General features: G+C 44.2%; 1 protein-coding gene across 1 annotated transcript; it reads right to left on the minus strand.

Moving 5' to 3' along the window:
- Window positions 1-2,191: 2,191 nt before the first annotated feature.
- MVB12A (multivesicular body subunit 12A) lies at window positions 2,192-33,016 on the minus strand. Its single transcript, XM_088457778.1, has 10 exons — window positions 32,941-33,016; window positions 27,646-27,747; window positions 25,078-25,170; window positions 22,058-22,151; window positions 15,247-15,376; window positions 14,118-14,249; window positions 13,876-13,976; window positions 11,101-11,162; window positions 9,492-9,551; window positions 2,192-8,110 (listed from the first exon to the last, which is right to left on the minus strand). The coding sequence occupies exons 2-10, from the start codon at window positions 27,718-27,720 to the stop codon at window positions 8,066-8,068; spliced, it is 792 nt and encodes a 263-aa protein (XP_088313904.1). The 5' UTR covers window positions 27,721-27,747; window positions 32,941-33,016; the 3' UTR covers window positions 2,192-8,065.
- Between the last annotated feature and the right edge of the window lie 39,073 nt (window positions 33,017-72,089).

The following is a 72,089-nucleotide window of genomic DNA, read 5'->3' on the forward strand; positions in this document are numbered from 1 at the left end:
AATAACGAGGGAATAGCCCACACCTGTCCATGAAATAGCTTTTGAGTTGATAGTCCCATTACTTTTGGCCCCTTAAAAAGTGGGAGGCACATATAGAAACCGTTGTAATTCCTACACCGTTCACCTGATTTGGATGTAATTACCCTCAAATTAAATCTGAAAGTCTGCAGTTAAAGCACATCTTGTTTGTTTCATTTCAAAGCCATTGTGGTGGTGAATAGAGGCCAAAATCTGAAAATTCTGTCAATGTCTCAATATATATGCACCTGACTGTAAAAGAACCACATGTGTGTACAATTGTTTCAAATGATACAACCACTAAAGGCTTTTTATAAATTAGATCTGCACAAGATCAGAAAATTCTTCTTTCCCAATTTATATAACTTGAAGACGTACCATACTCACTCAAACTTTCTTACATAGCGGTATCTTTCAGTAAGGATTTTCACGGTCAACATAAAATACACGCAGTGCTTGCTGTTTTCTTTCTTTCCAATCTTATCTAATATTCTTTTTCTATCCATGGATGATCCCAGTGCTGCAACCGAGGTCGCAACCTGGGGTCACCATTGAAACGATTCTTGTCCCTTCAGCCAGGCTGCTGGAGCTAGTTTCCCGCAGCCTGCGAGGTCAGGAAGTCTGCGTGCACCCACTCAGACTCTGGCCTCGTCCCTCCCGGAAAACAGGGACGAGACGCCCGTTTCCGGGAATGCTGCCAGGGAATGCCCCCACTCTGCCTCCCAAATGCCGCAGCCTGCGGCTTGGAGACGCTGCGAGCGAACTCGCAGATGGAGGGCATGGACATGCTCAGTCCTCCCACCATCGGAGATGTGCGCTAACCATCTAGTTAGCGTACATCCCTGAATAAAGCCCACAGTGTACTAGAAATGCGGGGCTGCAACGATAGCTGCAGGGGAATTAGTTTTAAACATATACAAAGCCACAGATGCAGCACAACAGCACTTGGCGTGAGAAAAAGCCGTGGCCGCTCGCATCTGAGCCCATTTTACAGATTTAGAATCGGTCACACACAGATGTACAAAAGTTGTCAAACTGATCAGTGTAAGCTAGCAATGTCGTTTTGTCGCTATCAGTTGTTTTATTTATTCAACTCAGATGCATATTTTGAGCGAGAAAAAAACCCAGCTCGGCCGAGTCGCCCGAGAACAACTGAACGGTTATTGGACTTTTATAAGTTTGGAGTGTGTAAGACTATGTAATTGAAGAGTGTCTATTGAATAAAGAACTCCGTGGCAGTTGGTTGTTAGTTAAGTGATTAAAGACTGGAGTATGTTCGGTCTATAATGCAAATGTTCGTGTGAATATGAGTAAATAATTAGGTATTGTAGGAAAAGTAAAGAGATAGTAAGCGTTTTGAATCATCTTTAATATAATTATGATGTGACATATGATCACCCTGTTACACAAAGGTATTGCATACACAACCCAATACAGGAAAAACTCTACAAATAAGTCTTCTCCAAGTTTTTTTACAAAATATTGTTCCCAAAATTACATTTTGTTTCCTTCATCCATTTGCATATTATTATGATCAGGCCTATACTGCAGATGTTTAAATGAAAAAATAAAGGTGGTAGCGTATATGAAGATCTACTGCAATGTAATATTCACTTCAAACACTGCCAAGAATCTACCATCTTACCGGTATATGAGATATGCCCGCGGGTCCTTACCTGCACCCAGAACTTATATCTTTTCACATTGTTTGCACTTTTGATACAATGACTCTCGAATATAAAATTGAAATTTACATGTTTTATATATTCTAACCCTTATTACCAGAACTTGTGTTTCTTTTATAAGTATGAATTGTTTCAAAATGTTTTAAGAACCTCATTTATTGATTCAAGATATATTGTAACTATTTTGGGCTCTTACAACAATTTGTCTAACTTTTTAAAACGCCTATACCCCTTTCAGATACAAAGGTCCCTAAAACCCAGCTCTTACATTTGAGTGCCGGTCATTTTGCCAGTCCCTGTCTAAACCCCCTTTTGACAGAAAAGTAAATTACCAGGTCAAGCATTTCTACCTGATAATTTGCTGATCAACACAGGTATTTTTTCTGTCTGAAAGGGTCAACCTGGGTCAAAATTGCCGGGTCTCCGACAATGGTAAAAAGCAGGGTCGAAGTCCCGGGAATTTTGACCCGGGTTGACCCTTTCACACATAAAAGGACCCATGTTGATCAGCAAATTTCAGGGTAAAAGTGCTTTACCCGGTAATTTGCTTTTCTGTGAGAATAGGGTATTAGTAAATTGTTTATCTATCCTTTGAAACCTATGTTATAAATATAAAACAGACTGAGCACAGTTATATCCCCTTTTTTTCCCATTTAAACACTCCAATTTACATACAAGGAATCCACAATTCCCCTTGTTAAGGCAAGCTGCGACAGAGCCGTCTGATTCTAATTTAATTTGACTACACGGATTATACACATAGTTCTAAACTGTCACTACTACTAAGTGCACAGAACAGTGTATGTTTACATACAGCTTTCTCTGCTATTACTGCACATGGTCTACATTCTGTATGGCACATCCAATGCTTATTGCCATCCAGTTTCTCCAGTCTCCATTCCTATGGAGCAAAACTTTGCACAATCAATCAATGCCAATTTCTAGACTAATCCATGCGAGTCTGTTAAAAAAAGGCACAATTTTCCAAGAGTAGGAACATGGCATCGCATAGCATAAATAAATGGATTATCTATGATGCTGTATTTTTCCTGAATACTTTTGAGTGGTTCAATGGATGAATATGGCGAGGCGCTTTGCTCAGGAGGACACGTAAGCAGCAAAGCAAGAGTGAGGCACTTGGGTGACCGTAAAAACAGACATTGTATATAGCACACACTATTAGCATGTGACAAAATGGAGTAATATATAGTAGTGACGTCAGAAAATATCCTACATTTAGAGAATAGTTGTGTCACAACTTTTTTTGATACCTCAATAGAATGTATAACTGGCAAAACATGGCTGGTGAGATGAGTATAACCTCATACAGACCACTGTCTTGTCTGTATGAGGTTGTATTAGTGTAGGACAATATACCTCTGCGAGTGAGATTGCAGTACCCCTTCTGCACATATTCACGCAGAGCACTCATGTCATGAACTCGGCAGAACCAGTCTACGTGCATCTATCAGGAACCCGGCAGACCCAGTCTACGTGCATCTGTCAGGAACCTGGCAGACCCAGTCTACGTGCATCTGTCAGGAACCCGGCAGACCCAGTCTACGTGCATCTGTCAGGAACCCGGCAGACCCAGTCTACGTGCATGTATGTCAGGAACCCGGCAGACCCAGTCTATGTGTATCTTTGTCAGGAACCCGGCAGACCCAGTCTACGTGCATCTGTCAGGAACCCGGCAGACCCAGTCTACGTGCATCTGTCAGGAACCCGGCAGACCCAATCTACGTGCATGTATGTCAGGAACCCCTGGCAGACCCAGTCTATGTGTATCTATGTCAGGAACCCGGCAGTTCCAGTCTACGTGCATCTATATCAGGAACCCGGCAGACCCAGTCTACGTGCATCTGTCAGGAACCCGGCAGACCCAGTCTACACGAGTCCTGCTTGGAGCACTGCACATCTTGGAGCCAGGAGAGGTGGCCACCATACTGATAACAGACTCCATTGTACTATGCTTGTGCCCTAAACAAGTGATAAGATCAGATGATTTAATTTATGTATTGAATTTACGGACACCACTTTGGTCCTCATTAGTGAGATTTACATATTTCATTACAGATGGCATTGTGCAATACACTCATCAATATAGTAGGACCTTTGACTTTATATGGTTAAGTAATCCCTGGTCTGTCTTATTTAGGTCAGGATAATTGAGAGATTATTTCTGCTTGCATATGTCCATTTGATAAAATGCACTAACTCGCATTATCTGGAATATGCTATTGCTTCACTGACAAATTAACACGTGTGCTGCTTTTTGGGACTTTGAGATTGTTTTATGGTTATTGGAAAGTAATTAAAGAGATCAGACTGTGGGTCTGATTCTGTCAGGATCGTAATTGCAAAGCTGCACGCAGGCTATAGATATATGATGTATGCACGCAGGCTATAGATATATGATGTATGCACGCAGGCTATAGATATATGATGTATGCACACAGGCAGCTTTGCAATTGCGATCCTTGCAGATATGGCATCGTGTCTCCTGAGCATTACTTATCCAAGCTGCATTGTCCAACGCACCATCGGCCGGCTGCGGTGACCCATGGGGTCCCGTAGCAGTTTAGAGGAAGAGACCAGTAAATCTCCGTCATCCGATGGAGATCCTGGTTTCTTCCCTCCCACGCAACGGCGGCGACACGCCTCAGTTTCGGAAAACGGAGGGCATTGCCACCCCCTCCCTGCCCACAAACGGCAGCAGACTGTCAATCACTGACAGTTTGCTGCCAGTCTGCGAGCAAGTTAGCAAGACATAGCGTTCCCGCTAGGCTGTTTTAGCGGGGCGTGGCGCCCTGCCCTCTTCCTGGAAGGCAAAAAGTGCCCTGCCCTCTTTCTGGAAGGCAAAAATCGCCCTGCCCTCCAGAAGGAGGGCAAAAAGCGCCCTGCCCTAACAGCCTGCGGGAGCCGTCTTCACCCACAGGTCGCAGTGTCCCGCGGGTGAAGAAATGTGCGGTGACCTGGTCACCGCCGGAGAATAGACGCCGGGCGCATACGCCCGGCATCTATTCTCCCTGTCTGCAGGGCTTGGGGGCTGCCCGGCGTGTCCGTAAGTGCCGGGCACGCCCCCAAGAGTGACGAAGAGGGGACGAGTCTTATAGACACGCCCCCTTTTCGATGACCACGCCCCCTTCTCGGTCGCGCACGAACGTGCCCTCTCTAGCTCCGGCGCCCTGTCTCGTGCCGGAGCTACAGTGAACACTAAGGATCCATTCTGCACACTCGCAGAATGGGTCCTGCACAGATTCCCAAAGATCGGGAATCTGCGTTCAGCAGTGCACGCTAAATCAGGCCCTGTGTGACCGTTTTAACACAACAAACACGTGTGCCACTCCCAAGAAATCAGGACTTTAACATTTTCTGCTACTAACAGGATTCAATTCTATTCTTAAGATATTATATTTAGTCCCATGAGTAGATATTTGCAATATTGGGTTATATTAATGGTACTATTACAATAAATGTTTCTTTTATTTTATATGCTTGTTTGTCTGCATCCATATTATCTTTATATATATTTTCCCACTTTCCCTGTGCAACTACTTTGTGGAATGGGCTTCAAAACAGGCTGCCTTAAACTGAGACCTCACATGTTAGTGTACATGCTGATTGTAGTCCATGTTGTTATAAAATAGTTTTAAAAGTAAGCATTCACCTTACGCAGGGCCTGATTCAGTGATGGACGCGTTGACGATATTTAAACAGTGGAGCAATGTTTTGCTACTGAGCATGCGCAAACCCTTTTGTTCTATGCCGAACGCAATTGCATAGAGGTAATGCTAACACTTGAGAAGAAGTTTGCAACCACTGGGCGTATCAGGATGGAGACTGAAAGTGATTACAAAAAGGGGCCTTTTGATGGGAATGTCTGGGAACGCTGCTGTGTTCCAAATCACAAATATGCTAGAATAGACACTAGGCCAGGGATGGGGAACCTCAAGCCCGGGAGCCGTATAATGCCCGCGGAATCATTTGGTCTGGCCCTCTGAGCTTTTTTCTGCTAACCTCATCTGGCCAGCACGGTGCCTAGAATGGCACCCTGCAGCCAGAATCTATGCAGCAGTGCCGTCTGGAGCATCTTTAGGACGCTCCAAACGGTCAAACCGCTGCCCTTACAGTTCCCCGGAGCATCCTCAGGATGCTCCAGGCATTGCTGTAATCACAGACGATTGTAGCCACGCCCCTTGTGAAGTCACACGGATGGGCGTGACCTACAAATAATGTTATATATATCAAAATGGCCCTCGGCAGAAAAAAGGTTCCCCACCCCTGCACTAGGCTACCGCAAAAGTCAATAGTGCAACCAATGTTGGTGTGTTTACAATCTCCATCACAGACCACGAGCCTTAAACTGGAGGTCCCACCAATCGCACACTCCATCGCACTATTGAACACAAGGGGAAGGCTGAGATTAGCATTTCCATATTACCACAAACACTATTGAGAAAGCATCTGCGAGCATGGGAGCAGTACCAACCATCTCTGAATCACGCCCGCAGTGCCATGATTGTATTAAAGCAGGGAAAGCATTAAAAAGATATGTAAGCTCTCCGAGCTTGGAACTACCAAACAGAATTTAAGGGAAACTGTTGAAGACCAGACATGACCTCAGGGACAGAGAAAAATCTACAACAGAACCTGCTTGTAAACTGGTCAGATGTAGAACTCCCATATCACTGTAAAGGACCTTCAGAATGGTTGAACCGAAACTAAAATTGAAAGTAGTGATCCACACTACAGTATTGCTTACACACACAGGATCTGCATGGGTGACATGTCACAAGGAACGGCAGAAACTTTTTGAAGCAAAGTGGTACTGTAGGGTGATAAAAACAAAAATACAACTTTTTGGGCCACAACTCAATAAAAAAATATATATATTTAGAGAACAGCGGAAGCATTAGAAGAATATTACACTAAGACAAACATTAAGCACAGAGTTGGATCTACCTGGGGTTGAGTAAACAGACTGTGGTGGAAACAAAACCAAATTCACAGAGTAACCATGATGTACAGACAGGAACAGGTGAGTAATGGTTTGGAATAACCTTCACAACCAACAGACAAGAATAACAATGAAAATCGGTGAGAACTAACATGTAGCACATGCAAACAGAATGAATAAGATTTCTGAGCTACAAGAGTTCTGCAAGGACAAGAGGGAAAAAACAAAGCAAGAACAAAAAGACTCTTAGGGACAGATTAAATTAGCTGCGGGGCTTGCCACGGACTTGTAACTCCAGGCTTTACGACCGAAGCTATTCAATTAAATTACAAGCCCATTTTAACTCCAGGCTTTACGACCGGAGCTATTCAATCACAAGCCCATTTGCTTGCACAACTAACGCGCATTAACCCAAGAGCTATAGAGTTACTCTGTGTGGTAAGCCCCAGAGGGTGTACTTAACACAGATCTTTCCTGACAGCTCCTGAGGCTGCAAGGTAAAAACCGGTTAAGTGCACCCTCTGGTGCTTACCGCTCGGGGTAGCGGCAGTAACTGAATAGCTCAGGGCAGCCGCACGGTAAGCCCTACGGTTAATTGAATCTGGCCCTAAACAGTTATAAGCAGCATTAGGAGACTGTGGTTCCTGCCAAGGCAGGCGTTACTAATGATGTACTCACAGGTTTCCTACACTTGTGCTCACACCACATTAATTGCCTGTCTTTTCTAATGTTAAATATAGCAAATAAAGAGTAACCGAGCAGCACAAGGTGCACGTGTGTGTCATGATCAATGTTCTGCCCTGCAGAGGTTGCATTAACTTACACGCACATGGACTTACAGACATACATACAGTTGTGACAAAGGATGGTTAAGCCACCTGTATATACAATGTAAAAAAGTTAATCTAAAATACACTGTGGCCAGCGTTCCAGACAGAAACTACTGTAGCGGTTTGTACTGCTGAGGATCTGTAGACAACACGGGGCTCTTCTGAGTTGGGAGCAAAGCAAAAAAAGAGCAAGTAACTGTGCCCTTGGGTGACACCATTCTGCACTGCAGGTGGGACAGATGTGAAGTGTGCAGAGAGATTTACATGTGGGAGGGGTGTGTCCAACTCCAAACTCGCATCTAAATTGCAGTGTAAAAATAAAGAGGTCCAGCATCTGTGGGCTACATGCAAAAGCAGCCAGTATTTACATGCAAAATAATAAATGCATTTGCACCCCTTGCATTGCAATTTGGTTCATTCCAGGTGCAAAGTTACTATCAGCTCAGAATCAGCTCCTGTGTATGAGTGTGTGTGTGTACATATCATTTTTGTTTTCTTTTACAATTCAAGTCACCACTATTTGGTCAGTTAATGATTACAGACGAGTCCACTGAAGACTAGCTGCATCACAGTCATCTAGCGCAGGCCGTGCGCTCCACCACAAATCCGTAGTTGTACTGAAAGGAAAAAAAAAAGAAGAAGAGGTTTTTATAAGTCATTAAAATGCTGCGTATAACGATCTAAACGCTTGTGCTGGCCTCATAATGACCAATCCTGCGGCTGAGCCGAAGCTCCAGGAGGTGGGGTCACTTTCTAATTGGTCAGGAGTTGTGGGTATCCAAATGGGACCGATTCAGACATTCAGGGGTAACATCAGCAGTAGAAGCATTGCACATGGGCATAATTAGTGTAGAAACAGATAATCACTTACATAATGGGCAGATAACTTGTCAAATAGATTCTCAAGCACGAGGATTGTTTTAGGGTCTCACAAAAAGCAATTTGCTGATACTGCTACAGATCCTGCTGTGGGACTAGTACTAAAGCACAAAACTAAGCTGTGCAATGCCATTCTACAATATACTAATACAATAAATATGTGTGATCTATTAAGAATAAAAAAATAAGTCGTTGCCAATGTAATATGAAGTGCTTATGAAAAAGTGCTGCTAATCACCGAAATTGGACACAGCCTGGTCGAGTGACCCGACAATCCAGCCCAGGTATTTAGCAGGGTTTAACACAGGAATGACCCGTGTAACCCTGCAGTGTAGATGGGTAACCAGGGTCATCCAACCCAAGTCCCGTTTACAGGAAGGTGATTTCCGGATTTTCCAGCATTTGGAGATGATGAAATCTCCAAGCGTCGGCAGACCAGATTCATTACACCTGTGTGCAGTGTGAACGGTGCCAACCTGTGACAAATCACCTCGTTCCTCACTAAGGAGGGGATTTATCAAACCTTCTAAAGAGGACAAGCGGGGAAGACTTTTGTCTTCAAATGCGTCTTATTAGCGCAGCGATGCGAGTTGGACGCACAAGCAGCTTATGTTGATTCAAATGATGTGCGGCATCAGGGCCGTTAAGAGCCGAGCCGGGCCTAGGGATAGGGGGCGTGGCCTAACCCAGAGAGGCGTGGTCATGGCCCCTTAGGAAAAAAAAATAACATCTGCAGCGCCGAGCGTTGGGGAAGCGCTTCTGAGCCCCTCAACCCGGCGCAAATCTAGGGGGGAGGGGCCTGATCAGAGTGATCGCTCCACCCCACAGGCAGATGAGACAGCTCTTGCTCCTGAGCAGTCTCTCACAGCAGCCCAGCACACAGCAGGCAGGGGGGCTAGATGTCTGAGACAACATCTGTACCTATCATTTCAGAACAAGTACTTGATAAATGCTACCTCAAACCCGATTGGTTGCTATAAGCAAATTCTGCACTAGTCCACGTCTCCACACTTTTCACTGCTTGTACATCAAGTCTATAGTTTTTATAATGTCATCACCTGAACTTAAGAGTTTAAATGTGATTTATACAATGCAACTCCTATAAATGACTGGACTAACCTCGTTTTCTATGTCAGCCAAGGTTTTGATTCGAAGATCCCTGACGTTAGTAGAGATTACCTAGAGGGAAGATAATATTTTTTTTTAGTGTGTAGTAAATGGCGCTAATGTTACTGTATCTCTCCTCAACTCCTGCGATGTCCCTACTTTTGAAATGGCCAGGAATAGTTCAAACTGTAATCAATCAGATCTCTGGAAAGTTCACAGTAGTACAGAGTGTTTCAGGAGGTGACTGTGCTGCTTTTGTGCGAGGCAACGACTGGACTACTTGTATGACTGACTGAGGACAGGACTGCATGTGACAGGAGTACGGTCAGTATGAGAGGAGGGCAATAGAGGCAAAACAGGAATATAACAACATATAGAGAAATAGGGTACGAATGGCAAGCCTGCATGTACGTCCATTTACGTCCTGTGTGTGGCAAGGACCTCAGCTAACAGCCACACAGCCTTCACTGATGCTTGTCCATGGGGAGGGTGTGTGGCTGTTAGCTGAGGTCCTTGCCACACACAAGACGTACATGTAGGCTTGCCATTCATACCAGCTGATATCTGCCATCCACGGCTGCTCTGCTACTTACGCGGTAGAAGTGCTGTAAGATCGGGCACAGTGAGACCCGGCCCAGAACCATCAGTGCTGCCCACTATTTACTCACTACAAGTGTTATATGAGCAGCCGTGTATGCATGGATTATACCTTTTATCTGAATACAGTCCAGCATCAGAGTTGTCCACTGGGGAATATTTCAGTGGAGAATCATACTAACTAATCTCATGAATTGCTGTGATTTTATATACTCTACAAGTATAAATATAGGAAACAGTATACACTATTACTATAAATAACAGAGAACTGCAGGTGTAAATATAGCAAACCACAGAAAAATAATATTATATGATCCAATTCGGACACTTCCAATAAGAGTAAAGCAGCTGTAAAGGGAGGGTGTCAGACTCCACGCCTAAGCTTATAGTGTACACAAGTAACGGACAAAACAGCGCTAAATCCAACTATAAATATTATTTAATAATATTAAATATAGTGCGGCTTGATAATAAAATTAATGCATCAATTTAACAACCTGTTAAAACATAAAACACATAGTTCATATATTGATTAAAATAAATTTGTGATAATTCATTACCATATAGATATAAGAAACTGAACGTAAGTAATGAAGGGCAGTGTCAGATAGAACCCCTACGGTGGGAAATAGTAATGCCCTTGATCCAGCCATAGAGGGGTGAGTTAAGGTAGTCAGTAATAAAACCAATATATTTTACTCAGTTTGCTGTTTATATTGTATTATCAGTAGTGGAAAAACTGTGCTTTATAATTATTGACTATCTGCAGTTTATAAATGAGTGTAGAATCTATGTATTGCAATTGTATTGCACACCTCACCTGCATAGTGAGGAAGCCATTTTGTAGGCTGAGCCAATATCCATGACATTACAGCCTCGATGCCTCAAAAAATGGCTGTCTCTACATGTATGTGACAGATACTATGCCGCGTTGTAGCTCCCAACAAGCAGTAAAACTGCTGTTCCCCTCAATCAGTGTAAGTGCACAGTGTGTCCTATCAAGGCATAGTCTCAGGATACTCACATCGGTTTCTGCAACCTTGCTGTCAAACATTGGGTGGATGGTGAAAGGGATTCCATCAATAGCTGAAAGGCAAAGTATAATTATTTATTCTAAACCTTGGAATTTTGGGTACAAAAATAAAACAAACACCATAACCACATACAATATCTGCTTGAAAATGTAATTAATTTAAATCCGAGCCATGCAGCTTCAGGTTTTCCATCGATAACTACACCAAATGACAACTTTAGGTGGAAACACAAAAAACATTCTGACATGGAGCTACTCTGTCAGGTAAACTTCCATTCACAGTCTTTCTTTTCCTCCTGCATAAAGTTAATTCCCCGTTATTTGGAATAGTAGATATCTGAGGAAATCGTGCAACATCCTTAGGAAACCATTTACAGTGTCAGAGGAGGACTCCCTCATATACTTCTGTTATAAAATATTACTAATCTCATACTTCCCATCAGTAACAAATTCCAGGCTGGATATTTAATGTAATTCCTTAAACCTGCAGGACCTGACCTGCTTATGGGGAATACATAAGAAACACAACCCCCCACCCCCCACCCCACACAGACTCTAAACTACTCCCAATGCTAAATTTCTTTATTAAAATCTGGAATCTATTCTCCTTGAGTCCACGTCTACTCTTCCCCCTCACACTCCAGAACAACCCAGATTTCCCACCCAAGGACAAAGAATCTCCCTTTCAGACCTTCAGCAAAAGTCCACCTCCCACATCCTCATCCATTTCATTCTTTTCATATCAGGAACTTCATGAATTCACTGCTTCCAACTCAAATTCTAAGCACCCTTACCACTTTTGAACATTTATGTAGACAATAGGCTATATCAAAAGTTATGATATCCCAAATAAATGGAATTCTCCGTGCTGCTGACCTACGTATGCAAAACTATCATGAAGCAGCATGGAAGATGTACTTTGGTCCTCCGTCTGAAGAGCGGCTTGGTACAGATGTGACCTCACTCGTCCTTGCTGCAGTCACACCAAACAGCCCCTCTCCCACCTGGTCCCGTGAGACCCTGCTAGCGCTGGGTATCTTTTTTGCGCTGTTTGCTGAAAATGCGTCTAAGTCGCAATGTGATGCAACCAGGACGCATCGGAAGACTGTGCTGATTAATGTGATATGTGACACGTGTATATCTGTGTGCCACTGAGTATCTCAATCAGCATGCAAAGTGCTACCATGCAACGGGCCGCAGCTTTTTTCCACGCCAAGTGCCATTTACAGACTCAAGGATCTATGTACTAAGCCTTGGAGAGAGATAAAGTGCATGGAGATAAAGTACCAACTAATCCGCTCCTAATGGACACATTACAGGCTGTGTTTGAATAATGACAGTTAGGAGCTGATTGGTTAGTACTTTATCTTTCTCCAAAGCTTAGTACATAGACCCCTCAGTTGCAAACAGATATACAAGTGTCACATATCAAATTAATTAGTGCAGTCTCCTGATGCGTCCAAATCGCATCTTTCAGCAATAAAAGATGCCTCGACGCTGGCAGAGTTGCACGGGATATGGCGGCTCACTCACGCCAGGCACATCGCGCTGCATGGCGTATTGAGACTAGATGAGCAAGGACATGACTGTAGGACAGGAGATTAGGATAAACTAAAATATCTATCTCCACCAGACAAAAAGACACATTTTATAGGCTGTATTATAGATGGCATTATACCCATTTGATTCTCACTCAAATATTCCCTACCGCCTTCTCTAACTGCTGTAGAAGCTGCGGCCTCAGATCACATATGGTGGACATGGCCAGTGATTGTTCCCTACTGGACCGAGGTGTTTTTTTCATTGCAGGTGTTTGCGACATGTGGATTTTTCACGTTTTTTAAAACTTCACTTTAGCAACTTTTAAATATGCTCACCCCCATTTTCAAGTACCTAAAACTTGCTGGGACTACTTATTTTCTACAAAAAAAAATTCTAAATACTATTCTTCACCACCTTCCCAAATCCCCCAAATAGCAGCTATCGAGCCCGTTTAAAGACCCCAAAAACCTTCAGCAGGGCTAATCGGGGGTATCCAGAGTGATCCCCCATGTCAGAGCATCTTTTTGGGGGTGTTAGGGTGATTTCCCCAAAAATCAGCAAAGTTTTCGCTGATTTCACTTTCGCCGGGTGCCGTTTTCGACGATTTCATATTGAATACGGGTGGAAGCGGGGGCGCACGCGATACTTTTTCGCCGGCAAAAGCTCCGATGTGCGGCAAAAACTTCGACACGCATAGACGGCGAAGCTTACGTTTCATATTGAATACCCCTCTCAGTCTTCTGAATAACTATTTGAGTCCCCCCTAAAATCTAAGCAAACTCTCCCAAAAAATCACCTAACGACAATGAGCCTTGCAGCAAAACATTAGAAGCCCCGCCATCGCTCTCTGATACTGAGCTCCATGGCTGACTCTAGGCTTACTCTTAAGACAGGATCCACTCCCTCTCATTTAACCCCTAGTATCCAATAAGACGCATGCAGAAACTGAACTACTATCTCCACTAAAGGCCACATATTGATCCACCATCATTAGTGAACCTTCAATTGGCAATCCAATGAGAAATACTATCACCCCTTTGCACTCACCCCCTTACTCTGGCACCTTTATCCCCTCCTACACTTTCTGTGATCTATCACATGATATAAAAATGGCTTACGTGTGACACTTAAACTCATACGGTTGTCTTTTTAGTCATGTTTGTAAACAACCAAAATAGAAAATGATTATACGTTTACAAAAGAGAAAAAATGCAAAAATCTTACCAGAGACACCGTAAATGTTGGCCTCATATATGGGGTTAGCAGAGTGGGGAGATTTTCCACCTAGTTTAGGAGAAACTACAGGCGCCGGAGCCAGGTTTGTGCTGTTGAACAGAGAATAGGTTACAGGTCTCTTTCCGATATAGTAATTTACAGAGAGGCATGGAGGAGGCTGGAAAGAGCACGGAGAATGCAATGTGACGATCCTTCTAAGATATGTTCATTATGTCTGGAGAGACACTTACCTTGGCTGGGCTGGGCTGCCGTTATCTAGGGATAGCCCTTTGACGCCTGCTGCTAGGTTTCGAGGTTTAGGTGTAGGTTTTGGGGCAGAAACAGGAATCTTCTTGCACCACAAGGCCAGGCCACTCATATCACTAGGGTTATAAGAGATACACACAGGGATAGAATCATTGCAATAGGTAAACATACAGGATACGGATCACTGCAAGTTCTGTTGTGTTCTGGAGAAGCCCAGCACCAATCCTCTGCATGACCAGTACACATTTACAGTGTAAGTTCAAGCAAACCAAGAGTATCTGTCTCATTTCCAGATGTATTTTACATTCACTGACTGTTACAAGGTCCGTCAGCCCTCATACTGAGTGAGAACAGACCCCTGGTGTAGTTCATTATATGATGTGCCCGTATTATATTATGTTTATTATATTCAATGGTTTATTCACTTACATCACACTGTAAACAAAAAGGTCGCAATACTGTCTTATGTTACAAGGCTTCACACCGTGTTTATTATTTAAATGTATTTATTAAGGTTCCTGAAGGGAGAAAAATGAGACCAGCTTTCAAAGCCTTCGGACGCATTCAGAAATGTACAAAATGTAACATAAGTAGATGACATTTCTGAAACAATGTAAAGAAACATTTCTGAAACAATGTAAAGAACACAGCAGAAACACTGGAGTGTTACAGAATACATTACTATTATTGTATCCGTCCAGTGGGGTCCACCCAGGTCTACATAAGAAATAGGAATAACTACTGTACTTTCGGGCACAGTTAGGGGCTTGAGTTATCCGGCTCCCCTCTGCTAGTTATGACCTGCGCTTGTTCTGCTAATAGCCTCCATTACCAGTGACTACTTGCACCAGTCCATACTTAGTGGGAGAGATATATCAGATGCTATGTCCGCTTACGTCCTACTCTGCAGTCCCGTAGCTGTTCCGGTGAATGACAAGCATATGGTTCTGCTTATCCTGTAATTGCGCACGCCCAGTTCCGGAGCATGTGCAGTGTAAAACCAGGCGGCATATGCTCGGTCAGCAAGCTTACGTCCAGCCCTGCATCAGATCTATAGTGCATATGGGGAGCATGCAAAGACAAACAGCATATAAACAAAGAATGTCTCTCTACCCGATACGTGTATACGGTGGGCCAAGATGCTTGTTTTTCACGGTTAGCTTGATTTCCGAGACAGCAGAACCCGCAGTGTGTATAGGGCCCACGTTAACACACAGTCGTTTCTTCTTAGGAACTGTAACCTCTGGGGAGACAGATGCAGCTTATTCAGATACTGACTGCGGCAAAATTAAAAGTCAACCTAGAACGTTATGGAAAGGCGGCATTTCCCTAGATTCTGTCTATCAGATCTGGATCGGATCTTTATCTTATGAAACATTTTGAGAGTATTTTTGAACAACAAGCATTACCCAATATAAGCTATTTAATATTAAAATAACTATTTGTTGTTTGTGTTAATAATAATAATTAGCTATTGTTCACATAATAAAGTTTCTGAACCTTGTCAGAGGTGTAGATACATGCGGTTACGGCATCCATTTAGTCAGTCAACATTCAGAATGCCTACACCGGAATGTTGATAGGTTCTGAATGTAGACAGTCAGAATGTGAACATAGAGGTTAGGTCTACAACCAATATGTCGGTGTACAAATCGGTTGACATGTCGACACCAGAATGTCAATTTTGTGTTGATTTTTAAGGTTAGGGTTAGTCTAAAATAAGTAAAAAACCATATGTCGACTTGCTAAGTGTCGACATTCTGGTTGTATCGACATTTTAACCATGTCAACTTAATTGTACAGTATGTCGAGATATTGATTGTCAATCTAACATCCATACCGACATTTCGGCGTCGGCATTCTGGATGTCGACTAGTCATGCCACACACATTTCTCACAGATAGAGAAATCAAAACCTTGTGCTATGCCTTACGCTGGGTACACACTGAACATATCGGGCACATCGTCTATTGTATACCCGTTATGTCGCTGATGATGCGCGCTCCTGCGCGTCAACAGGTCCGACGGGCAATAGCAGGGGCCATGCTGCCGAATGCAGCATAGCCCCAGCCGTTGTTCCGTGGCTGAAGGCATCGGCAAGTGTGTATGCTCCCCCGCCAGGTCCCGATGCTAACGCGGTCGGGCACATTAGACACACTAGACTGGCCTTTAGCGTTAAAGTGTATTCATTTAATTTTATCAAACCATATATAAAACGTGCGTCATTCAGACTGCAAACCCTAGTTTGGTGAGAAGAGTGCTTATGCGCTGGCGCCAAAAGTGCGCATGTGCTGCGATGCCACGGCGACGCATACATTTGCTTATTTCACCCCAGTAAAATTAAATTGCTACATCCACCAAAGAATGTCAGCACAACATTACACCACATCAATCTCCTAAAGAACAATCCAGCCCTCAGTACACCAAATCATGATGTATATGGGAGTAGTGCTATGTGCATATGTGAGGTAAGGAGGGTGGGGTGCTTGGTGTATGAGGTAGGGAGGGAGGTGTGCTGGGTGTGTATGAGGTAAGTAGGGTGGGATGCTTGGTGTATGAGGTAAGGAGGGAGGTGTGCTGGGTGTGTATGAGGTAAGGAGGGTGGGGTGCTTGGTGTATGAGGTAGGGAGGGAGGTGTGCTAGGTGTGTATGAGGTAAGGAGGGTGGTGTGCTAGGTGTGTATGAGGTAAGGAGGGTGGGGTGCTTGGTGTATGAGGTAGGGAGGGAGGTGTGCTAGGTGTGTATGAGGTAAGGAGGGTGGTGTGCTAGGTGTGTATGAGGTAAGAAGGGTGGGGTGCTTGGTGTATGAGGTAGGGAGGGAGGTGTTCTAGGTGTGTATGAGGTAAGGAGGGAGGTGTGCTAGGTGTGTATGAGGTAAGGAGGGTGGGGTGCTTGGTGTATGAGGTAGGGAGGGAGGTGTGCTAGGTGTGTATGAGGTAAGGAGGGTGGGGTGCTTGGTGTATGAGGTAGGGAAGGAGGTGTGCTAGGTGTGTATGAGGTAAGGAGGGTGGGGTGCTTGGTGTATGAGGTAGGGAGGGAGGTGTGCTAGGTGTGTATGAGGTAAGGAGGGTGGTGTGCTAGGTGTGTATGAGGTAAGGAGGGTGGGGTGCTTGGTGTATGAGGTAGGGAGGGAGGTGTGCTAGGTGTGTATGAGGTAAGGAGGGTGGGGTGCTAGGTGTGTATGAGGTAAGGAGGGTGGGGTGCTTGGTGTATGAGGTAGGGAGGGAGGTGTGCTAGGTGTGTATGAGGTAAGGAGGGTGGGGTGCTTGGTGTATGAGGTAGGGAGGGAGGTGTGCTAGGTGTGTATTTAATGCATAGTTAACCTAGTGGTACCATGTATGCTAGAGGAAGGGAGAGAGGGGTGCTATTAGCGGGATGCAGTCAGGAAGCCGATGGTCGAAATGCAGACCGCAGGCTTCCCGACTGTGCAATGCTTACAGGGGACTAATGATAGGCATCAAATTCCCGAGAGGGTTAGGTTAGGGGTTCCTGGTGGGGACTTAGGATTAGGCTACGGGAAGGGAGGGTTGGGGTTAGGCACCCCTGTGGGGAGGTTAGGGTTAGGCACCCACCCGGAAGGGTTAGGTTTTAGGTTTAGGCTGTGGGGAAGGGGGGGTAGGTTTAGGCACTTACAGGGGGGCGGTTAGGGTTAGGTACTTGGGGGGGAGCTCAGGGTTAGGCACCCCTAATGGAGGGTTAGGAGGGGAAGAGGGTTAGTAATAAGTTTTTTTCACTACTTTTCGGTATCTTCTGTTGCCGGTCTTCCGGTGTTGGGATTTGAACCACCGGCCATGCCGATCCCCTATTAGCATGTGTGAGGAAAAGAGGGAGTGGTGTGTGTGGTCCTATCTGTATGTATGGGGTAGGGCTATTTGTATGTGTGATGTTTGGGTATAGTAGTGTTACCATGTACGTGTGAGGAAAAGAGGCAGTGGTGCTGTGTGTATGTGTGAGGTTGAGGAAATATGGTGTTATGTATATGTGTGAGGGAGGGAAGAAGTTGTAACATGTATGTGTGAGATTTGGATACAGTAGTGTTACCATGCACATTTGAGTAAGGGAGACCGCAGTGAAATCTGTATGTGTACCCGATTCAGAGACGGACGCAAAGGCAATTAAGAACACAATCGAGCGATTGTTTGTCATCGCGCATACGTATAAGCCGCACTACGATCACTGATGTACAGAGGATCCAGCTCAGAGGGAGTGACAGGTTGGAGATGGGGGTGGTCTGAGAAAAGCAGACATGTCTGTCCATTTAAACGCCATTACATGGGTGTGAATAAATAAGCTACTGCGAGTGCATACGCAGCGCTGCGTGCCTGAAGAGCTCCCAAGATGGGTGCCGATGTTAACGATATTTACGCAGGTATGAGTCATCGCACGCAGGCAAGAAGGCAGCAGTGGGCGTTTTTATACTCAGGTGAACTTTGCAGACATTAGCATATTGTCGCTGCTGCTATGCGTGCGAAATTGCAGCTGCGAACGCATCAGCGTCCGTCTCTGAATCAGGCCCTGTGTGCGGTAAAGAGTAAGAGGTGTCATGTGTATATGTAGGTAAGGGAGAGATTGGTGACATGACTATGTGTGAGGCTTGGGTATAGTCGAAAGAAATGTGGGGTGCTGAGTGCCTATGTGTGAGGCTTGGGTATAGTAGTATAGTAGTATTATCATGTAAAGAAGTGTGGGGTGCAGAGTGCCTATGTGTGAGGCTTGGGTATAGTAGTATCATGTAAAGAAGTGTGGGGTGCAGAGTGCCTATGTGTGAGTCATGGGTATAGCAGTATTATCATACAAAGAAGTGAGGGGTGCTGAGTGTCTATGTGTGAGGCTTGGGAATAGTAATATTATCATATAAAGAAGTGTGGAGTTCTGATTGCCTATGTGTGAGGCTTGGGTATAGTCGAAAGAAGTGTGGGATGCTGAGTGCCTATGTGTGAGGCTTGGGTATAGTAGTATTATCATATAAAGAAGTGTGGGGTGCAGAGTGCCTATGTGTGAGGCTTGGGTATAGTAGTATCATATAAAGAAGTGTGGGTTCCTGAGTGCCTATGTGTGAGGCCTGGGTATAGTAGTATTATCATATAAAGAAGTGTGGGGTTCTGAGTGCCTATGTGTGAGGCTTGGGTATAGTAGTATTATCATGTAAAGAAGTGTGGGGTTCTGAGTGCCTATGTGTGAGGCTTGGGTATAGTAGTATTATCATGTAAAGAAGTGTGGGGTGCAAAGTGCCTATGTGTGAGGCTTGGGTATAGTAGTATTATCATGTAAAGAAGTGTGGGGTGCTGAGTGTCTATGTGGGAGGCTTGGGTATAGTAGTATTATCATGTAAAGAAGTGTGGGGTGCTGAGTGCCTATGTGTGAGGCTTAGGTATAGTAGTATTATCATATAAAGAAGTGTGGAGTGCTGAGTGTCTATGTGTGAGGCTTGGGAATAGTAGTATTATCATGTAAAGAAGTGTGGGGTGCTGAGTGTCTATGTGTGAGGCTTGTATATAGTAGTATTATCATGTAAAGAAGTGTGGGGTGCAAAGTGCCTATGTGTGAGGCTTGGGTATAGTAGTATTATCATGTAAAGTAGTGTGGGGTGCTGAGTGCCTATGTGTGAGGCTTGTGTATAGTAGTATTATCATGTAAAGTAGTGTGGGGTGCTGAGTGCCTGTGTGTGAGGCTTGGGTATAGTAGTATTATCATATAAAGAAGTGTGGGGTGCAAAGTGCCTATGTGTGAGGCTTGGGTATAGTAGTATTATCATGTAAAGAAGTGTGGGGTGCTGAGTGTCTATGGGTGAGGCTTGGGTATAGTAGTATTATCATATAAAGAAGTGTGGGGTACAGAGTGCCTATGTGTGAGGCTTGGGAATAGTAGTATTATCATATAAAGAAGTGTGGGGTCCTGAGTGTCTATGTGTGAGGCTTGGGTATAGTAGTATTATCATATAAAGAAGTGTGGGGTGCTGATTGTCTATGTGTGAGGCTTAGGTATAGTAGTATTATCATATAAAGAAGTGTGGGGTCCTGAGTGTCTATGTGTGAGGCTTGGGTATAGTAGTATTATCATATAAAGAAGTGTGGGGTGCTGATTGTCTATGTGTGAGGCTTAGGTATAGTAGTATTATCACATAAAGAAGTGTGGGGTGCTGAGTGTCTATGTGTTAGACTTGGGTATAGCAGTATTATCACATAAAGAAGTGTGGGGTGCTGAGTGCCTATGTGTGAGGCTTGGGTATAGCAGTATTATCACATAAAGAAGTGTGGGGTGCTGAGTGCCTATGTGTGAGGCTTGGGTATAGTAGTATTATCATATAAAGAAGTGTGGGCTGCTGAGTGTCTATGTGTGAGGCTTGGGTATAGTAGTATCATATAAAGAAGTGTGGAGTGCTGAGTGCCTATGTGTGAGGCTTGGGTATAGTAGTATTATCATATAAAGAAGTGTGGAGTGCTGAGTGCCTATGTGTGAGGCTTGGGTATAGCAGTATTATCACATAAAGAAGTGTGGGGTGCTGAGTGCCTATGTGTGAGGCTTGGGTATAGTAGTATCATATAAAGAAGTGTGGGGTGCTGAGTGCCTATGTGTGAGGCTTGGGTATAGTAGTATCATATAAAGAAGTGTGGGGTGCAGAGTGCCTATGTGTGAGGCTTGGGTATAGTAGTATTATCATGTAAAGAAGTGTGGGGTGCTGAGTGTCTATGTGTGAGGCTTGGGTATAGTAGTATTATCATGTAAGAAGTGTGGGGTGCTGAGTGCCTATGTGTGAGGCTTGGGTATAGTAGTATTATCATGTAAAGAAGTGTGGCGTGCAAAGTGCCTATGTGTAAGGCTTAGGTATAGTAGTATCATATAAAGAAGTGTGGGGTGCTGAGTGCCTATGTGTGAGGCTTGTATATAGTAGTATTATCATGTAAAAAAGTGTGGGGTGCTGAATGTATATTTGGGTGGAGAAGTCTGTAAACGTGACAGATATGGAGTAATATCGGCATTGCTGTGTATGACGATAATTAAGAAGAGGTAACATGGTGAGAATTGTGATATACTGAACATACAAACACAGGGACACTCCAGTATGAAAGGATAATGTACAGATGTGTCCTCATAAGCCGCCAGGTCCCATGCAACTCTGCGAGGGACTTTTTCACTCGAAAATGCGTCTTAGTCGCAGTGCTGGGACGCACCAGGAGACTGCACTGATTCATTTGATGTGCGACACTTGTATATCTGTGTGAGACTGAGTCTGCATATGAAGCACAACGGGACATGGCGTGGGAAAAAATCTGCGGCCGCTGCATAGTGGCACCTTGTGTACAGATTCAGTCTCAGTCGCACACAGATATACAAATGTCACACATCAAATTAATCAGCACGGTCTCCTGGTACGTCCTAGTTGCATCGCATTGAGACAGACGCATTTTCGTAAGAGAAAGATGCAAAAAAGACGCTGGGCACAAGCAGAGTCGCACGGGACCTAGTGCGCCGAGAGGGTCTGCTTGGCGTGACTGCAGTAATAGTGTAAAATGACCCATCAGTACATGCACCTTGGCACACTGGCATACACATACACACAATACCAAAAGTCATACTGTATATGAACTCAATAAACAGCATTACACAAAATGGCTGCCACACAGAAAGTAACATTTCACGTAAGGAAATGACCAAGTGACATTTGTTACTTTTTTCATATATAAAACAATTTGAATTAGTCTTCCAGTGGTTTTGGAAGTTAAATATTGATCAGTATTTCAGCATAATGGAAGGATTCCAAGCAATGCTCAGCCTCTGACACACATCTTATTCATAGCACTAGGTCATAAAAACATGCGTTTGTGATCACATGAACCAAGGAAGACATACAGGTTATATTAGTCAGTGAATGATTGAGTCCTAGATTGCAGAATTAAAAAAATAAATGAACCGTTTTACTTACTTGCATCTATATATTCCCCAATAAAGGCAAATCCTACAGGTAAGGCGCTCTTTTCACTCAGCATCATAACCTCAGTAATCACGTGTTCTGTACTCTGTAAATAAAAGGATATCTATGAAGAACCTTAGGGGTAAATTTACTAAGATGGGAGTTCTATTTAAGAAGTGATGTTGCCCATGAGTAAGTACAGCCACACACCGCACACGGCATGAGTAAGTGCAGCCACACACAGCACACGGCATGAGTAAGTGCAACCACACACCGCACACGGCATGAGTAAGTGCAGCCACACACCGCACACGGCATGAGTAAGTGCAGCCACACACCGCACATGGCATGAGTAAGTGCAGCCGGACACCGCACACGGCATGAGTAAGTGCAGCCACACACTGCATAAGTGAAGCTTCACACCGCGCATGGCAGGAGTAAGTGCAGCCACACACCGCACACGGCATGACTAAGTGCAACCACACACCGCACACGGCATGACTAAGTGCAGCCACACACCGCACACGGCATGAGTAAGTGCAGCCACACACCGCACACGGCATGAGTAAGTGCAGCCACACACCGCACACGGCATGAGTAAGTGCAGCCACACACCGCACACGGCATGAGTAAGTGCAACCACACACCACACATGGCATGAGTAAGTGCAGCCGGACACCGCACATGACATGAGTAAGTGCAGCCGGACACCGCACATGGCATGAGTAAGTGCAGCCGGACACCGCACATGGCATGAGTAAGTGTAGCCACACACCGCACACAGCATAAGTGAAGCTACACACCGCGCACGGCATGAGTAAGTGCAGCCACACACCACGCACGGCATGAGTAAGTGCAGCCACACACCGCACATGGCATGAGTAAGTGCAGCCGGACACCGCATGAGTAAGTGCAGCCACACACCGCACAGGGCATGAGTAAGTGCAGTCACACCCCGCACATGGCATGAGTAAGTGCAGCTACACATTGCACACCGCATGAGTAAGTGCAGCCACACACCGCACACGGCATGAGTATGTGCAGTCACACACCGCACACGGCATGAGTAAGTGCAGCCACACACCGCACATGGCATGAGTAAGTGCAGCCACACACCGCACATGGCATGAGTAAGTGCAGTCACACACCGCACATGGCATGAGTAAGTGCAGCTACACATTGCACACCGCATGAGTAAGTGCAGCCACACACCGCACACGGCATGAGTAAGTGCAGCCACACACCGCACATGGCATGAGTATGTGCAGTCACACACCGCACACGGCATGAGTAAGTGCAGCCACACACCGCACATGGCATGAGTAAGTGCAGCCACACACCGCACATGGCATGAGTAAGTGCAGCCACACATCGCACATGGCATGAGTAAGTGCAGCCACACACCGCACATGGCATGAGTAAGTGCAGCCACACACCGCACATGGCATGTGTAAGTGCAGCTACACATTGCACACGGCATGAGTAAGTGCAGCCACACACCGCATGAGTAAGTGCAGCCACACACCGCACACGGCATGAGTAAGTGCAGCCACACACCGCACATGGCATGTGTAAGTGCATCCACACACCCACATGGCATGAGTAAGTGCAGCCACACACCGCATGAGTAAGTGCAGCCACACACCGCACATGGCATGGGTAAGTGCAGCCACACACCACACACGGCATGAGTAAGTGCAGCCACACACCGCACATGGCATGAGTAAGTGCAGCCACACACCGCACACGGCATGAGTAAGTGCAGCCACACATCGCACATGGCATGAGTAAGTGCAGCCAGACACCGCACATGGCATGAGTAAGTGCAGCTACACATTGCACACGGCATGATTAAGTGCAGCCACACACCACATATGTCGCAAGTAAATGCAGCAATGTGGTGCTGAGTGAGCTAATCCACATGCCACCACGTGCGCGTAAGTGCAGCGACATAGGGCTACATACAAAAAAATCTGTGAGCACAAGGTGAGATGAGGTTCGGTTGCCCTCGTTGCCATGCATTGCAACAGCACATCACTCGCTTATGGCTAATTGTTTTGACCCCTAAAGTTACACAAAAGAATTGTAGCACAGCAAATGCTATCACAGCAGTATACTCAGATCTGTACAATGCTCACCAACACCTATTCGCTTTTTTCATTTTGTGCAGTAGCCATGGGCAAATAAGAGTAAGGGCATGCTGGCCGAATGTGCAATCCATGATGACTACAAGAAAGACGCATATTTAGGACCATTAAGAGGCAGATACCAGTGGACTATGGGCCTGATTCAGAGATGTACACAATGCTGATATTTACGCAGATCCAGCGATTGTTTTGCGCTTACGGTCACACACAGGATTCATTCGCAAATTGAGTGACAGGTAGTCAGCGTTTGGAGGAGGTAGTAACGGGGGGTGGTTAGGTGAACGCAGGCGTGTCCGACCATTTAAACGCCATTTTATGGGCGTGTATATATTAGCTATTGCGATCTCCTTCGCAGCATGAGAGCTCTCTGCGTGTCAGGAGAGGCGCTGCGTGTTTGTGACAGGTCAGACCTGCCGCATAGGCTGCATGTCTGCCCGATCTGCCTCGATCCTACGGCTGTTTATGCTGCTGCGTGACGTCAGAAGGACATGACAAAGCCGCAGTGGGCGTCCCTATGCTCAGGTAACATTACCATATTTTTGCAGCTGCGTACGGTGTGAAATCGGAGAGGCCATTGCATTAGTGTCCTCCTCTGAACCAGGACCTATGATCCCTCTTGATATGCGGATTGTGCCATTTTCCTGCCTTAGGGGGGGATCATTTACTTCTCGACCAGCACACTACAAGCCTTATTGCATCTTCCTGAAGTAATCGAGTGGTACATTTGTACTGTTACCATTATTTAGGAGATACCATGAGAGCTTACAAATAGGCAGAGGCAATTCAACGGCAGCACTGGATTATCAAGTACACAGTTCACATTCTTGTACATATTTAGTTTTTTCTTTTTGTTGGTTTTAAAGAATAAATGTTAATAAATGTTACCTCTGGTGATGTGCTGCAGCAGAGATACAGCGCAGACTTCTGGTTAAATCCCTTTACAAAGTTAGCAGAAGCTCCTTCTGTGGTAGCTACAATCTGTTGAATGAACAAATATTACGAAGATAAAAAAAAAAATAGGGAAATAGGTTTCACACGTTTAGTATTGTCATAGATTACAGGTGTTCACTAAAGTGCAAGAGATCAAACTTTTTATACCTAAACTCACTCGGCTTATACACGTGTTGATGTGGCATACGCGTTTCCCCATATCTGTGTTCAGCACATCTTAAATACCCGTAAAAACAGTGGGCCTGATTCAGACCCGTTCGCTAGGAAGCAATCGCTCGGAGCGAGGGATGTTTTGAAATCTGCGTATGCATCGTATCGTGCTTGCGCTAACTAGTACGAGCGATCAAGAAACCCTCGCTCGCCCAGCATAGACAGTCCTGCTGAATGAGTGACAGGACAAGCCGTTTGTGAGTGGTAATAGGGGCAGGCCACTGGAAACGGGGGAGTGGGGTTGCGAACGCAGGCGTGCCTGAAAATCTTAACGCCGTTGCAGAGGCATGCATAAGTAACAGCCAGTGTCATAGGACACGTCACCTGGCTGGTTTTTACACTGAAGTGCTCGCAGTGCTTGCCGTAGGGTATGGTCTTCCACAAGCGCTGCGATCGCATACGATGGTACTCGTTGTACCAATGATTGCATACACTTCCTGAAGATGACGTGCGCAAGTGGGTGTCTTACGACAATTTGGTGGGCGTCTACATACACAAAGTGATCGCTTGCCAAGACATAGCGGGCGTGCTTATGCCTTGTCGTGCGATTGCCTGCCTTGACGTGGCTTAGCCGAATTTGCATACACTGGGAGTAAGAGAGTGCATCTAGCGAACGGGTCTGAATCAGGCCAGTGTCCGCTGAATGACAGAGTTAAGTACATGCTGAAACTATCGTGAACTATCGCTAGGAAAAGAAGCACAGCTTTCTATGTTGCTTTGACACTTAGCTGCCCAGGGGTTTCAGGTGGTCTCTGTGGCTCCCGGTGGCCTCCCCTCCATCTTGCCACTGGGGAGCAGGCTGCTGGGAGTCCCAGGGGCTGTTGGGAGGAGCAACGGCTGTTGGGAGGTGTAGTTCTCCCAGCACCCATCACGGTAGGTATACACTGACAATAGGGGGGGGGGCACACACCGTGGATCGCACACTCACACTGTACACACTCACTCATACACACTTACAAACACTAACAACCACACACACTACAGATGTGGCCTGCTACAGCTATGCTGCGTACGCAGCAAATTGCGCCACGCATGGCGTGTGCCCGCGAGCTGATAGGAATGCATGGGGCGATCACAGTGTACGACATAGCGTATGGGTAATTGCTTGGCGCGATGCATGCGCACTTTTGTAGTGCGATCAGCAAAGATGTAGCAGGACGTTGGATGCAGAAGACATTGCTTCGGAAGGTGAGTAATTAAGGACTAATTAAGCTAACTGGAAACTTCCAATTTCTTAATAGTCCTCTTGGGGGGGCTCTTTGGGGTGCTGCCGGGGTCCCAGGGTCCCTCTGATTTTTCCTAAATTTAATGATTTTAGGAAAAATTAGACTTGCTCTGGAGGTGCCATAATAAAAAATCTCCAGGCGCTAAAAACCTGAAAAACCCGCACCAGCAGCAAAAACCCTGCACCAGCAAGAAAAACCCTGCACCTAACTGACCAGCAAAAATCCCGCACCTGCAGGAAAGGCCTCGCAGGTGCTGGACTTTTGTTATTCTCGCACGCAATTGAATATGCTCCAAAATATGCCCAACCAGATACAAATATGTGTTACAGATTTCAGTGAAGTACAATATGCAATGAATATTACACATGAATGCCATGTAAACAAAACAAATTAGTTTTGATATAGTTTGGATTTGAATCACTCAGTATTTATTCAGAATTAAGATTTTATCATTTTAATGTGGCAGAAAAGACAGACAAGCTCACGTTCATATGTGCAATCCACCATTAAAAATAAGTTTTCCTCAGCTTATTGATATCACCCAATAAGTCAATGAGCCGCTCACAACTGTATCCAGCTCAACTAGCTAAAGCCGGGCACACATTACGCAATTATGGGCCCAATCCACTGATTATAATTGCCTAGAGTACTGTGACTAATAAACGATGATCGGACAGTCGGGCATGAAAAATCTTCCAACATCGATGCAGCTGGCAGTGCCGCAGTCGATCGCCCGACATTTCCCTGGTTCCTTCACAGGGGAGTGACGTGGAAATGTCTCCTCACCAGGGGAGGAAGCAGATATTGAGTGACATATCATATGGCCACGATTTCCGCTTGGTTTCAGGCTGTCAGATATAATGTTTGTCGGTCAATTTATGCCCAACATAAGTTGATCAGTGGAGGCCACATTTGCAGCATGTACTGACACAATAACTGAGGAGGAGCTGAGCAAAAACAAACCATTTTGGGCCAGACCAGTCCATTACTAAACTCAAACACATCTGCTGCTCTTGCATATGCCAGAAATGCAGGAAATAGTCCATTACAATCAAGAATTTCTTACTATATTGTAGGATTTTGGGCACGTTGATTGGCCAGATGTCCATGCCAGACTGGTGAGAGGCTTTGAAATTTCCATTTTTATTTTGATTAATCTGAAGAATCACTGAAACAAATATACAAATGTATTAGGAGTACAAGGACAAAAAAAAATAATAATGCATTCTATTATCCCTTCCCCAAAAGCCAACTCACACAGGTATCCTTCCCCCAAACAACCAGTTTCCCATATCACTCAATACCAAATATCAAATCTATTCAGCAATCAACCAGCTCCCTGTGTCACTAATATCCCTCTCCCAAACATCCATCTCCCTATGTCACTAATATCCCTCTCCCAAACACCCAGTTCCCTGTGTCACTAATATCCCTCTCCCAAACATCCATCTCCCTGTGTCACTAATATCCCTCTCCCAAACATCCAGTTCCCAGTGTCACTAATATCCCTCTCCCAAACACCCAGCTCCCTGTGTCACTAATATCCCTCTCCCAAACACCCAGCTCCCTGTGTCACTAGTATCCCTCTCCCAAACACCCAGCTCCCTGTGTCACTAGTATCCCTCTCCCAAACACCAAGCTCCCTGTGTCACTAATATCCCTCTCCCAAACACCCAGCTCCCTGTGTCACTAGTATCCATCTCCCAAACACCCAGCTCCCTGTGTCACTAATATACCTTTCCCAAACACCCAGCTCATTGTCACTAATATCCCTCTCCCAAACACCAAGCTCCCTGTGTCACTAATATCCCTCTCCCAAACACCCAGCTCCCTGTGTCACTAAATCACTCTCCCAAACACCCAGCTCCCTGTGTCACTAATATCCCTCTCCCAAACACCCAGTTCCCTGTGTCACTAATATCCCTCTCCCAAACACCAAGTTCCCTGTGTCACTAATATCCCTCTCCCAAACATCCATCTCCCTGTGTCACTATTATCCCTCTCCCAAACACCCAGTTCCCTGTGTCACTAATATCCCTCTCCCAAACACCCAGCTCCCTGTGTCACTAATATCCCTCTCCCAAACACCCAGCTCCCTGTGTCACTAATATCCCTCTCCCAAACACCCAGCTCATTGTCACTAATATCCTTCTCCCAAACACCAAGCTCATTGTCACTAATATCCCTCTCCCAAACACCCAGCTCCCTGTGTCACTAATATCCCTCTCCCAAACACCCAGCTCCCTGTGTCACTAATATCCCTCTCCCAAACACCCAGCTCCCTGTGTCACTAATATCCCTCTCCCAAACACCCAGCTCCCTGTGTCACTAATATCCCTCTCCCAAACACCCAGCTCATTGTCACTAATATCCCTCTCCCAAACACCCAGCTCATTGTCACTAATATCCCTCTCCCAAACACCCAGCTCATTGTCACTAATATCCCTCTCCCAAACACCCAGCTCCCTGTGTCACTAATATTCCACTCCCAAACACCCAGCTCCCTGTGTCAATAATATCCCTCTCCCAAACACCCAGCTCCCTGTGTCACTAATATCCCCCTCCCAAAAACCAAGCTCCCTGTGTCACTAATATCCCTCTCCCAAACACCCAGCTCCCTGTGTCACTAATATCCCTCTCCCAAACACCCAGCTCATTGTCACTAATATCCCTCTCCCAAACACCCAGCTCATTGTCACTAATATCCCTCTCCCAAACACCCAGCTCCCTGTGTCACTAATATCCCTCTCCCAAACACCAAGCTCCCTGTGTCACTAATATTCCACTCCCAAACACCCAGCTTCCTGTGTCACTATATATCCCTCTCCCAAACACCCAGCTCCCTGTGTCACTAATATACCTCTCCCAAACACCCAGCTCCCTGTGTCACTAATATCCCTCTCCCAGACACCCAGCTCCCTGTGTCACTAACATCCCTCTCCCAGACACCCAGCTCATTGTCACTAATATCCCTCTCCCAAACACCCAGCTCATTGTCACTAATATCCCTCTCCCAAACACCCAGCTCCCTGTGTCACTAATATCCCTCTCCCAAACACCCATCTCCCTGTTATACAGGGATGTGGTAACACAATGAGATGGTTGCTGGGAGAGGGATACTGGTGATACAGGGAGTTGGGTGTTTGGGAGAGGGATATTAGTTATACTAATATCCCTCTCCCAAAGTCACTAATATCCCTCTCTCAAACACCCAGCCTCCTGTATCACTAATATCCCTCTCCCAAACACTCAGCTCCTTGGGACAACAAAATACGAACCCCAAACTCACCACTGCTTGCGTCACTGGTATCTGTCTCCCAGCATTCAGCTTTCCGTATTACCAGTATCCCTCTCCCAACACTCATCTCCCCATGTCATCAGTATCCCTCTCCCAGCACCCGCCCCCTTGTGTCACCGGTATCCCTCCCCAAACAGCCATCAACCTGTTTCACCAGTATCCCTCTCCCAGCACCCATCTCCTCGTGTTAACCCCTCCCAGCACCCATCCCCCCATGTCACTGGTATTCCTCTCCAAGCAGCCATCTCCCTTTGTCACTGAATCAGAGCAGCCATCTCCCATGTCATCAGTATCCCTCTCTCAGCACCCATCTCCTCATGTTAATGGTATCCCTCTATCAGCACACGTCACCATTACATCTGTCCAAGCACCCATCTCCCCATGTCACGGCTATCTCTCTCTTAAATACCCATCTCCTAGCACCCATCTCTCCATGTCACCGGTGTTTCTCTCCAAGCACCCATCTCCCCATGTAACCGCTATCCCTTCCCAAACAAACATGTCCCAGTGTCACTGGTATCCCTTCCCTAGCACCCATTTCCCCATGATACCGGTATCATTCTCCCGATGTTACCAGTATCTCTCCTACCAACCATCTCCCCATGTCTCTGACATTTCTCTCTAAGCACCTGTCTTCCCATGTCACCGTTATCCCTCTCCCAAACACCCATCTCCCAAAGTCACCCATATCCCTTTCCCACCACCCATAACCCCATGTCACCGTTTTTCTCCAAGCACCCATCTCACCATGTCAACGCTATCTCTCTCCCAACAACCATCTCCCCATGTCACCGCTATCCCTCTCCCAACAACCATCTCCCCATGTCACCGCTATCTCTCTCCCAACAACCATCTCCCCATGTCACCGCTATCCCTCTCCCAACAACCATCTCCCCATGTCACCGCTATCCCTCTCCCAACAACCATCTCCCCATGTCACCGCTATCCCTCTCCCAACAACCATCTCCCCATGTCACCGCTATCCCTCTCCCAACAACCATCTCCCCATGTCACCGCTATCCCTCTCCCAACAACCATCTCCCCATGTCACCGCTATCTCTCTCCCAACAACCATCTCCCCATGTCACCGCTATCCCTCTCCGAACAACCATCTCCCCATGTCACGGCTATCCCTCTCCCAACAACCATCTCCCCATGTCACGGCTATCCCTCTCCCAATAACCATCTCCCCATGTCACGGCTATCCCTCTCCCAACAACCATCTCCCCATGTCACCGCTATCCCTCTCCCAACAACCATCTCCCCATGTCACCGCTATCCCTCTCCCAACAACCATCTCCCCATATCACCGCTATCCCTCTCCCAACAACCATCTCCCCATGTCACGGCTATCCCTCTCCCAACAACCATCTCCCCATGTCACGGCTATCCCTCTCCCAATAACCATCTCCCCATGTCACGGCTATCCCTCTCCCAACGACCATCTCCCCATGTCACCGCTATCCCTCTCCCAACAACCATCTCCCCATGTCACCGCTATCCCTCTCCCAACAACCATCTCCCCATATCACCGCTATCCCTCTCCCAACAACCATCTCCCCATGTCACGGCTATCCCTCTCCCAACAACCATCTCCCCATGTCACCGCTATCCCTCTCCCAACAACCATCTCCCCATGTCACCGCTATCTCTCTCCCAACAACCATCTCCCCATGTCACGGCTATCCCTCTCCCAACAACCATCTCCCCATGTCACCGCTATCCCTCTCCCAACAACCATCTCCCCATGTCACCGCTATCCCTCTCCCAACAACCATCTCCCCATGTCACCGCTATCCCTCTCCCAACAACCACCTCCCCATGTCACGTTATTTCACTCAGAGCACCCATCTCCCCATGTCACTGGTATCCCTTCCCTAGCATCCATCACCCCATGATACCGGTATCCTTCTCCCAGCACCCATCTGTGTCACCAGTATCCCTTTCCCACCACCAGCCTCCCCATGTCACCGGTATCCCATCCCTAGCACCCATCTACCCATTTCACAGGTATCCCTTCCCAGCACCCATTTCCCCATGTCACCGCTATCCCTCGCCTAGCACCCACCACCCCATGGCACCATTATCCCTCCCCTAGCACCAATGTCACCACTATCCCTCGCCTAGCACCCGCCTCCCCATGGCACCATTATCCCTCCCCTAGCACCCATGTCACCACTATCCCTCGCCTAGCACCCGCCTCCCCATGGCACCATTATCCCTCCCCTAGCACCCATGTCACCACTATCCCTCGCCTAGCACCCGCATCCCCATGTCATCAGTATCACTCCCCTAGCACCCATGTCACCGCTATCCCTCGCCTAGCACTCGCCTCCTCATGTCACCAGTATAACTCCCCTAGCACCCATGTTACCGCTATCCCTCGCCTAGCACCCGCGTCCCTGTGTCACCACTATCCTCCCCTAGCACCCATGTCACCGCTATCCTTCACCTAGCACCCGCATCCGCATGTCACCAGTATCCCTCCCCTAGCACCCATGTAACCGATATCCCTCCCCTAGCACCCATGTCACCGATATCCCTCGCCTAGCAGCCGTATCCCCATGTCACCAGTATCACTCCCCTAGCACCCATGTCACCGCTATCCCTCGTCTAGCACCCGCGTCCCCATGTCACCAGTATCCTCCCCTAGCACCCATGTCACCCCTATCCCTCGCCTAGCACCCGCGTCCCCATGTCACCAGTGTCATCCCCTAGCACCCATGTCACCGCTATCCCTCGCATAGCACCCGCGTCCCCATGTCACCAGTATCCCTACCTTAGCACCCATGTCACCGCTATCCCTCGCCTAGCACCCATGTCACCGCTATCCTTCGCCTAGCACCCATGTCACCGCTATCCTTCGCCTAGCACCCATGTCACCGCTATCCTTCGCCTAGCACCGGCGTCCCCATGTCACCAGTATCATCCCCCAAACACAGTTCCCCTGAAACAGACCAATCACCCCCAGCACTGTCACACACAGCTCCCTACCATTGTTTACAGCAGTGTAGAAGTATTCCGCTAGCCTCTTGATTAACCCTATAAATCATCGTCACTTACCTTCCACAACTCAGAGCCGTCAGGGGGGCCGGTTCCACAACTTCACCACTTCCTAGTTGGGAGTCACCTACAGAGCAGGTAAAGCTTCGGTAACTCCAGAAAACTACATTTACCGGCATGCACCAGTGCCAAACGGAACGCGCAGGCGCCCACTGACGGAACGGGTCTGGCCTACAGCGCATGCGCAATCCAAGCTGACAGCGTCAAGAATCATAGTGTCCGCTGCCACTGTTGCTGCTGCTAACACAGGCAGTAGTACAGAAATTCCGCCTATAACCTCAGACGTAGAATCACAAAAAGAGAACACATGGGGGCTGTAGTAAAAGTGTCCTGCAGATATGTTTGTCTTGCACACGCCTCTCCATCAAGCATGTAAATGTGGACACATCATATGATTCTTCTCCTGTGTAATACATGTACACTGGCTGTGCTGCTTGGTGAACAATATGTATTTCCTAACTACTGTAATATATATTCTGGGCCTGATTCAGACCTGCTTGCAAGCGGATTGATGGTTGTGCATGTGCAAGCCCCGTAGCAAGTGACAAATTTGCTCCGGGGCTCGCTACAAAGGGGGCGGCTGTCGATGTTGATCGACAGCTCGCCCCATTTTGTGGGGGGGTGGCTGGACAAATGGAGGTGTTCCTGAAGGAACGCCTGCCGTTTGTGGGCGGCCCTACTGACATCACTCGTGATGTCACTAGTGAACTTCCTACTATATTAGAGCCAGAAGCTCACTGGGGCTTGCGGCAGACGAGACCCTACCACAAGGGTCTCGTCGCAAGCCCGATGGTCCCGACCATCATCTGGCCGCTTGCAAAAGCTGTGGGTGGTCACAACGGCCGCCCTGATTCAGAGCGAGCGCTCGCTTTTTGCGAGCGGCTCTGAATCAGGGCCTCTATGTTATAAATTGTTTTTCTATGCAAATCCATTGATATCTATTAACTGTTGTTCCGAACGGGTTGTGTATGAAATACCGGCAGTTGGGAACGGGAATTAATGGATTCGGTCATTTTGGAGGGACTGGTAATAAGCGATATTGATGCGTGACTTAGCGAGGGGGTCACTGATACCCCCTTTCACACACCTAAACCCCGGGTTCTTGCATGTGAACGCGCATCGACCCGGGATTTAGGTAAGTATAAATGCAAACAACCTGGGACGAAGTTCCCGACCCTGCTCTTTACCAGGGTCGGGCTGAGACCCGGAGCGACAGAGTGCCCGTCGCTAGCCGGGTCTCGCGCATGCGCACGTCTGATCTGGCTCTGGTGCGCGCATACGCAGTGGCCAAACATCGACCCGCTCGCGAGCAGGTCTGCACTACCCTAGCTACTGCCCTGTGTCCAGCAGCACAATACTAAATTTTTTCCATAATTTTACAAAAGTTAAATACAGTACACTAAATTTATTACATGATTGTTTTGTACAGCTTTCAGAACATTGCACATAAAGTAATTGTATGGACAGGTGCAGTTTATAATGGTCTTCATTCTAGCGCCCTACACCTGTCACAAGCCATGCAGTTCCTCTTTCCTGCCTGGGGTGTCGCTCTCTGCTCTGGTGGTTCTAGCACATTCCGCTGATGCAGCACAGTGCTGAGATTCAGCCGTTTATATGTTAGAAGAACCAGAGCAGAGAGCGACACCTCAGGCAGGAAAGAGGAACTGCACAGGTTTTGATAGGTGCAGGGTACTAGAATGATCACTATATAAACTATAAAGTACAGGATCTCACCTACACTCACAACCCATCAGCTTTGAGAAAAACTACAAAAAAAAAGAAATGTAAAACTAAATACACTGTTTAGCAGGGTGGATGCCCCCAAACTCTACCCAGTAGGTCCATAATGTTCCCGCTAGGCTGTTTTAGCAGGGCGCCGAACCCTGCTCGCAGTCTAGTGAGAACACTAGGTCTGGGTATCTGAAATGAATAAAATTTGTCCCTAAACTTAAGGAGTAGACAAGGCTTCTCAAAATTAGGAAAATACATTATCAAAACCCCAAACAATTAATAATAAATTCACAATAATAGGAAAAAACAAAAGAGTTAATTACATTTTTACAGCCCTGATTGAATATGGATTTTAATATGGTCAGTTAAATAATGTACAGTACATGTTTTGCAGCATAGCATTGATTGGGTGTAACTGGGTAGTTACCGTGCATTCTCACGTAGGAGATCACATCATGGGTGTACTGACAGAATTGCAGTCTATCCAGAGGATGGTATGCAGAGATTGGGACACTCAGTCGCCCCTCTTGCTCTAAGGGTAGAGCTGGTGCAAATCTGTGTTGATGCTGATGACTGCTTCTGCCAGCAGAGTGATGGAGGCACAGCAGTTGTATAGATGCAGCATACCGGGAATGCTGGTGGATATTCGCAAATATCGGAACACATGAAGTGGCCGGAATAGTGACTGATATGCATGTGACCACCCACAGCTATAGCGAGCGGGCAGGAAGATGGTCGCAATGGTCAAGACCATCGCGACCATCGGGCTTGCGACGAGTCCCTTGTGGTAGGGTCTCGTTGCCGCAAGCCCTAGAGTGCTTTTGGCTCAAACAGAGCCGAAAGTACTCCCACTGACATCACTTGTGATGTCAGTGGGGCTGGCCCCAGACGGTAGGCGTTCCCATGGGAACGCCTCCATCTGGGCAGCCACGCCCCCAGCATGCCCACCAAAGGGCGTGCTGTCACTCAACATCGACAGCACGCCCCCTGTGGTACGAGACGGTTTGCCCCTCACTATCCGGGTCTCGCGCATGCGCACTGGGCCACCATCAACCCGCTGGTGAGCGCTCAGCGCTCACGAGCGGGTCTGAATCAGGCCCTCAGTATGTTATGCCACGGGCATGGCTCTTTAGGGTATAGTCCTGCAACAGCCATGGGGGCTGGTATTTCTTGGCTAGATGCGGCTTTGAGAGCTAGAATAACGGCTTGATGGGCCTGTGGGCCGTAAGATGAGATGCGGCCTTTGGGCCGTGCAGCAGCCTTGAGAGCTGGTATGCCTTGGCTTGCTGTGGCCGGTGGGACGTAGGATATGAAGCAGCCTTTGGGCCGTGCAGCAGCCGTGATGGCTGGTATGCCTTGGCTTGCTGTGGCCGGTGGGCCGTAGGATATGAAGTGGCCTTTGGACCGTGCAGCAGCCTTGAGGGCTGGTATGCTTTGGCTTGCTATGGCCAGTGGGCCGTATAATATGAAGTGGACTTTGGGCCGTGCAGCAGCCTTGAGGACTGAAGTAACTTGGGACGATGTGTCAGATGAAGATAGTGCTGTAGTGAAGACACTGGCGTGGGTACTCAAGATTGCATACTGAGGACCCTGGAGTGCAGCCTGTGCCACCGGGTTGACACAAGCAGCTGACGCTATAGTGCGGCCTGTGCCGCCAGGTTGACACAAGCTTCGCACGCTGGGCTGTGTACTCTGGACACTGATTCAGAGCCGCTCATAAGCGGCCGCTCGTTTGCTCTGAGTGATGTTCGCACAACTGCGCATGTGTATGGGTCGTAATGCGCAAAACAGTCATTGCAGTCGGAAATTGTGCACTCGCAAAACAGCGAGGGGCTGCTAATTTGATTAACAGAATGTACCGTTTGTGGGTGGTAACAGGGGAAGGTGCTTGAAAATGAGGGAGATCCGAACGCAGGCGTGCCAAACGGTCCAAAGGGCGTTTAATGGGAGTGCATAATTAGTAAAGGAGCGTCATCGACCACGTCACTTGGTTGTCTTTTAGCCTGAACTGCTCGCAGTGATAGCGGTAAGAAAATCCTACCACAAGCACTGCGAGCTGTTCTGATGCCTTTCGATGTTCCTGATTAATCTAATAAATACCGGAGATGACGTGTGTTGCGAACGGCAAAGGGGCGTCTTTACAAAATAGCGAGCGCATTTTTCGTTTGTTCGCTCAGACATAGAGGCGTCAACAAACCGCAAAGAGCGAGCGCTCAATTTAAATAGCCGGCCCCGTTTTTTAAACGACCGTCCGCAAATAGCGTCCGGCTCTGAATCAGGCCTTCGGTTGCATGTCTCAGTACATTTGTGATTCTGGTTGCTTACTGTAGTTGTCCCAAAATCTGTTGCTCACCCCATGACTTTCCCAAAGCAGCTCCTCTTCTATGGGATGCTCTTTTTTGCTTTTCCACCTCCGACTCATCTTTTCAGAGTAGATTTCCATGAGTCCTCTTACTCCCTGATCTCGTGTGCACTCTAGGTGCAGGGTGCTGATCAGTGAGGAGGGCATATTTATATTTTGAAGGACAAAATTTTAGACGTAATGTATGGCTACAACTACAGTAGCTGTAGCGCATACATCACGTATAAAATGTTGCCCTTAATAACTGAAATATGCCCTGCTCACTGATCAGCACCCTGCGCCTAGAGTGAGCACTCCCGATCGCCTCTATTTACTGTTTGGACTTCCATTTGGTCGCATCCGCTGCACTGGGGGAAAGTACCTGGAACTGGCTGGAGTATCCGGAGCTCTGATCAGGCTGTGTCCTATTTACCATCATTGGACTGTCAGGACTCCCATCCAGGTTGCTGCTGTGTGCCACTATCAGACTCCATTTTTTGAAATGCCTATATTTCATATATGTCTGTGAGTGCAACTTGTAAATTAAAACCTGTGTTTCCCTGAAGATTGCGCACTATGGGCCTGATTCAGACCCGCTCGCGAGTGCGCAGCGCTTGCAAGCGGGTCGATGGTCCCACACTGCGCATGCGAACGCCAGAACCGGCTCCGGCGTGCGCATGCACGAGCCCCAGCGAGCGGCGGCAGCTCTGTCGCTCCTGGGCTCACTACAAGACGGGGCTGTCGATATTGATTTGACAGCTTGCCCCGGTTTGTAGGCGGGTTGGGGGGTGGCTTACCAAACGGAGGCGTTCCCAAAGGGACGCCTGCCGTTTGGGGGCGGCCCCACTGACATCACGAGTGATGTCAGTGGTGAGCTTCCAGCTCTATTAGAGCCGGAAGCTCACTGGGGCTTGCGGCAGACGAGACCCTACCACAAGGGTCATGTCGCAAGCCTCGATGGTCACAATGGTCGGGACCATCGCGACCATCACCTGGCCGCTCGCTAAAGCTGTGGGTGGTCACCCACAGCTTAGCGAGTGGCCAGAAGGCGGCTCAAAAAAAAAAAAATGCTGCCCTGATTCAGAGCGTCCGGCTCTGCATCAGGGCCAATGTTCTGTGTTCTGTTCTATGCCTTCCTGAATCTGTGTAATTGAGTCTGCATGGTGGAATTTGAGACATTTTTTCAGATTATAAAACACAGAGAGAAAAGAAGTCATCCTGTTTCCTGATTGGCTGTACAGATGAATAAATTGTTGCCATAAAAACAACTATTTCATATAAAGGATTCAGATCATTTTATGGGTGATTATTGTTATTGTTATATTCTATTGGTGACATTTACACTCTTTGGACTGTGGTATATAGAGAGCGCCTGACTTTTGGTACAACATTGTATTCAATTTGTGTCACTTTTAGGTATTTTTGTGGATATTTACCTCCTTGCACTGATTGTGGCTGCACTCTGTATTTTATTGCGCATATTTGTCTATCATTTTTTATCTCCCTGGAACCTACCTGGCATCTTAAACATGTCTGCCCTGTAGTAGTTCAGGAGTCTAACCATAATATTCAGGAATTAGACGGACTTTAGTTAGTGCCCAAAGACTACTACTGTATCTCTGCTTCTTGGGCCCAGTTCAAGTTCCATAGTCTTTGTTCTCAGCTATTGGCTACTATATGTGTAGGAACTATATTAAAGGTATGCAATCGGGAAGCCGGCGGACCTAATCCCGATAGCCGGCTTCCCGACTGCTTTATCCCGGCGAGGGTTAAATGACAGGCGTCTAAATCTAGACGCCTGTCATTTTACCGACGCCGGGAGACCGGCGCCCGGCATCCCGATCGAAGTGATGCCAGGCGCCGCTGCGGACAGCCACGGGCTGGGGAGGGTTAGGTTTAGGGCTGCCGGGGCGGACTTAAGGTTAGGCATCCCCCGGGAGGTTAGGGTTAGGCTAGGGGAAGGGTGGGTTAGGGTTAGGCACCCCCCACGGAGGACTTAGGTTTAGGCGGCGGGGAAGGGGGGGTTAGGTTTAGGCACTTAGAGGGGGGATTAGAGATAGGCACTGGGGGGAAGGTTAGGGTTAGGCACCCCTAAGGAGGGTTACAGTTATTGGGGGGAGATTAGGGTAGTTAACACTTACCTTGGGACGATCGGGATTTTCAGCCATGTCGGCCAGCCGCTGTCAGGACTTGCGTCCGGCGGTAATTCATACCGATTCCATATTGAACCACCAAGCTTTCTGCATTCAGCTACCCCACTAACCCCTAACCCTGACACTAGTGCGGGAACAAGAAGTCAATCACCAGTGCCCGTGGCAGAAGGCAAATATATAACACAGACATCATATTTGTCAGCAAATGTACAAAGCATGCATTCAGCTTGGTAGCGATAAGGAAATCTCACCTATCAAGTGAGCTGTAATGGTCATGTAGTCTTTTGCTTAACCAGTGGCATTTGTCCACATATCAATAGTTGGGTGAATAGTCAGTTTAATGTTCTTTTCAAGGGAAGTGATGACTTTGGCCTCCTTACCTGTGGGATTGCTGTTCAAATGACATGGAATTAAGATGGAATTTGGTAGCCTGGGCACATGACCTCTGCTAAACGGCTGAAACCTGTTGCGTTTATAACATATTGGGTGCAGCTCAAGTGCCAATTTAGCATTGGTTATCCGTTTTGCAACAGGATGATGACCGTCATACTTGCTTCCCCTTTCAAATGATTGACAGGCAATTGTTGCAAACTAGGCTTACTCTGGTTCCCCTTCTTAGATTATAATCTACCCCCAGCAGAAGCTGCTCTAGAGCCCAGAGATTCTTTGAGGGAATTATGAATTGCAGGAGTCAGATTGCACTTGGTCTGATGATACATGACTACTTAGGGCCTGATTCAGAAATGGATGCAGTGCCAATGTTTACACAGTCGGTAGACTGCGCATTCATCTGATTCGCATCGCACATGCATCATGTGTCACTACCGATGTTGCTCTTAGTGAAGATTTATTTGCATAGTAATTGACAGGCAAAAACCAGTTGTGGTCGGCAATGAGGAGTCGGCGACTTAAACGCAGACGTGTTGCAACTGTTTTTGCGACACGTCCCTGTCTGCAACTTCGATCTTGTATGCAGTCAAAACAGCTTTGGCAATTCAGTTCCTGCAGCCATTCTGTGCGACCAACAGAGTTACTTAATAGTCCAATAATTGACTGATCTGTGGCTGAACTGCGTCCTTGCATGCAGTCGCTTGGATTTGCAAAGCATCTCTAGTCGATACCTCAATACAAATCCCGGAATCTGCCACATTTGCATATTTCTACACACAAATTAGCAACTGCAGCGGTATTAGTGTTCATCTCTGAATCAGGCCCTTAATACTGTTCCTGAGGAAGCCAGTGATGAGGGTGTTGGTGGTGAAGATTGCATGAGAAATGTAACCATGCTGCTGGTAGCTTTTGCTGGAGCACTTGTTACACATGATGTTACTTTGTGGGTTGAACCACTTGCATGATTCCGCTGCAAATCATGTATTAGTGAGGAGTTGCCTAGATGGTTAACATTCCCACCTCAATTTATTTTGGTGTCACAAAGGCTAAGACGGCTTTATAAACATTGTCTGGGTTGGGATAGAAATAGTTTCATACCTGAGAGGTGGGTTTTTTGGTCTTTTGGCCAGGCATATCAATAATGTGCTTATCATGGGTTGGGACCACTGGTGGCTGCTTTGCTTGAAGACATTTTTCACTATTATCATCTATTTCACAGTCATCATCATTATTGGCCTCCATAGGGGGGCGATTCAATTTAGCGGGAGTTGAATAGCATCGGGAAGTTGGCCCAGAGCTATTCAATTCAGCGCGCTGTTTAGTCCGACACTTACAAGTTAAGACGAGAATGCTGTTTTTTTCCGTCTTAACCTGAGTGTTTAATCGCTAGAACCGTCATTCTCCGTCTATAGTGCCGACCACGAGGTTGTTACAGCCATTCTAACCCAAAGAATGGCCTATCGCACGGCACTTTAGTTGGATTTAATTTAGTCGCCCTAACAGCGTGGTCAATTGAATAGCTCTGGAGCTCCCTCCCGGTGCTATTCAACTCACGCTGAATTGAATAGCCCCCATTGTCAGATACACAATTATCGCCATCATACTTTTGCAGTTTAAAAACATATACATTTATATCCTCTATTTCTAAATGTTCCTCAGTATCACTCATTCTCACATTTTCATATAATTTAGACATTGTGAGAAGATGCTGCTCAGAGCTTATCACAGTTTCAAACTGTGATCAGTCTTACACACACATGCCGTTCATGGACACCCTTGGATTATTCTAAATTAAAACAGGTAAACGGTACATTATTATTACACACAGTGAGATAGAGAAAGAAGGGGCTGTTAGCTTGCAATCCACAACAATAAAATACCATTATAGTAGCCCAAACGTTTGCAGATTCCTAGGCAAACTGTGATATATTCAGCACACAATATAACTACAACATTATACATTTTTGGTGTTTTTATGGGATGTAGTTATGAGACGAGCGGGTAGATAAGTTCACTGGCAAATACTGCTCATTCAGAGCCGGACGCTATTTGCAGTCGCTCGTTCTGAAAAAGGGGCCGGATATTTAAATTGAGCGTTCGCTCTTTGCGGTCTGTTGACGCCTCTATGTCTGAGCGAGCATCCGAAACATGCGCTCGCTATTTTGTAAAGACGCCCCTTGGCCGCTCGCATCATACGTCATCTCCGCTATTTATTAGATTAATCGAGTACATCGAAAGGCGTATGAACTGCTCGCAATTCTTGTGGTAGGATTTTCCTACTGCAATCATGCAAGCAGTTCAGGCTAAAAGACAACCAAGTGACGTGGTCGATGACGCTGCTTTGTTAATTATGCACACCCTTAAAACGCCCATTTTGACCGTTTGGCACGCCTGCGTTCGGATCTCCCCCCCCCGTTTTCAAGCACCTTCCCCTGTTACCACCCACAAACGCCTCATTCTGTCACTCAAATTACAAGCCCCTCGCTATTTTGCGCACTGACTGGTTGGCGCATGCGCATTACGACCCATATGCATGCGCAGATGTGCGAACATCACTCGGAGCGAGCGAGCGAGCGGCCGCTTACGAGCGGCTCTGAATCAGGCCCAGAAGCTCAAACTTTTGAGGATTCCTAGGTAAATTGTGATACACTGTATATCTCTCCTTGACAACCCCCCAACATTTTTCTTGTATTATTTATATTGTGTGCAGAATTATATCACACTTTACCTAGGGATCTGCAAAAGTTTGGCCTCTTACACTGGTTTTTTCCAGTGAACTCATCTACCCTCCAAAAAAATAATGTTTCCAACACTATTAAAAAAAAAAAAAAAAGATTGATCTTGTTATACTTAGATTGTGTAGATTGTGGGCTGAGTTACTGTATATGCCACAGCTATTTACCTTCTGACTGATAGATAGAAGCTGATTAGCAGTGTCATTCACCAGACCACCTGTTAGAGGCTGATAAAGGGTGTGTCAGTCTCTCACTGCCTGGGGAACAGGTCAGATGCCTGTTGAGGGACACTGGGATTCCTGAATGTAAGTGCTGTACTAAACTCTTCTGTTTTGTGAGAGGGATGTTAGGTCTGTCCACTCTGAGAAAGGGAATCATGTTGTTTAGTTAGAGCTGGGCAGGCCAGGATTTAGTTTTATGTTTTGTTGATTTTCTTTTGTGCTGCTAATAAAACTAGCTGTGGAAACTTGTACCAAGGCCCTGGACTGGACTGCATGCTGAAGGTAGTCGGTGGTTTGTAATAGCCACGGCAGGTGCATTTTTGCGGCTATGAAGAAGTGGTGAAGAATAGCACTTATTTTTTTTGGGGGGGAATAACTATTCCTATCAAATTCGGGGTACATGAAAATGGGGGTAAGCATTTTTTTAAGTCACTAAAGTTATTTTGAAAATTCTGCAAAAATGCACCTGCCTCTTGTCCCCGCAATGAAGAAAACACCTGCCGCATACATGGGGAGCCGACCTGAATTAATTTAGATAGTTTGGCACTGTGTTTTTTTAACCCCCAAAATTTTACTTAATTTTTTTGGGGTGTCCCGATTATTTTTAAACTTTTGTTGACGCAGTTTTTTTTAAATGACACTCCCAGGGGTGCAGGCTTTTTTTTTTTAAGCCTGCACCCCAAAACCCCAATTCTGCACTTTTTTCGCCAGCAAAAAGCTGGTGAAAACTTATCCCCGTTTTTTTATCATTGACTTTTCGCACTGGCGAAAAGTCAATGTAATTGAATACGGGGATAATTGAAAGAGGCTAAAATTACGCCAACGGTGAGAAATTATTGCCGATTCCGACATTTCGCCTCAAATTGAATACGGCCATTAGTTTCATTTTGACTGGGACTGTCTGACCCCTTCTGCAGGCTGCATTATAGGAAAGCGCCAGCAGACAGGAGGTATTTTTACAAACCTGCTTTAATATGACTGTACAAATAAATGTATTCTAAGGACAAATGCAGATATTGTTGGCTGAATCAGTATTATCATAAAGAAATCTAAATCCATCTGGAGTTTGAACTTATCTATGGCCAGGACTGAAAGTATTTAGTTGGTTGTAAGTAACTGAGTTCATTTATATTACTAACATGGGTGTAATACAAATCAACTAACACCTTGTTAAACTAACGATTTCAATATTAACAAAATTAAACTTTAATTTACTAACTAATCAGCGCTTGAAGCACAAACATTTTAATTGATATATTGCTTATGAATTTGTAACTGTTTACGGCGGCTGAGTGTAAATGCGTATTATTCAATTATTTAAGAGAATTATTCTAACATCCAGCGCTTTCTTTTATTTTGTATGTTATGTGGTTATACTGTATTAGAGGATTCAGTAATCTCTTAATAGAAGATACAGGCTCTCGGATATATAAAATTAACATAGATTAGCAGCTGTTTTTTTTCTATTTAGTTAAATAATATCACAAACTTCATTTTAATACAATGGTTTGAACAGCAAACTATAGTGCAAACAATATATATTTAGATTATTTTTTCAGCAGGATGGAAAATCTTTGAAACTAGCAGACTCTCAGCCTGTCTTTCACTCCGTCTGTCACTCTCAGTCTCTACTAGCAATGTAAAGTTATAAAAATTTAAATTTAAAGACTGGTCTGGTTAGTAAGGTAAAAGGTTATTCTCAGAGAATGCTGGTGCAACCCATAGACCAGAGTATAGGATGGAATTGCTGTTGTTTTGGGATTTTGGTTAAGTCCTGACTCTTAACCATGTTGACAAGGAGAAATTCCACATTGTGGTGTTGACATAGGGGGTCATTCAGACACGTTCGCGAGCAAAGGACGCTTGCAAACGGGTCGATGTTGCCCCACTGCGCATGTGCACGACGGAGGGAGCTCCGTCGTGTGCATGCGCGAGACCCGGACTGCGACAGCCAAGCTGTCACTCCGGGTCTCGCACCAAAGGGGGCGTGCTGTCGATGGTGATTGACAGCACGCCCCCTTTGGTGGGCATGCCGGGTGCGTGGCTGCCAGACGGAGGCGTTCCCGTGGGAACGCCTACCGTCTGAAGCCGGTGATATCAGAGCCGGTGATTTTGGCTCTGATAGAGCCAAAATCACTCCAGGGCTTGCGGCAGTGAGACCCTACCGCAGGGTCTCCGTCGCAAGCCCGATGGTCGCGATGGTCTTGACCATCGCGACCATCATCATGGACGCTCGCATAAGCTGTGGGTGGTAACCCACAGCTATGCGAGCGTCCATGAGGACGCTCCTAAAATAGGTAGGAGGGCCCTGATTCAGAGCGAGCGCTCTGGTCAGAGCGTCCGGCTCTGAATCAGGCCCATAGTGTCTAAATAGTCATTGTCATATAGATTTTACAGATGTTTCCACATACACCTATACTCAAATAGTGCTCAATCACCTCATTTGGTGCACCACAAACTTTGCGCCCCACTATACAATTTGTTACAAAATATGCAACTTTTTCATATCACTAATGTGACAAAAGGACAATGCACGTGTACCTTGGACACTGGTGCTGGCATTCCATGCAGTTGAAGTCTGTGATTTAAATTATTATTATCATCATTTATTTATATGGCACTACAAGTGTTCTGCAGCAAAGTACATAAACAAATTGGTGACCAGTGACTTACAGTACAATACAATACAATGCAGGACAAGGATATGGATAATATGCATTGCTACATTAGCAATCATAACACCCACATAAGCAGGAGAGCATAAGCAACCAAGTGTTAGGTGTCCTAGTGGGGTGCAAGAATTAGATGAAAGTAAAGTAGGGAGAAGCACAAGGGGGTAAAGGGCCCTGCTCATAAGAGCTTACATTCTAAAAGGGAGGGCTAGACAAACAGGTGTGACACAGATGGGGTAAACAGGGAGGAAGGAGCATGTAGCATCAAGTTAGGATGAGAGCTGGAAGGCTTTAATGAATGAGTGGATCTTGTGAGCCCGTTTGAATGAAAGTAGTGAGGTGGAGAGTCTGATGGGGAGAGGGAGACAGTTCCAAAGGTGGGGAGCAGCACGGGCAAAATCTTTGAGGCCATAGTGGGAGGAAGTAATCAGTTGGCTTGAAAGGCGGCGTGCATTAATTGAACGAAGAGGGTGGAAAGGAGGGTGGAAAGGAGAGTGAAGGGAGATGAGATCAGAGATGTAAATGGGAGAAGACTGGGTGAGGGCTTTGTAAGCGAGTGTGAGAACCTTGAATTGGGTTCTGAAAGGGAAAGGGAGCCAGTGGAGGGCTTGTAGGAGAGGGGAGGCAGATGAAGAGCATTTGGAGAGGAAGATGAGCCGAGCAGCAGCATTGCGGACAGACTAGAGAGAGATGGGATTTGGGGAGGCCTGCTAGGAGGAGGTTACAGTGGTCCCATCTGGAGATGTGTAGTGAGTGTATGAGGGTTTTAGTAGCATCCTGGGTGAGATAAGGTCAGATTTTGGAAATATTTTTGAGATGGAACAACAGGACTGCAAGAGGATCTGAATATGTATTTGAAGGAGAGGGATGAGTCCAGGATGACGGCCAAGATAGCGCACTTTCAGGCTACAGTAGATGCGATAGTTGTGCCATCAATTGATAAAGAAATAGTGGGAAGTGTGGTTATGTGGGAGGGTGGGAAGTCGATCAGCTCAGTCTTAGACATATTAAGTTTAAGAAATCACTGGGACATCCAGGAAGGAATAGCAGAGAGAGAGTTGGAGATACGAGTCAGTAGAGAGGGGGAGAGATCAGGGGAGGAAAGGTAGATCTGAGTATCATCAGCATAGAGATGATAATGGAGGACAAAAGAGCTGATGAGTTCACCTAAAGAGGACGTATAGAGGTAGAATAGGAGAGGTCCAAGAACAGCACCTTGGAAAACACCCACTGTAAGAGGCTGTGGGGGAAAGAGGAGTCATGAGAGGAAACAAATGGATGGGTCAGAGAGGTAGGAGGACAGCCAGAAAAGGGCAGTGTCACGTAGACCAAGGGAGTGAAGGACATGCAGCAGGAGAGGGAGGTCCACAGTGTCAAAAGCAGCAGAGAGGTCAAGGATAATGAGCAGAGAGTAGTGGCCCTTGGATTTGGCAGCAAGGAGGTCGTTGATGACTTTCGTGAGGGCAGTTTCAGTGGAGTGGAGAGAACGGAAGCGAGACTGAAAAGGGTCAAGGAGGGAGTGGGAGGAAAGAAAGGCAGTAAGGCGATTGTAAACTACACTCAAGGAGTTTGGAGGCAAAAGGGAGAAGAGAGATGGGTTGGTAGTTAGAGTGCATGTTAGGATCAAAGGTAGATTTTAAAGAATGGGGAGACAAGGCATGCTTGAATGCAGAAGGAACAGTGCCTGATGAGAGTGAGAGATTGAGGTAGGCAAGGTGGGAGCAGGCTGAAGGAGAGAGGTAGTGGAGGAGGTGGGAGGGGATAGGGTCAAGGGGGGGAGGTGGAAGGGGAGGGACCGGATGAGGGCCATGAATACCTCTCCCAGATACAGGGAAGAGGGATGTCAGAGTCGGTAAAATGGATGGGGAGGGGTGATCCGAGAAAGGAGGATTTAGAGAGCTGGGGGACTCGTTGGATATGATGTCCTGATGTATGGAATCAATTTTAGATGTAAAGTAGGTATCAAAGTCAAGGGCAGAGATAAAAAAGGGATGGGGTGGGCAGTGGAGGGAGTTGAAGGTGGTGAAGAGACACTGGGGATTTGAGGACTGGGAGGAGATGAGGTTCATGAAATATGACTGTTTAGAGAGGGAAAGGGCAGCACTGTAGAATGAGAGCATAAATTTGAATGGAGAAAATCTGCCTTAGAGTGTGATCTTTCCCACTGTCGCTCGGTGGTTCGTGAACTATTTTGCAGGTATCTGGTGCATTTGGAATGCCAGGGTTGAGATGTGGATCTCCGAGGGTGAGTAGTGACCGCTGGAGCAACAGAGTCGAGCAGAAGTAAGGGAGGCATTGTATAGGGAAGCAGCTTGTTCAGGGCAGGAGAGAGAGAAAATAGGGAAGAGAAGTAAGTTAAGCAGGGAAGAAAAGGAAATGGTGTCATTGGCCTCGATATTACACTTAGTGATGGTAGCTTTAGGAGGTAGAGGAGGGGAAGGAGAGAGGGATAGGTTAAAAGAAAATAGGTGATGGTCAGAGATGGGGAAAGGGGAATTAGAGTAATCAGAAATATTAGAACGGTGATTGAAGACCAGATCAAGCGATTGTCCACTCACATGGGAGGGTGAGGAGGTCCATTGGGAGAGGCCAAATTAAGATGTGAGGGTGAGGAGTTTGGTGAAAGAGGATTCTATGGGGATATAAATTGAAATATTGAAGTCACCTAGGATAATAGAGGGAAGGTCTGAGGAGAGAAAGTGAGGTAGCCAGGAAGCAAAGTTGTCAAGGAACTTGAAGGGAGGGCCAGGGGGATGGTAAATGACAGCAACTCACAGGTGTACTGGTTGGATGAGGCATATAGCATAAACTTTATGGGCCATATTCAATTTGGAGCAAAAAGTCAGAATCCAGACTTTTCGCCGTCATAAGAGGTTCTGCCGGCGAAAAAGTATCGCGCGCGTCCCCGCGTATCCCCGTATTCAATTTGAAATTGGCGAAAATGGGACCCAGCAGAACTGAAATCAGCAAAAAATTCTGTCATTTTTGGAGAAATCAGCCTTAGACCCCCCCCAAAAGATGCTTAAGTGCGTAGGAAAAAAGGGTGTTTGGGGATATCCTAAGCACTGGTGATGAACACTCAGAAATATAATTGGGAGGTAAGTATGTTCCAAAAAAATTTGTTACATTGTGGAAAAAAATATTTTTGGAATATTCTCTATTATGGAGGTGCACCCTTGAGAGTTTTATTGAGCATATACAAGGAAAAAAGAAAGAAAAGTACTCTCTTTTGTGGGGCACTCAACCTACCTAAATTTACTTTCAATGGTATGCCACTAAAAGATGATTAAACTTATGATATCAACAAAAGAAACATTTGTACATAAACAACATAGAACAAAAGACAAACATTGAATCTGGCCAAAATTGGGTCCAGTTACTAAAAAACTGACTTGAAACAGGGAGATCATTAGTGTACGATCTCTTGATTCCTGATTATGGTAAGTCAGATGTAGTAGTCATAACACCATTAGTCAGACAGGTGGCGAAAATTATCAGAAAAAGGTATATGTCAGGAAAAAAATATATTTTTCCTTGTACTGATAGCGTAGATGACCACCAATTCAAATCATAGTCCTGTTATTTCAGGTTTAATACACTGTTATGTGTCTGAGAATTAGATCCAAGAAATAGAGATACATAGATATCAAACTATTAAATACTAATTGTATATATATAGTTGCCTATATCTCTGCATGCATATATATATATATATATATATATATATACATAAATCTCAAGATAACAGGTAATTGAGCAGCAGAAAACATGATAGTATCCAGATAGTGAATATATAGAGATATTAAATAGCTTCTAATCAGATGTCACAGGTATCCTCCTGGACATGTATATTTGTGAGGATATATAAGATCATCCACATAGTGTAGAACAGTAAATGACAACAATATTGAACACATCAGGCAGTAGTACCAAAATGTGCAGTGATTATTTCAAGTTCCACAAATTCTAAAAGATAAGAGAGAGAGTCTCTCCACTGATGTATGGCAGAAATGGCTGCTGCGGGGTGTCTTACTCATGCATAGAACGCCCTGTGAGCGGATCCCTCCTTATACATGGAGATAGAAAGATAGGTTATAGGCATCTGCTGTTAAACAGAAACACTGAGACAGGTGAATCTGGTAAATACCAGTGCAGATTCACCTTTCTGTGTCCGATAATGAGAGTACCTTAGCAAGGTAGATAAAGGGTTAATAGATGAAAATATGTGTGTGGAGAATAGGGTAAATCCCCAGTGTGCTGCTTCTCACAGAGTGTATACACAGTGAACTGTGAGTGAGCGGTCCTGGAAGTTCCCTATCACACAGAATAAGTGCAGGAAGGAGGGAATCCGTGTGGAGGGCTATCCCCAATGTGCCCTGATGAGAATAGTCAGTGCAGGGACAGAGAGGGGAGCGCACTCTGCACTCTTCCCAGAATACCTGTTAGATGAGGATGTGACATCAGAAGGTGAGAGGCCACCCACCAGGTCGTCCCTGGTGCACAAGGGAAACCCTGTCTTCTGATGACCACCACGAGCAGTTCACATCCTCATCTAACAGGTATTCTGGGAAGAGTGCAGTGGGTGCTCCCCCTCTCTGTCCCTGCGCTGACTATTCTCATCAGGGCACATTGGGGACAGCCCTCCACACGGATTCTCTCCTTCCTGCACTTATTCTGTGTGATAGGGAACTTCCAAGACCGCTCACTCACAGTTCACTGTGTATACACACTGTGAGAAGCAGCACACTGGGGATTTACCCTATTCTCCACACGCATATTTTCACCTATTAACCCTTTATCTACCTTGCTAAGGTACTCTCATTAACGGACACAGAAAGGTGGATCTGCACTGGTATTTACCAGATTCACCTGCCTTAGTGTTTCTGTTTAACAGCAGATGCCTATAACCTATCTTTTTATCTCCATGTATAGGGAGGGATCTGCTCACAGGGCGTTCTATGCATGAGTAAGACACCCCACAGCAGCCATTTCTGCCATACATCAGTGGAGAGACTCTCCCTCTTATCTTTTAGAATTCGTGGAACTTGAAATAATCACTGCACATTTTGGTACTACTGCCTGATGAGGTTCAATATTGTTGTCATTTACTGTTCTACACTATGTGGATGATCTTATATATCCTCACAAATATACATGTCCAGGAGGATACCTGTGACATCTGATTAGAAGCTATTTAATATCTCTATAGATTCACTATCTGGATACTACCATGTTTTCTGCTGCTCAATTACATCTTATCTTGAGATTTATGTATATATATATATATATATATATATATATATGCATGCAGAGATATAGGCAACTATGGGCCTGATTCAGACCCACTCGCGAGCGGCTGTCCGCTCGCAAGTGGGTCGATGTTCTGGACTGAGCATGCGCACGACGGAGGGAGCTCCGTCGTGCGCATGCGCCAGACGCGACAAGCGAAGGAAAGTCCTTCGCTCGTTGTGTCCGATCAAAGGGGGCGTGCTGTCAATGTTGATTGACAGCATGCCCCCTTTGGTAGGCGTGCCTCCCTGACGGGGGCGTTCCCACGGGAACGCCTCCCGTCAAAAGCCGGCCCACTGACATCACTAGTGATGTCAGTGGGAGTGATTTTGGCTCTGATAGAGCCAAAATCACTCCGGAGCTTGCGGTTGAAAACCTCAACCGCAGGCTCCGGCTCGCAATTTCGATGGTCGCGATGGTCTCGACCATCGCGGCCATCAAAATGCACGCTCGTATAGCCTGTGGGTGGTGACCCACAGCTATACGAGCGTCCAGAAGGACGCTCCATTTTCATGGAGGCCGGCCCTCATTCAGAGCGTGCGCTCTGCTCAGAGCGTACGGCTCTGAATGAGGGCCTATATACTGTATATACAATTAGTATTTAATAGTTTCATATCTACGTATCTCTATTTCTTGGATTTAATTCTCAGACACATAACAGTGTATTAAACGTGAATTAACAAGACTATGATTTGAATTGGTGGTCATCTATGCTATCAGTACAAGGAAAAATATATTTTTTCCTGACATATAATACCTTTTTTTGATAATTTTCACCACCTGTCTAATGGTGTCTGACTACTACATCTGACTTACCATAATCAGGAATCAAGAGATCGGACACTAATGATCTCCCTGATTCAAGTCAGTCAGTTTTTTAGTAACTGGACCCAATTTTGGCCAGATTCAATGTTTGTCTTTTGTTCTATGTTGTTTATGTACAGATGTTTCTTTTGTTGAAATCATAATTTTAATCATCTTTTAGTGGCATACAAGTTAAAGTTAATTTTTATACTGAAGAGGTAGGTTGAGTGCCCCACAAAAGAGAGTACTTTTCTTACTTTTTTTCCTTGTGTATACCCCCCAAAAGATGCTCTGACATGGGGGATCACTCTGTAGACCCCCGAAAAGCCCTGCTGAAGGTATTTGGGGTTTTTAAATGGTCTCTTTCGGAGCTATATAGCGTTTTTAAGAAGATGGTGAAGAATACCATTTAGGTGGGTTTTTTTTGCAAAATAAGTAGACCCATTTGGGGTATATGAAAATGGGTGCTAGCATATTTTAAAGTTGCTAATATGAAGTTTTAAAAATTGTGAAAAATCCACCTGCCGCAAGCACTTGCAATCAAAAAACACCTGGGGCATACTTGGGGACCCCCCTGGAGTCTATTTCACTAGTTTTTAAGCTTGTCCCCCAACTTTGTTTTTTTTTCATCCCCAAAACGAAAGTACTTTTTTGGGGTGTCTTGAAGTCTTTTTTAAAAAAAATTTGATGCAGTTATCCTTGGGGGGGCTGTCCCCATGGGTGCTGGGTGTTTTTTTTCTTTTCATTTGTACCCTAATGCCCCAATTCTGCCCTTTTTCCCACCACCTATTCCTTGGTGATACTTTTTCGCCTGGTCTGATGCATTGACTTTTCGCATCAGCGAAAAGTCGGCCAAATTGAATATGGGGAAAAGTGGAATCGGCGAAAATGACATCATCTGCGAAAAAGTTTTGCCGTAATTGTCTTTTCGCTCCAAATTGAATATGGCCCTATATGTAGAGAATGTAAGGGGTGGTTCTGAGGGTATGAGTTGGTATGAGTAACTGGGGGATAGAAGAACCCCAATACCACCACCATGGTGACCCCCAGGCAGGGGGGGGTGGGAGCAGGTGAGGCCCCCCGGAGTAGAGAGCTGTCTAGGAGATTCAGGGAGTTGGACATGAAAAGGTCATGGGTGGGAACCAGTTTATTACAGACTTATCTGGCATCCCAGAGGGCACATGATAGAGGGACACAGTTTGTCGGAGTGATGTAAATGAGATTATCAGGGTTGTTGTAGCATGGAGGTGAGATTAATTTGGGGGACCAAGCGGAATAGAGTGTAGTGATCGTGCGGGCTCCGTGCTAGAAGGGGAACCTGTAGGAGGTGGGCAGGGAGGGAGATTAATGAGATGTGGATGAAGGTCTGGGGACGACAAGGGAGCCGCGCCATGAATAGGGCCGTGCATCGTACTCAATCTGCAATTTCAAAACCAATTCCTTTGCAACAAAAATACTAATCTTAGTTCCTAGTACACTGTAAGCAACTTTGGATGCAGCTATGATATGAATAAGATGCTAAATTTGGTAAAAAAGCATCTAAGTTGTGCCATGCGTCTAACTCCATGTTGTGCAAAAATGATAGATGTATGCGGACACATCTGTATACATATGTGTCCGTATACATCTTGCTTCCTTGTGCATTAAACAGCCCTTATAGTCATGCTGTGGTGTGACTCGGTAGCGCCGAGTATATTTTCGTGCAACTGTTTACCATCAAATATGTCTTATTCGTAAAGTGATGCAGATAGGATGCAGAAGCAACTTCTGATTAAAATGATATGCCGTGTGCCAATATTCTGTGTGCGACTGCGGGTAGCGGGTGTATCTGCATGTGAAATGCTACGTTACAGTGTCAGAGCCGCTGCGATTGTAACATAAATGTTACACCCGCAGTTGAACACAGAATATAGGCATGCTGCATATCATTTTAAGTAGCAAAAGCTGTATGTCTTCATAAAATACACATGTACATACTCTATGTGGGCTGAATTTGAGTTGCACATCTGTATTTTGAGGAGGACACATTTCACGATGATGTGCATATACACTATATATATATTTTGGATATTATTCACTGTCTTGTTTGCATAATTTACACTTTATTAAGTTACATACGAAAGTGTATTTCCATGCCTTAATGTACACAACTTGTACGTGAAGGGGACTCAAGTGGCAGATACTGTACTGTACATACTGCTGATAATATTTCCGCAAGTTGTGCGCTTGTGCAGTGAGACAAATTTTGCATGAGACAAGAAACGCAGTTGTGTCCAAATCTGACCCGTAATGTATTAACTTTACAATGTTTAATTTATCACGTGTTACATTCAACAAATATAAATGTTCTTAAGACTTCAGACGTTTAGGCTTCAAAGGCCAATGAACGAAGGTTGGGAAATTGTTGAAAAATTCCAGAAGTTCTTTATTTGTTCATTGCAATGAGGCGCCCAAAGGCCACTTTGACGTCTTTGTTTTTTAAACTGTAGATTAGTGGATTTAACATGGGTGTTAATGTGGTAATAATCAGTGAGACTATCTTATCAACGTCTAGAGTGAACGATGAAGTGGGTCTCAAGTACAAACAGAAAAGAGACACGTAGAGTAGGGACACGACTGTGATGTGAGAGGAACATGTATAGAAGGCTTTACGTCTGCCGGTACTGGAATGGATCCGAAGAATGGTTTGAATAATGAAGACATAAGACATAATGGTAAGGATGAATGGCATGAAACCAACAAACACTGACTCCACAAATATTAAATGCTCCATACTGGAGGCACCGTGACAAAAGAGCTTCATAATGGCAAGAAGATCGCAGAAGAAATGATTGATTTCATTGAACTGAAAACAGTGGATGTCATATACTATAAAAATAGCAGGAAAGACTTCTGTGAATCCCAGGACCCAACATACAGATGACAGGAGAGAACAGACCTTGTTGTTCATGATGGTAATATACTGTAGGGGGTAGCAAATGGCAATATAGCGATCGTAACTCATGGCAGTTAAGAGCATAAACTCACAGCATAGAAGAGCTACATAAAAATACATTTGGGCAATACAGCCTACAATAGAAACACGTTTATTCCCAGAAACATACATGTCCAGTGTCTTATGCATAGTCACTGTACTGTAACTTATGTCCATGATGGATAAATGTGATACAAAGTAATACATTGGAGTGTGCAGATTGTGGTCTCTGCAGATTAGGAGAAAAAGGGTGGAATTTCCAATAACAATAAAAAGATAGATGATTAAGACCAACAGGAAAATTGGGGCCTGCAGTTCAGGCAAGTCAGTAATACCTTTTATGATGAAATAGTCCATCCACGTATTGTTCTTCTCCATTATGTGGTTTGCCTCTGCAATGAGTGATAATGACATTTATTACTCATTATTGCCAACACCCTACATGGATGACTTCTCCAAATTAATTAAATCACTATTTTCTGGTGCACTGTTTTACCACCACCCAATATACAAAAGGTTGGTCTTGCTATATATTTTTAGGATGAAGCTTACTGAGACTACAACATGTTATTGATAATAACATGATCCTCACCATGTAACAGAATTTCAGACTTATTCATATGTGTGACAATTTAATGGATTACAATATGTGATTCTTGCAGAACACAGAAAATGAAATTTCCTATTTTGTTACCTAACAAACGATTCTCTTACACCAAGGGCAGTCAGCACCTTTTTACACATTTAATTGTCCTTATTTTTAAGTTTTGGTCTGTTTCTATATTTCTGTTTTTGCCATTTTTGTCTACCGACTAACTGAATAATATTTGGTTATTAAAAAATAAATCTTTCAGTGTACTCATCTGGTATTGAGGCAGTAATCTATGAGTTGACAACAAGGTATCAAATTTTGTTGGTTTGTCTGTCCCTCCATTTATTTCCTGATTACAACTCCTGTACTTTGAGGTCTTGTAGACTTGACAGAGTTTTGTGCAGTTCTGTGTCATCAACCACTGATGCCTCATCTTTGAAAGTACGCTTACAGGGAAAATTAGTATGAGAAAATAATAACTTCATGCGCTAGCTCTTTTTTGCTAACATGGAGTAGCCAATCTTAGAAAGTCCTCATGATTTTTTACAGCTATGACAAGTGAGCTCTCTGAAGAATCCATGAATCAGTGTTGGTGTTTTTTGGCTGTTACTAACTTTGACATGAAAATAAATTTAAGTGTCTAAGTATTCTCTCATCGGGCACTTACAAAGTACAAATATTCTGTATTAGTTAAAAATAATCTGTAAAATAGTTATAATAATAATAATAATAATAATAATAATAATAACAATCTGTATTAGTAATTATAAATAATAATTATAATCTGTATTAAATATTATAATACTAATCTGCATACTAATCTGTATTAATAATAATAATAATAATAATAATAATACTCTACTATAATATTAAACTGTATTACAGTACAGGTTGAGTCTCCCATATCCAAATATTCTGAAATTCGGAATATTCCGAAATTCAGAATTGTTTTGGCATGACTCAGATAATGAAACTTTTGATTTTTGATGGTTCAATGTAAACAAACTTTGTCTAAGGCACAAATTATTAAAAATATTGTATAAAATTACCTTCAGGCTGTGTGTATAAGGTGTATATGAAACATAGATAAATTTAATTTCTGTACACAAACTTTGTTCGAGCCACAAAATTATTGAAAATAATGTTTAAAATGACCTTCATGCTGTGTGTATAAGATGTATATAACACATAAATGCATTCTGTGTGTATATTTGGGTCCTATTCCCAAGATATTTCGTTATGGTATGCAATTATTCCAAAATACGGAATATTCCATTTTCCAAAATACCCCTGGTCCCAAGCATTTTGGATATGGGAGAATCAATCTGTAATTATAACCATCATACCAAATTTGGTATATTGAAATCTTTACTTTTATTATTCTATTACAATCCTTAATTTGAGGGAAATTGTAAAAAATCAATGTGACAAAAATAAACAAAAATGTGATAATCCAATATCAACACAATGGCAGTATTGAAATTTTGGCACCAACCTGAATTCCAATCCTTTTCGGAGGATTGACATCTGAAATCCTGTCTTGTATTATTGTTCCCTATTACTCCCACAGTATGTTGTATCCCGTAGATCCCACAACTACATAGAATATTGTGTTTGCTGTGTTCATTTCCTATTTCAAGATAATGATGTTGTATGTCACGTGGACCTTGGACCATGCAATCTTTTGACATTGCTTTCACAACTTCCAACATCTATGTACTGTATATTATTATACTGTTTTCTCTCATCAATGCATCTGATATACAGTATTACTCTGTTGTTTCTCTGTCAGTGATGAAGGCTCGTCTATATTGTACAAGATCTATGTCCCCAATTCTTTCATATACTAGTGTTATAATAAAGCTACAATACTTTGGTTGTCAAGAACATTAACATACATTACAGTACCCTCAAGTTCTTAAGTTGCAGTTGGTTTGTTTGAACCCTACCGAAGCTGGATGTTTTTTTTTACCTGCGCAGAGACTACAACCATTACAAATTTCTGTGTACTGTCAAAATCTCAAATTCATCCATGGTGCAATAACAGATTCATTTTCTGTTGGATTTTTGAACTTTTTGAAGCACCTATAATGTAAGTGCTTGCAAAAAAAATACTTTTTCTGACATCTTCTGTAAGATTATTTGGATAACTAGACATCAGCTACTGTAGACATCACCATCTGCCTGTATCAGTTTGTCTGGAGCCTCACTTACCATGTTGTTAAAGTTTCAATGTTAAACTAGTCCCTGTCACTTAAAACTTCTCCAGACATGGATGCATATGAGAGGATTGATCTTAAATAATCTGTGCTGCTGATAATATTTTATTCATATAATTGCTTCCAAGTTGCTCTTGCTCTGATGATTTGAAAAAATGACTTGCAAGTAAAGGGTTACACATGTGCCGGTGATGCCTACAAGAGTGTCTCTTACCCTTATTACAGTACTTAATAGAGTGGTTGAACCTCCACAAAATTGTCAATAGGGTTGGCTAGACATTTAGGTTTATTACTTCGGACACTTGGATTTTTCCCGACTTTGCCATTCTCCGACTCTGACCTTTGTGTATTATTATTACATGTTATTTATAGGGCGCCACAAGTTGTCCGCACCGCCGTACATACAGTAAAGGGTACACAGAACATTACATTACAATACAGTAACCAAATATAAACAGAACACAAGCAACAATTAGCAACACAATTCTCCATACACAGTACAGCTCTGGAGGTGGAGGCTGTCATAGAAGTGCTAGAAGAAGGCTGTGAGACAGTGGGGAGGAGGACCCTGCTCCTAGGAGCTTACAATCTAGTGTATATAAATGTAAATAAATAATACTGTGTATGACCGGGACTTTGTCTGTCCAATGATCAACAACATTCATTACTCACCTTTTGTGAGCTATGCACACAAGACAAGGAGAATTGTTCAATACAATCGTTTAAATGTGAAAGAAATGTATTTTATCTTAAATAACGCAGTATATATGATATAAATATGTCTGGGAAGTCGGTATAACAGACAATGACTAATATAATCAAACAAAATAAACTAAACTAGGCTGTTGGCACTAACAATTCAGATAATCAATACACACATTTAAAAATGTAAATCAATTGAAAGAAAAAAATCAAACTTAAAATAATAAAAACAGAATGAGTCTCATATATTTGGAATCTGATTTCCATTTAACTCTGCATCAGGCTCCTACTGTATTTGACATGCAAACTTGATTATCTATTATCATGATGCCTATTTGAAATTATTGACCTTTGATTTAAAAGCTCCATCTATTTGTTTTGACTGTTATGGATTGCTGCAATAAAAGTATATTTCTGTAATGATCCACTGTATTCTAACGTATCTACTGTATATAAAATGTTTTATTTTTCTTATATAATAAATGTATTACTATTTATGTAGAGCACACATATTCTACACATAAAATGGACCATTGTCACTGATGTTACTTCCAGAGGGTTTTGGCATAACATACATCTCTCTCCAAACACTTCTGTTATTTCTTGTACTTACTCATTAAGGGCTCCATTTACTAACGAGTTTTAGCCATCTTAAACTTGTTGGGAATGTTAATGCAGCGCTATTTAGTTTTCATATATACATTAGAAATGACAGGGTTCTGATATTTAACAACCGCTCGTTGTCTTATTTTCAGTTCTCCATGGTCCAGCATGTGTAAAACAGCACTCACAAGCGCTGCGGTCCCGGTCAAGCTGCTCCGCCATACGGAACTGTACCCATTGCGGCTCAGTCCCGGCCAGCGAGGCAGCAGTGTGGTGCCAGCAGCCCATGATGGCCGCTCCGTCCAGATTCTCTTCCACGGTGATGGGTGCTCTCACTGATGTCCCCTATCAGCACTTTGTCCCTGAGAGCGCCCTCCCCCAGCCCCTGCCTCCCGCTTAATAATGCTGACAGCCTGGCACTGAGACGAGGCCAGGGGAGGAGGAAGTAGTGCGGCTCCCGGCACTGTTTCTTGCTGGTTGCATGGGCCACCATGTGCCTCTCTGCTCGGACACAGTGTGTGGCCGGTAGCGCCCGTTCTCTGCAGACTGCACCTCCTATCTAATTACAGGGTGGTACGAAGGGATTGGTATGATCAGTATAAAATACCGACAGCGGCAGCCCAACATGGGTAAAAATCCAGACCACTAAGGTGAGTATAAACTAACCTTACCCACCCCCTAACCCTCCCTTGGGGGTGCCTAACCCTAACATCCCCCCCTGTGCCTAAACCTAATCCCCCCCTTCCCTGCTGCCTAAACCTAAGTCTCCCGTGGGTGACTAACCCCCCCTTCCCCTAGCCTAACTCTAACCTCCCAGGGTGGGGGTGCCCAACCCTAACTCCTCCCTGAGAGCACCCTAACCTAACCCTTCCCCCCCGCATGGCTGTCCGTGCCCGGCTTACCTCCAACCGGTAAGCCAGGTGTCGGGCTCCCGGCGTAGGTAAAATGACAGGCGTCGGGATTTCGACGCCTGTCATTTATCCCTTGCCGGGATTAGACAGTCGGGAAGCCGGCGGTTGGGATTCCGTACGAAGTGTCCCCCGGGGAAGTTACTTGTGCCGCCGGCAGCTGCAGCCTCAAGACAGAAATGTTGTCTGAGGCTGTCATTTCATCATGATCCTTGGTATCCGGACAGATACTCTCATTACACTGCGCATGCGCCAGGGAGCCAGACATACAATGCATGCACTAATCTCAGAAGAAAATAAATTCGCTATCATTCGTCAGCGCAGCAGGGAAGTCATAAACAGCTCTGCAAGGTTGATTTTCACTACCGCTCGCTGGCAAGCACACCATTGATAAATTCAAGTAAAAAATAAAAACTAATGCCACGGCGAGCGGTAACAGTAAATATCAAAAAGACAAAATCATTAGTAAATGGAGCCCTTAATTGACTAAAAGCAACATCTCAACATTATCTACAACCAAAAATGTATAACGGTATATAAATGAAAAAAGCACACAGGTAACATACAGAGAATAGAACACACTATAGAGAAGAAAAAGCGAGGACAGCCTAAAAATTATAATAGTAAAGATGAATAGAAAAAAGGTAATAAGGATAATCTCTATAATAAAATGAAGCGCTAATAAAAATTAGAGTTATCACATTGGACTTACCATGCAGAGCACACACCTACTGCTTAGTCTTATTAAAAAAAAAATCCACAAACTCTGTGGACAACTAGGGGTATATTTACTAAAGTGGGAGTTATTTTGAAGTGGAGATGTTGCCCATAGCAACCAACCAGATTCTAGCTATTATCTTCTAGAAGGTGCTAGTTAAATGTTAAGTAGAATCAGATTGGTTGCTATGGGCAACATCTCCACTTCTAAAAACTCTCATTTTAGTAAATGTACCCCCTAGTATCTGCAAATTTAAGTCATTGCTTATAAATTCACATTAGTTATCTTTTTGAATAAACTTGTTAAAATGAAGAAGCAAAAAAATGTATAAGATAAATATTGGTTTTGAATAAACAAAAAAGTAAACAATGGTTCAATTTCACCCACTAGTAAAAATCATGAAAGTATTGGGAGTTTTCAAGTGAACTTTACCTCGTCGTTTATCTAGAGAAAATTTTTTAAAGCTTTTCAGTGGAATAATCTCATTGTCTTTGGCTAATGAAAATTTTCTCTTAAGTGTTCTCAGTTCTTTTCTAAGCAGACCTCAGAGCAGAATGAACTGACAATTGGCACCCTAGTTTTATTCATACACTAAAATTTAAGTGAAATGTGAATTCAGCCTGATTGGCATTCTGCAGAATGTTGACGTGAAAGCAATCCTCAAACATTGAATTGCCGGAGACAATCATCTTAAAGAGTGTGTATAAAGATTAGAAATAAAACATAGTTCCAGAAAAATAAGATACTTTACAACAAAACAATGGGGTATAAACTAATTGGGACACAATTTTTGTGATTATAAATGTGGGGGTTAATCAGTAAGCACACATCAATGACTGTTTGTTAAATTGCTGACCATTGGAGTCACTAGATCTAGTGTTTCAACGTACAGCAAATCGTATCTTTGTCAAAATAGAAAAGGGAACTGTGGAGAGAAACAAAATATTACACAGAACTGACAAAAAGTGTGAGTGGAATTTGTCTAGATAAAACTAACAAGGGCTTAGAGAATTAGAAGTTGATGGTACTGATCCTAGACATCTACATCACCACAGTGTGACGTAGATGTCTAGAATTGAGAATACTTCCAAGGAAACAGCAACCCCTCACAACTAAAATGAAGAAACTCATGTAAAACAAGTTATTGCAGCTATTGGTGGTAATATTAATTATTATTTGCATATTTTCCCATTTACTGCTGTACACTTCACTGCTCTGTAGTCTTGTTATGTTGTTTAAGTAATTCAATAAGGCTCACATATGGCATACTCATCTGGACTACATGTTTTAGGACTTACTCAGTGGTCCCTAAATACTCCCAATACCATAAAAATCATATTTCCCTCCATTCACTGTGCATGGATAATATTTTGGAATTGGAGTTTTGAGAAAATGCTAAAAACAAATCTGAAAAACTAAATAAGACACCATATTAAATTTTTTAATTGCTTCCCCACATGGTTTAGATTATTTCTAAGAATACATATTTTTTGGGGATTTGGCTTTTTGGTATTTTCTCTGCACCCAGAATTTGATCTAATCATATACATAAACGGTGGTCAGTTTGCCTAGTTTTGGTAGAGTTTTATTCTATTTCTTTTTGTACCATGTTTTTGACAATTTATATAAGTATTGTTTAACTGTCCTAAAGCAATAGACTGTACATTTTAATATCTAGGGGGTTTATTTACAAATTGTTGTGATTTAAAATCTGTTGCTTCTGATCATGTTTATGCCCAGAGTTTAAAAGGGCAATATCTTTACTAGCCAGACACAGCTAGTAAAATGATTGCACTTTTAAATATATATAAACATGATCAGAAACGCCGTGTTTTACAACCCGATGTTTGATAAATAAACCCCTGGATATCCTTTAGGAATTAAACTAAGCGTATCAACAAGGAAACTAATAAATAACCAAAATTTTGGTCAATAGGAAGTGCAGCTCTATCTGCCATCCCATCTTACTGACAATCGTAAAAATGCAGGACTTTTGATAGATAATTCACAAAAATTAATTATGGGCAACAAAATATTTTGCATCACAATGTTTTCTAGCAAAACGAGAAAAAATGGAAAGGGTGTACCTGCTTTGTTGGTGTCAAGAATGACAATACAATCTTTGTCTGATCTCAATTTATTACCTTTTAGACATTTTAAAATAATGTTCTCTAAGGAAAACAATACTCAACGGGCCAAACTCACAGGTGATCTACAATTAGCAATAATTTATTCAGTGGTTCTTTGAAAACTTGGTTGAAGTTTTCTTTTAATCAGCATATAACTTTTATCAAGAAGAAATCTTGCTTATATTGACCGTCATAAATATCCCCATCTTAAGCTACAAGGCCAAATGAATTCAGGCAACAAAACATCAAACCCATATGTGCATGTTAAATATCTCATTACACAACCACGGACATGAATATAGAGCTGGTCACCTCCTTGCTGCTATTGTAGCCTCCACTCTTCTGGGAAGGATTTAAACAATATTTTGGGGGATGGCTGCAGGAATTTGCATCCATTAAGTCACAAGGGCATTAAGCCAGGCACTAATTTTGGCCGATAGGCCTGGCTCTCAGTTAGCTTTCCATATACATCTCACACATGTTTAGTAGGGTTGGGTTCGGTGCTCTATGCATGCCAGTCAAGTTTTTCTACATGAAACTCAACAAACTTTTTTAATGGTCATCACTTTGTGTACAGGGGCATTGTAGCCTTCCTCAAACTGTTGCCTCAAAGTTGGAAGCACACAATTCTCTAGCTATATATTTGTATGATGTAAGTTAAAATTTTTCTACACTGTAATTAAGGGTCCCAGGTATAAACTATTATTGAGAAATCAGTAATAAAAAATGCAAACACAAGTATAGGTGGCAAATATGTAAGTGTTGTATCTGGAGCCAGTGAGTTGCCGAATACAAAGCCAAGGATCTGGAATCAGATATCACAGTCAGAGGAGATCTGCAGCATAAAACTAGGAGGCTAGTGCTGAATGTAGATGTTCACCAATCCGTTACGCTGAGGGAAACACATGGATGCTAAGAACAGATCTTCATGGGAAGACACATCTATTGTTAATAAATAATTAAAAGCAGGGAGCAGAAGCAGACAATCCTAACACTAGAGACATGTACACAGATGAACCAAAACATTAAGCCCACCTGCCTAATCTTTGGTAATTTGTGTGCTGCCAAATGAGCTCTGACCCATCAAGGCATAGTCTCTACAAGACCTCTTAGGGTGTCCTATGGTATTTGGTACCAGGATTATACAAACTGATCCTTTATCTCCTGTAAGTTGCAGAGTGGTTTGGACTTGTTGTACCAGCCCGTACCACAGATACTCAGTTGGGTAGAGATCTGGTTGACTTGGAGGCCACGGCAACACCTTGAACTATTCATCATGTTTTCCAAAACATTCTCAAAAAATCTGTGCAGCATGGCAGGATACATTATTCTGCTGAAATAGACAATTTCCATCAAAGATTGCCATTGCCATGAAAGATCATACCTGGTCCACAATGCGTAGGAGACCACTGTCAAAAATAATTTTGAGTGCTCTCATTATGATTGAAAAATACCATGCATAGATATGATTAATGGTAGCACAAATAATGGGGGTGCTCGAGCACACACATCACCCCACTGAGCTAGCTTCTATGCCACAAAGTAGGTGGTACGCATCAAATTAAGATTCACTTGAATGATCAGGCCCAAGGTCTCCCAGCAGAATACTGACCATAGTATGTTTTCTTCCAACAATGTATCTTAGGGCCATCTCTTCCCTAAGAAAATGACACCCAAGTACCATAACCATCCATAAAATTTAGCATAACATGATACTGTTTGGAATCGGGTACTCACCTCTGCTTCTCTGCCTGTGCAGCAAACTTCACAGCTGCAGCTTAGATCATGGCATCCCTGTGTCTATGCAGTGCCCCCATTCTCTTGTCATGGCTATCCCCAGTGTCTTCTCCACTGTTATTCACCCTATCTCTGTACACTAGGCTCCACCATTTTGCCCCAAGTCAGCTCACTAGATAACAGGAACAGTTGGTCCACTTCACCAATCCTTTCACAGCAAGGGGTATAAATGGCCTTAATGATTCACTAGCATATTGCCAGTGCAACTTTGGACATATCCTGTGGCTACAGATCACAAATCTATTCTAGTGCACTCTGTATCTGTTCTCTCTGGTTCTTTTCCTGCTACTGCCTGCTATACCATTGAACCTGGTTCAGTGTTATCTGCTTTTGTGATACCTGCAAGCTCACCTCAGCCACCCGCAGTCCCAGTGGGTCTGCAATAGCACACTGGAGTTGGTCCCAGAGCCTAAGTCCATCCCAGCCCGGCATTTAAATGCCTGTGAGGAGCCATAGCTGGTCCCAACCCAGCAGCCATATACCCGTAAGCCTTAGCAGCCCAACATTCACATTGTGTTGCCAAATCTAGTCTGATACTCAGTAATCCTGTTCTAGCCATCCAGGTTTTCACAGCTCTATCCTGGTCTTTATCCAGACTTCCACAATGAGTTGTTCAGTCTCATCATCAAATCACCTCATGAGTGAAACCTACATTCGCCCGCCAAGTTTTCTGCTTAGTAGTTTTACCACTAAACCCACTTCAGTATCATCTCCGGTTACACAGGAATCTCCATACCTGAGAGGGACCTTCCATTGATTTATGGACACGTTCCATCACTCTTGTGTAGATTTTTCTTAATGTTTTAGCTTCATAATGTCATGACAGATGTTCAATCTGATTTAAAGCAGTTCCAAAGTTCATTGCTACAGCAACCAATATTCCAACACAAATTGGTTGGTATATGATTGAAAATTTTTATACAACTTGACTTTGACCTTTTAGAGTGACTGTCTAATTCCTGTTTTCCTCGATGGACTTTGTTCATTATTATATTAATTTAGGATGTTCATTGTTCCTATATGTGCAATATATATATTGTGTCACTTCACCTTTATTTTCAGATTATTTTGATTTAAAAAAAGTTAAATAAATATGTGTACGTTTTCATCAAATACAATTTTTAGATTAATTATTTATCATCTGAACTTATATTTTAAATTTTTTTGTTATTGGTCTTATATTTATAAGGAATTGTAATATTTCCTTTTTTAGTATCTGTGTTCCATTGATTGTTTCTACTATCAGCTGTTGATTACAAGTCTTATTATTTCTCCATTAAATCATAAATAATACTCCCAGCCTATTATTCTGCTTCCACCAAACTTTATAGTAGATTGTACACATCCCAGCAGGACGCATTATTCTGATGTCTACGAAACTTAGATTCATCTGTTTAGATGACTAGATGTAGAAGTATGATGTGTCCTGCTAAATAACGTATTTCCACTGATCCAAAGTCTAATGGCAGCGTACTGTATCCACTTCAACTTATGTCTGCCATGGTGCATTGTCATCTGAGGCTTGTATACAGCTGCTTGGCCATGGCAACCCAAGTCATGTGGCACCTAACAGAAAGTTTCAGATGACTTTTTTTCCAGCTGCAGTTTGGAACTCAGGAGTGAGGTTTGCAACCAAGGATAGACCACTATTATGCATTATGTCTTTCATTAACTGTGAGCTTATGTGTCTTACTGTTTGGCTGCTGAACTGTTGTTGTTCCTAGATTTTTTTCCAATTCACAATCCAGACAACTCTAGCACTCCCTTCGATCGGGATGCCGGGCGTCTGTCTCCCGGCGTCTGTGAAATGAGCGGCGTCTACATCTAGACACCGGGCATTTCACCCTCGCCAGGATAAAGCAGTCGGGAAGCCGGCTGTCGAGATTAAGACAGCCGGTTTCCCGATTGCATCCCTTCTGTATCCATGCATGACTGTATGCTTGATTTTGTGCACCTGTTAGCCATGGGCATGGCTGAAATGGGAACAATATTTAGAAGAGGTGTCTGCGTACTTTGGGCCATGTGGCATGTATTAAGAGTTACTTGTTTACCAAAACTCTTGTCTGCCCCTGATCTCATTATAATTACCAGTTTACAATAAAGAGCCAATTGTGATAGCTAGTATACATAGCATATTTAGTTCCGGTGGCAACTGCACAATACTAAGAACATGCAGTTGGCATAGTGTGCAAAGCAGATTCCATTTTAGTGGATAGCAAATGAATGAGCCCATTATAGTGGTAACACAGTCTGACTAATGCACACAACATATTAGTGAAATTGTGGACTAATGTATAAAGTAGACCTCCGGTTTGTTGACACTGTACATATAATGCAGGTCTCCTATATGGTATCTAGTTTATAAAGTACCTTCTGGTGGTCAGTTCTTCGTGTATGGCTGCGGACTTTACCAGCTCCCTGGTAATCAGCACCCTTAGGATGCTAGAGAACTGCCCTGCATTGCTGATTACAAATGTGCAGTGTCCCAGGCACCGTCGGTCACCTCCTGCCTATCAACAAAGCAACAGGTGCTCTGGCGGATACTTGCCATTCTAGATGCAGCTCTCTGATGCTTTAATATTCACTCTAACCATGTGCTGATGACCGGAGTCCTGTAAGCCTTTGCTCCTCTTCTTTTCTGAAGATTCCTGCCACATCAAGAATAGAGTGGACTTCTCTGAGAGTGGACCTGTGACACTCCTCCCTCTCCTGTGATTACAGCTGTTTTGGTGCAGGACCTGCCACTTGACTCCCCTCCATGCCCACAGTGGTGGTGCTGTCTGCCTTCTCAACATGCCTGGTCTACTACATAACTACAGGGCCTTGTTTTTGGATTGCTGACAGCCAGCTACATCACATACTGGTTTGTTTGATTGAATCCAGTCCATTGTCGTCTCCTGGCCTCTCTGCTGCACAAGGCAATCTCACACTCTTTTAACATTATTTTAGTATCACTTAAATGTATTAAAGGGCTTTTGGAGCATTTTCATAAAAAAAAATGTATTCAAGCCTTTAAATTTGCATTGCATTTTTAGTAAGCAGATCACATTTCCCATACTTGTAATGGGAAATGCGATCTGTTTCAGATTTACTAAAAGAAATTGTGAATAAATACCAGGAGCTTGTGATAATGTTATCTGAAGATGGCGTTATGCAGGGTTTCCCCTGTTTCATCTACTGTGGCCTTCCCAGCCTGTTAAAAGGGAAAGCAGAGCCCCGAGTAGGCTTCTGTGATCAGCCTGTGTGTCTGATAGACCGCAGGCTGATTACAAAGAAAAAATATATAAATAATAAAAACTAATAACACCTGCACCATGTGCTGGTGAGCGGTGAGATCCTCCGTCATGCCGGTCAGCTGATCGCTGGGCCTCTGGTCCATGACACCGGTCAGCTACTCAGTGCTGTAAATTGAGATGCTGGTCCACAGCACAGAACAGCTGACTGGGGTCAAGGAGCAGGAGCCAGGCATTCAGCTGACCGATGTCACGGAGGAGCTCGTTGAGGGGATCACCGATCAGGTAAGTGTTAGCTAAGGGGGAGGATTGTGGTTAGGGGGGTGTTCGTGGGGAGAGCAGGTGGTGCATGCGCAGAGGGACAGTCTATTTTTTGGAAAAAATATCCTGAGAGGTGTAGGAAGAGGATTGGCAGGGGCAAAGCTTTCTTGCAAGCTCTGTCCGTGCATGTGATATTTGATATGTACTTACGATGTATTCAAATATTACAATGCAAATTTGGGCGATATTATCAGATCTCATCCATATCTGAGATGCGGATTGTGATAAATATACCCCTTAAGGAGAAAAACAAACTTAAAAGTTTATAAAAGTTTGAGGTTATAGTTACGTTATTACATAATATATAGGACTTGAATTATAGGTGGGTACATATGCAGCTTTGTCTTTTGTCGCAGTGTCTTAAAAAAGTGCATTTCCATCACTGCGTATTTAGGTGCACCACGGGTCGCACTGTCAAAACTTGCAACAGCCCTATGGTAGATGAAGATTCTCCATCCAAGTATGGCCTCTGGTGTTGGCGGCTGTGCGTCTTTAAACGCAGCCTCTATCAATGACGTCCCGGCCACATTCCCTCATCGGCTTTGCCATCTCCTCCTGTTACCTCACAGGATTGCCCCCTGAAGTTCCAAGACAGTGTGTCGCATTCTGTGCTATGTTTCTGTGTGCAGACAATCAGGACGCATGCGCTGTGAGACTCAGATGCATGTGCAAAATAGGACGTTTGCGTGCAACATCGACACTGAGTCCACCTCTGAATCACTCCCTTAGGGTTTGAAGAGATCAAAATCTGCTAAAAAAAATTTTGTGCATATACAGTAGCTCAAAGATCAGGAAGTACAGTACGTTTGCACTTTGAAGCACACAAGGCAGACCTTATAGGCAGAGCCGTAACTAGCTTTGGGTGACTGATGCCACCGCACAGAGTGCAGAGCTCTGTGAGTGGCACTGCTGCTCAACCACGGTCCCTGTATCTGGCTAGAAGGGTGCCTGGAATGGCACACTGCAGCCAGAATCTCAGCTGCAGCCATGACATCCCCCAGAGCATCCTGAGGATGCTTCGGACAGTGATGTCATTCCGGATGCTGGTGGCCATGTCCTCCATGGTATGACATCATGTGCTGAGAGGGGTGTGGCCAGCACTGGGCACTGTAAAGTTACAGCGTGCTTATAGGCACACTTGGACAAAACCAATGTGATTTGCGGTCCAATACTCTTAGAAATGAATTAATATAACACTAAATGTACCTAATATGACTAAATACCCCTCTAATATTTATATAGAGATACACTTTGCTTTAGGTAAACAGTTTTCAGATAGCTTCCATAGAAAACATCAAATAAACATAGAGAACTACAATTTATGTAGATGTATGTATATGCATGTGATTTGCTTATATGCAGTATAAAAATGTATATGTTACTCAAACACACCAGACGTAATAATAATTTAATTTATATAGCACTTTTCTCCATCAGGACTCATGAATTTATCCTACTCACGAAGGGTACCAGGTGAGGCTGCCATTTTGGGCACGCTACATAGGTTACCCTGGGTGGAATAGGTAACGCTTAGGAGAGATAACACAAAGTGAGGAAGTTGCAGGATACTAAATCCAAGAGTAGGGACCTTGCATAGCCAGCAGATCCACGGGTGTACCAGGTGAGGCAGCCATATTGGACGCACTACGAAGGTTACAGTGTGTGAGATACCATACAAGGAACAAATACAGGTCACTCAATCGTGTGGTGTGATATGCACTACATGAATAGATCCACAAGTTGCTCATCCTGCCCATGGAAGCACCATTTAAGGCAACCATCTTGGGCACACTGCGTAGGTTACATCTGGCAGGATGTGCGACCTGTAGAAGCTTAATTTGTTTTAATAAAAACATTTGAGTTTTATGTTGGCAGATGGCTTCATCATCAAGTTACTTGGCTAGCACAGTGTTGCATCTTTTTGCTGTACTTAAGCTTTTATTTTGAGCTCTTCAATGTCCATGTTTATGTGGCAAACCATAGTTGTCATAATATACTGGATATTACTGTACAGTAGGTCCATTGCAGGAGACAACAGTTGAAGGATAGATCTTCCTCCTTTGGCTTATTTAATTTACTAAAAACAGCATTAATTGTGTTATCGATTAAGATAATAAAGACTATTTCTCTCTCACTCTCTGTCTCTCTCGTTTGCCAAGCTTAGGAAATAGGGACTACTCACTGCTCCAGCTGCTCCCAGATTCAGAATGATTTTCAGTCTCCAGCTCCAGTCAAAGTTCCTTCCTTGTATCCCCAGTTAGGATTGTTGTATGATATGTCGACATTCATAATGTCTAAGAGGGCATGGGTAAGAATATATTAAGATGAGGCTAGAGATAAGGTGTTGAGAGTTGGTGTTGTTTAGGTCTTTTTAGATTAGGGTGAGTGTGGCAGGGTGGAACTCTCCCACATTTGAAGAAAAGTTTAACCTTCTCTTGCACAGGAAAGAACCACAACCATCAGTCACAGTGAGAGAGAATGCACCTTTACAGACCTGGACATTACAGACCTGATTGCTGTGCTCCTAGGAATGTTGTACTCCTGTATATGCTGCATCCCTGTGAATGCTGTTAATTGTAAGCTGTTTTTTATGTTCCTGAATTGTCGATGATACCCTGTGTAAGAAGCCATTACACTTGCTGTGATCTTTTTATCCTGAAATAAAAGCTAACTTGTGTGAAGAACATCAGCCTCCAATGGTCACCTGAACATTTACCTGCTATAGTGTCGTGTCAGAAGTGGGATCAGGTGGGTCCTGTTACAAGTATTCTAAACACAATGGATGCTGCAATGCAACAGTTGTAGTTTTTTAAACAGCAGTGGGCAGTGGAGACTGCTCCAGTACAGTCCAAAATGCAGACCTTGGATTATGTTGAGGCCTTCCTCACCACTTTTGAAATGTTTGCTAGCAATCAAGCATGGTCCAAATATTCCTGGGCCATATAGACTGCCTCACTGCTACCGGGAGGCCCAGGCTGCATACATAGCCCTCACATGAGCCTGTGAGAAAGCTACTAGCTAGCGAAACGCGCATCGGCAGCAGTTATGCTGGTGTCCAACATGTATTAACAAGAAGTTATTGTAAACAATGCCACAATACCACATCGTTATCTATGCATTATATTATCCAGTATATCAGTAAGGAAGCGCTGTGACGAGTGAACCTCTGTTCATATATACTGTGAACAACACGTTAAGGGAAACGTTACTCCATTTGAATAATATCAATACATGTCAAAATGTTCCATTTACGGGCATTCTATAGAATGAGATGGAGTGCCTAAAATGTAAATGGATATCTCTATATTAGAAGAGGATTACTGCCAGATGATTCTAGCTGTGATAAAATAAGATATACAGAAAAACACTTGTAAAATGTGATGGTCAATGGTGAGAAGATTGGTACACATACAGCAAATATATATATATATATATATATATATATATATATATGGATATATCATATAGTATTATAAGTACTGGTGAGGAGGTTGCTATACACAACGAACCTACATACAGCAACTATATTCTGTGCATAAACGATATCTGAAATATCTAATAGTGAACAGAGTGCTATTGGAAGATATATCTACAGTGGTTATTATACACTGCAGATAGGCGAGGAACTTTGCACATGACTTAGACAGTATGTGCTGTTAGAATATTAACACTGTGCCGGAATTAATAGTTACAAGAAAGCAGCCACAATAAGAGATTCAAAGCTGCAACATTGTATGTGATGTTTTTATCCCTTTCAGAATTGATGCTGCCAACCAGAAAGATAATTGCGAAGTTAACACATCATATAAAATTAACTGAATACATGTGAATTATTAGAACTCTTTCTTCCTCCCGTGCTTGAAGTCGATTAATACTCCTTGAATAAAATGATGAAATATAAATAATATATGTGGCATAAAATAATTCACAATTATAAATAATAAGACACCAGCTAACAGAGTTTTTTTTAAAACACATCATTATTTTCTCGTACACTCTATTTTTTATGTTTATTTTGCTTGCTTCTCATGTGCATTGTATCAGATCAGAAACCATTTTTTATACAGTAATTTACTAAAAGTTAAGTTTTAGAATATATTTGCTATATTACCTGAGTGCACCAGTAAGAGACTTCTTTTTCCTCTTCCCCATTCCTATTCATTAGATTTATACATGGCCCTCTCCACAGTGGATGCAAAAATCTATGAATGAGTGATGGCTACCATCATGGACAGCTTCACCCTCTATCTGAGTACTTACTGGCAGAGGTTCAGGACTGTACCCTATTATCCTTATTTTAGAGCTCGAGTCCTGGCCCAGAAATTGGTTAAGTGGCTGTGACCGGAACAACATACCTATGCGCAGCTGGATGAGTTGGTCACACTGGAACAGTTTACTGGACTCTTCCCTGCCAATATTGCACGGTGGGTCCACCATGCATTTGGAGTCCACTGTCCAGCTAGTCAAAAATACTTAACCAGGCCAGAGTCTCCCCACCAGTCTTCACAGCGAGAGTGGCCTTGGCACAGGATTTGAATAGGTGCCACGGCCTCACCCTTCCCTATGCGCTGAGAGTCTTTTTGCCCCAGAAGTTGTTTTACATGTAAGGTAATGGCC

The sequence above is a fragment of the Taudactylus pleione genome, unplaced genomic scaffold, assembly GCF_031769625.1.
Source record: "Taudactylus pleione unplaced genomic scaffold, aTauple2 ptg000783l, whole genome shotgun sequence".
Classification (NCBI taxonomy): domain Eukaryota; kingdom Metazoa; phylum Chordata; class Amphibia; order Anura; family Myobatrachidae; genus Taudactylus; species Taudactylus pleione.

Coding starts and splice junctions, on each gene's coding strand:
- MVB12A (XM_088457778.1), bottom strand. CDS start 27,720: ATGGAAATTTCAAAGCCTCTCACCAGTCTGGCATGGACATCTGGCCAA. Junction 15,377..22,057: donor TGGGGAATATATAGATGCAA/GTAAGTAAAACG, acceptor CTGTCTCCCCAG/AGGTTACAGTTCCTAAGAAG. Junction 8,111..9,491: donor TGGCTGACATAGAAAACGAG/GTTAGTCCAGTC, acceptor TTTTCCTTTCAG/TACAACTACGGATTTGTGGT.